General features: G+C 38.6%; 3 protein-coding genes across 3 annotated transcripts; all 3 read left to right on the plus strand.

Annotated features, from left to right (window-relative positions):
- The first annotated feature begins 18,591 nt into the window (after window positions 1-18,591).
- LOC110922718 (FBD-associated F-box protein At1g66310) lies at window positions 18,592-19,965 on the plus strand. Its single transcript, XM_022166943.2, has one exon. It carries the CDS (start codon window positions 18,594-18,596, stop codon window positions 19,608-19,610), a length of 1,017 nt encoding a protein of 338 aa, XP_022022635.1. The 5' UTR covers window positions 18,592-18,593; the 3' UTR covers window positions 19,611-19,965.
- A 14,765-nt stretch (window positions 19,966-34,730) lies between these two features.
- On the plus strand, window positions 34,731-41,248 carry LOC110925182 (F-box/FBD/LRR-repeat protein At4g26340). The gene is made up of 3 exons (XM_022169150.2): window positions 34,731-35,569; window positions 35,664-35,780; window positions 40,726-41,248. Exons 1-3 carry the CDS (start codon window positions 34,862-34,864, stop codon window positions 40,984-40,986), a joined length of 1,086 nt encoding a protein of 361 aa, XP_022024842.2. The 5' UTR covers window positions 34,731-34,861; the 3' UTR covers window positions 40,987-41,248.
- Window positions 41,249-66,696: 25,448 nt separating this feature from the next.
- Window positions 66,697-68,438, plus strand: LOC110922348 (FBD-associated F-box protein At4g10400). The gene is made up of 3 exons (XM_022166672.2): window positions 66,697-67,601; window positions 67,696-67,812; window positions 67,901-68,438. Exons 1-3 carry the CDS (start codon window positions 66,759-66,761, stop codon window positions 68,174-68,176), a joined length of 1,236 nt encoding a protein of 411 aa, XP_022022364.1. The 5' UTR covers window positions 66,697-66,758; the 3' UTR covers window positions 68,177-68,438.
- The last annotated feature ends 3,651 nt before the right edge of the window (window positions 68,439-72,089 follow it).

Consider the following 72,089-nt stretch of genomic DNA (forward strand, 5'->3'; position numbering starts at 1 on the left):
ACAACGAGCGTACATTGGTACCTGTTAACAACTCAAGCCAAGCGGGACCATCAAATGCCAACCAGGCACTTGTGGTTCAAGTAGATGAAGGTTGTGATTGGTCGATCCAGTTGAGTGGTGATGCTCCAGACGGAACAGCATGTTTTGCTGAAGTTGTGAAGGATTTAGTTCACACCAGTGGTGGAGAATCTTCCGCCAATGGTGGTGAATCTTCTGAGGATGAAGACTCTTCGGGTTACAGCAGGAGTTCAGATGAAGAATCCTCAAATTCAGGTGATGATCATGTGGGTGAGGCCTCAAGTGTATCAGTTGATGTAGACATTGATGAGCTATTGGAGGAAGCTGCAGCAGGAACTCAAAGAAGATCTATCTTGGTGGATCAAGCTGCTTATTCTTCGTCCTCTCTCCATTCAGCCTTTATGGCTAATGTCGACAGTTCATCAAGTCAGGTATGTGTCGATGAACCCACAGATATTAATTGTGATAATTGTGACAGTTTGCATGTTAAATGTGCTGATTTAGAGGAAAACATGTCTGAGTTGCAAGGCAAACATAATGCTTTACAAGCTAGTTTGTTTGACTTGCAAGACAAACATGTTTCTTTGAATGCCAAGTGGTGTGACTTGCAAAGCAAACACGAGGCTTTGCAATGATGTGACATTCATCCACAATCAAAAGTTGACCGTGGATCTTTCCAAATGCACTGAAGCCAACATGTTTTACGAAAACCATGAAAAAGAGTTTAAATCGGTAATTGAGAAATTAAAGAAAGAAACCGAGTTAACAAAAATGGTTTCCAGAAAACAAACTGACATTAATTTGTATATATCTCTCCTTGAGATAATGCAAAAGGAGATGGCTTGTGTCAAAACAGAAAGTGAGGCGATCCAACTTAAGCTAGACAGTTATTTGAACTCTAACTATGTGCTGGATCACATCATTGACGTTCAGAAAGAAAAACGGGATGTCACATGCATAGGCTATAAGAAATGTCCACCACCTGTGAGACACAATTATGATGCGATGCCTGACGAGGAAGATAGAACGTTCTTTGAACCATCTGTCCCTCTAGATGTTAAAGAATTTGCAACAGGGCTCGGATATAAGAAAGAAATATCATCAGATTCAGATGTATCAGCAGATACGTGTGTGTCTTCTGCTAAACTGAATCAAGATCCTCCAGTCATTATTGAGGATGTTGATTCTTCTGATGATGAATCTGATGATACTATACCAGCAAAGTCTGATGCGGAAATTAAAGAAGAGGACATACCTCTTGAGAATCATATTCTATGTGATCCTCCTGCAAAACCCGCTAAGACTGTTGCAATCAAGTCCACATCTGCAGAAGAATCGGAGAGTGTGAATTTGCTGTACACTCTTGTTGGTGATGATAAAATTTATTCAGACAAAGATTTTCCTATTAAGAATGTTAATCAATCATTAATAAGTAAAGTCTTTGAAAATTCGACAAGTAAGTTTTTGGGAAAGACAGGATCACATGTTACTGTAACACAGTGTCCTCCTATTCCAAAGGCCGAAGTTCGGAAACAATACGGCAATCAGAAGTTACCAATAGTGCAAAAACAGCAAAATCACACCAAGCCAAAAGGAAAATACCCGGCTCAAGCTCATAAGAAGCCGAATCAAAAGAAGAACAAGAATGTGAACTTTGTGAAATCGAAGGGAACGGACAAATTCGAAACATTTGAAAACCAATCTAACTTAGATTTTGTTAAGAAAGCGAATGTTCAGAAAAGAAATGAACCAAGCAGTTCAAAACCTAGTACCTCCGGATCACAAAGTTCATCATCATCGGCAAGACGATTACATGATACTTCGGGGTTTGTTGAACGAAGATCGTGTTTTGAATGTGGAACAATTGGACATATAATTCGAAATTGTCCATATCTTCATAAGCAAAAAGGCAAAGTTGATGCTCCCCGTGACCAAACTGACCGTAAGCGATCTGTTTCTGTAAAACAAGATCCCCGCCTTGTAAAAGAAAGGGAAAAGAAACAGAAACGCCAACAGGTCAAGAAATTTGAAAAAGCAATTAAAACCGATGTGGTTAACAAAACATCTGTTTCTGTGAAACCCGAAAATTCAAAAACTTCTATCAACCATGAAGTTAAAATTTTAAAGAACAACACTGGTAAAACAAAACAGACCTGGAAACCAAAAACGGTTACTGAATCAGGGGGACCATCACAATTTACCAATCATCAAAGAAAAGAGGTTATTGTTGTTGACGAAAATGGAAGACCCAAGACCACAATGGCTTGGGTCCCCATCTCCAACTAATCAATTGAGTTCATGTGCAGGGTGTTCCAGGAGGAACTATCAGTAGTCATTGGATTGTTGATAGTGGAGCATCCAGGCACATGACAGGAGACATGAAGCTTCTCTACGACGTCAAATCTATTAGAGGAGGTTATGTTGCTTTTGCTGGAGATAAGGGCGGATATATTACGGGTGAAGGAATGATATCCAACGGGATTGTCAGCTTTGACAAGATCAACTTTGTGCAACAGCTTGATCACAATCTTCTTAGCGTTTCTCAAATCTGTGACAAGCAGTTTTCAGTTCACTTTGATGCTAATGGATGTTATGTGCTAAAGCCCGGCTTCAAAATTCCAAGAGAATGGATTCTTTTATCTGCTCCAAGGATAAATGATCTGTATGTCCTTGATATGAGCCAAGCTATTACTACATCTGCACAAGCAACATGTTTCGTTTCTAAAGCCACAGAAAAAGATTCAATTTCTTGGCACAGACGAATGGGTCACATTCACTTACGCAAAATGAATCATTTAGTGTCAAATGAATTGGTGAATGGTGTTCCTCTTAAAAATTTCCATCTTCAAGACGTCTGTGTTTCGTGCCAGAAAGGAAAACAAACGAAGAAGCGACATCCTACTAAGAAGATCAACACGGTGGCCGTTCCGCTAGAACGTTTGCACATGGATTTGTTCGGTCCTGTCAAGCATAAAAGCATTCGGTACGATCAATATTGCCTCGTGATAAATGATGATTATTCAAGATTTTCTTGGGTGGCGTTCATGGCACACAAGAGTGAAACCTTTGGTATTATCAAAAACTTGATCATTCAGATTGAGAACTTGTATAAGCTGAAGGTTAGGCGGATACGTAGAGACAATGGTACTGAATTTAAAAATCATGCCATGGCGGAGTTTTGCACCTCAAAAGGTATTCTTCATGAATTTAGTGCAGCTTATACGCTTCAACAGAATGGCATCGCTGAACGTAAGAACCGCACATTGATCGAGACTGCTAGGACTATGTTGGTAGAGTCGCAGTTGCCCATTCCATTCTAGACTGAAGTTGTGGCCTCTGCATGTTACACGTTGAACCGAGTCCTTACAGTCAAAAGGCACAACAAGACCTGCTTTGAGCTTCTTAACAAACGGAAACCAGATTTGTCTTATCTTGAACCGTTTGGAGCTCCATGCACAATTATCGATCCTAATGGAAAGTTTGGGGCAAAAGCAATTGAGGGATACTTTCTTGGGTATGCCACCCCAAACTTAAGAGTCTGGAATCTAGAGACTAAAAGGGTCGAGGAATGGTCTGAGGTCAGAGTACAAAGGCACACATTGCCAGTCAAATGTCCTGGTCAGCCTTGGATGTTTGAGTACGATGACTTTTTCAATTCGATCAATGTTGAAGCCGTTGAAGAAAATGCTGCTGCAAGGATGTTTTTCGAGAGTGACAATGCAACAGTTTCATCGGTGGTTCGTCCAATTCTTGTCAATCAGGAACCATCTTCGGTGAACAATAATGCTCTCGACAATGAGGATTTTCACGATGCAACCGAATTGAACGAATCTTCAGAGGATGATGAATTTCTAGATGCAGATCAAGAAGCCCCCACAACAGCAGTTCATGGTACTTCAGAAGGTACTCCTCCAGTGGATGCCCCTAGAACAGCTGAAGCTACTGCATCATCCTCTTCGTCAATTCCGGGCATTGATTTAGTTGTTGATCTCAATTTCAACAATCTGGGTATAAATATTCCAGTTCCAGATAATCCAGAAACAAGGATTCATAATACCCATCCTCAACAAAACATCATCGGAAATGTGCAAAGTGGCATTCAAACAAGAAACATGTTACGGAACAACAACAATGCAGGCCTGTATGCAGCAATTCGAGAATCCGGGCAACAAAATGATTGGTCTTTCGCATGTTATGTCTCACAGGAAGAACCAAGAACTTGGAAAGAAGCTATGAAAGATAACTCATGGGTGGAAGCAATGCAGGAAGAACTACAACAATTCCAGAAGCTAGGTGTCTGGAAGCTCGTAGAGAAACCTGCTGGTTACAAGAAGATTGGTACCCGTTGGGTGTTCAAATGCAAAAAGGATGACCGTGGAGTTGTTATCCGAAACAAAGCGAGATTAGTCGTTCAAGGTTTTCGTCAGATTGAGGGGATCGACTACAACGAAGTCTGTGCACCTGTTGCACGTCTGGAAGCAATTCGGATCTTTCTGGCTTATGCCTCATTCAAAGGATTCAAGGTTTACCAGATGGACGTCAAAAGTGCATTCTTACATGGTGTGGTAGAAGAAGAGGTGTACGTCGAACAGCCTCCAGGTTTTGAAGATCCTATCCATCCCGATCGGGTTTGGTTGCTCAACAAAGCTCTTTATGGTCTTCATCAAGCACCGCGAGCTTGGTACGCAACCTTATCTAATTATCTGCTGGAGAATGGTTTTCGCAGAGGTCTTATCGACTGTACTCTTTTTATCAAAGAACAAGATGGAGATCTTCTTCTGGTACAGGTATATGTTGATGATATTATTTTTGGTTCTACTAATGATGTTTTGTGTAGGAATTTCGAGCGCATTATGCAGGATAAATTCGAGATGAGTGCTATGGGGGAAATGACTTTCTTTTTGGGCCTACAAGTGCAACAAATGGAGTCTGGGATATTCATCCATCAGACTAAATATGTTGGTGACATCTTGAGCCGGTTCCAGATGTCTGATGCAACGCCCATTGGTACCCCATTGCCAAAAATCACGGAATTACTCCAGACTTGAAGGGTGAAGCTGTTAGTCCCTCATATTACCACGCGATGATCGGATCTCTTATGTACCTCACAGCATCAAGGCCAGATATAATGTACCCAACGTGCCTGCTTGCCAGATATCAAGTCAACCCGAAGGCCTCACATCTTGCAGCTGTAAAAAGGATTTTTCGTTATTTGAAGGGTTGCCCTGACACCGGTCTATGGTACCCTAGGGATAATAACTTTGACTTGATAGCTTTCAGTGATTCTGATTTTGGCGGATGCAAAATCGACGGCAAATCCACAACGGCTGGATGTCAGTTTTTGGGAAATCGCCTAGTCACATGGCAGTGCAAGAAGCAAACATGTGTCGCTACATCAACATGTGAAGCTGAATACATTGCTGCCTCAAGTTGTTGCTTCCAAGTTCTTTGGATCCAGCAACAATTGCGCGACTACGGTTTTGAATTCCTAACTACTCCTATTTACGTTGATAATTCTGCTGCTTTACAGATCACTAGAAATCCTGTGCAGCATTCAAAGACCAAACACATCGAAACCAAATATCACTTCATACGTGATTGCTTCAATAAAAGGCTAATCGATGTTGTTAAGGTCCACACCGATGACCAACGTGCCGACCTTTTTACCAAAGCATTTGACAAATCAAGATTTGACTTTTTACTATTGGTAAACGGCATTAAGGTCAAGCAAGAGTAAAACCAACATCGGAAAATCTACCTTTGTGTCTTAAATTTATCTTAGTTTGTTGATTTTAGGGGGAGTAAATCCAATATTTGAAAATCCAAAAACATCGAAAAATTTCAAAAACACAAAAACAATAGAAAAACAAAAATGAGTTTCCTGGCGAGCAAAAGAGAAAGTGATAGTACATCAGTGGTCTCTCCAACCCTCTTTAAACCTTATATGAAAAACGATAAGCAGCTCTATATAAGATGTATCGGTAGGCTCACAATCATCTTAAAGTGTGCATGGTGATATAAATCTTAAATCGACTGAAGACCAGTTGGGAACCATTCATTGGCATATGGTCTTAGTACCGAAATTTCGTTTGATAGATTGCCGAGGTTCTGAGATATTCGGTCTTTATGCTGCTTATCATCTGGGTATCATGGTTGTATCTTTTACCGAAAAATAACGGGGACGCAAGTCTAGATCTTCCATGATACCATACATACGTGTACATATTGCATACGACCTCAATAAGTGATAAACAATCACATGTCCAAACAAATAAGTGATAACATATCACATTTATCCGGGAGTCAAGTTCGTCTCTCTGTTGTACGAAAGTACTGACCTGTTCACGGACTTGCTCCTGTGCCCTCATGCATATGAAAATCAAGTTCCTCATCAATAAGTGATTCTATCACATAGGGCTTGTTTTCAATCAAAATAAGTGAGAATCTCACATCATATACGGTCAAACAGATGATAATCGGTATACTCACCGGTAAGATGAACCCTGGTGCATACCTGGATACGGGAATGTGTCGTGATGCGGATGAACACCGGTCGGTAAGTATAAATTATACCTTAACGTATCCCCTTACCATGATTACATCTGATAATTTGAGTTTAAGTCGACAACAATACCGATGATTGTTATAGGATGCTTATCTTAATGTTAATTAATTGAATAACAGGAGCGTTTTGGCATGACCGTACACTGATATGATTCTCTTACCCTCGAAACTCACAAAAAGAATGTCTGTATATATTTATTTACTGCTTTCAGTCTTTACATTTCAAATATTCAAAAAATTCCAAAAAGATTTTAGGTGTGTTTTAATATAAACTTTCTAAAAGCCAAAAAGATTTTATTTCTATCTTATCTTCGATCGTAGGATGTTGGATCTCGAGTCTTCGTCACCTGAAACCATGAACGAAAACCAAATTGACTAAATCTTCATAAACGGTCAAAATTTGCAAGTTTTGAAAGTTAAAAACTAAAATTGACAAATTTATTAAACTTTCAAACTGTCGGACGGTGTTTGATTGAAACATGGTCATACGTGTGTCATTTGTTTATACTAACTATATTCCAAGCAGTTGTTCTCATTACGCGTTTAGATTTCTTGCATGTGCAGATTCTAAAGGCAAGGAGAACATGGTCGATGACAAGCTTCGGAATGAAGACACGACGTGAAGGCACTCAAGTGATGAAGATGATCGAGTTGCCGCTGACCATCATCAACACCACAAGGATCTCAAGCATTAATGATCAAGTCAGTCACGAGCATAACTCAAGGGGGAGCTTATGTTAAGGGGGAGTTTGTCAACACACTCTCTACATGAAACGGGGAGTTGGTTGATACACTCTCTGCTTTCAAGACGTGAAGACTTTGAAGATCCTCCGACATGGAAGACATGGAAGATGAACCTCCCAAGTAGCGTCCAAGGGGGAGTTTGTTGATACATATTATGTGGACGCGACTTAGCTCGGTTCAACTCGGTTCGGTTCGACCCGGTTAGCCTCAGCTCAAGCCCGACGTCACGACATTCCTCCGTCGTGCGCCCCAGAGTTCGACACGCGAGGCAAGGAGAGCCGAGAACGTTTCCCGCTTGACACGTCATCATGACATCATCATGATGATGTCATATCATTGACTAAACTTCACATGTTTGAAAGAAATTGATTCAATGTACGTATAGCATGCATGTGGGTGGAAACATTGCTATTGGGCCTCTTTGTGTGGGCTGATGCATTATTGGACCGAACCCTACTACCAATCGCACAAGTGAAACATATATATTTTGTAAACAAATCACTTGTGTGGTGTGTGGCGGTGGACACAGACAGACAAAATACAACATACATACACACTGAAAAGAGGGAGGTGGACGAAAAAGAAGAACCCGAGAGAATAGAGAGAATCGAGAGTTTTGGTTGTAGTTCTTGTGATATATTTCTGTAACAAAACTCTGTCGGTTTGAATAGACGATTGTGTTAAACGGTATACATGTCTTGTATCTCGTGTTCTTGTTCATCTCTATCTCGGTTTGCATCTCCGGTTGGATTCCGCACAACCAGGTGTGTTCGTACACAAGGATTAGGCGACTAGATCCTCCCCTAGCCGGACCTACACATTCTTTCATGTCAAATTGGGCCTCTGCAACTCTATCTGGGTTGCCCAGATACCGTTCTGATCATCGTCCCCTGCTTCTAAAATGCTCAGCTGAAAATTTCGGCACCCCTCCATTCCGTTTTTTCAACTCATGGCTTAATGAAGCAAGCCTACGAAACATCGTGCTAAACTCGTATCTTGAATTTCAACAACCGAACCCTCCGGACAAAATGGTAAGTTTACGGTTGAAAGCAGTTAAAACGGCAATCAAACCATGGTGTAAGGAGTTAAAGGCCCGGGATCAAAGATTAATTTGTGAGCTCACAAAGAAAATAGAAAATCTTGACTTGAAAGCCGAATCTATGTCTCTTTCGAATGAGGAAATTCAAAGTAGAGAAGTATGGGTTAACAAAGTGGCGAAACTGGAAGGAAATAATTTGGAGGATCTAAAGCAAAGAGCAAAGGTCAAATGGTTAATCGAGGGAGACGAGAACTCCTCATTCTTTCATGGTATTATCAAAAGTCATCAGAAACACAATAGGATTAACGGTCTTGTTTTCAATGATGTATGGATCTCGCAACCGGATTCTTTAAAGTTGGAGATAAAAAATTATTTTGAGAAATTATTCAAAGAGGATAACCACTGCAGACCCAAGTTTGTAAACAACAGATTCAAAGCTTTGTCTCTGGATCAATTGGCTCTGCTGGTAAAACGGTTTTCTAAAGAAGAAATTAAAGAGGCAGTGTGGGATTGTGGGGGTGACAAGGCACCGGGACCAGATGGCTTCACTTTCAGCTTTATCAGACAGTTTTGGGAAAGTATGGAAGCTGATTTTGTCAAACTTTTAGATTATTTCTATGTCCATGGGAAGCTCAACAGGGGGTGTAACTCGAGTTTCATCACTTTAGTGCCTAAAGTGTCCAACCCTCAATTCATAAATGAATTTCGGCCTATAAACCTCATAGGTTGTATCTCGAAATTGGTCTAAAAAATCTTGGCTAAGAGATTGAAGAGAGTAATGGGTTCTCTGGTTAGCGACACCCAAACGGCTTATATCGAGGGTCGTAGTATCTTGGAGGGTCCTCTTATTATCAATGAACTGGTCTCATGGAGCAAAAAGGCGAAAAAGAAGCTAATGTTATTCAAAGTAGATTTTGAAAAGGCGTTCAATTCTATAAGTTGGAACTTCCTAGAGTCTATTCTCTCGCAAATGGGGTTTCCAGCCTTATGGCGTAAATGGATCTTTGGCATTTTATCGTCTTCAAGATCCTCAATTTTGGTAAACGGCTCTCCATCACAAGAATTCAATATCGAACGTGGGGTTCGTCAAGGGGATCCTCTATCTCCTTTATTATTCATTCTAGCTATGGAAGCTCTTCATGTTGCAACAATCACGGCTAGTGAAAACGGTTTATTCAGAGGGGTTAACATGCCAAATGAGGGCCCAACCATCTCACACCTACTCTATGCGGACGATGTCTTATTTGTGGGGGAATGGTCGGATACAAACCTCCATAATCTCTCAAGATTATTAAGATGCTTCCATTTATCTTCAAGATTAAAGGTAAATTTCTTCAAAAGTCATCTATTTGGGTTGGGCGTATCAAACGAAGCTATTATGCAAAAGGCGGCAATCCTACAATGCAAAACGGGTGCATTCCCCTTTACTTATCTCGGTCTTCCGGTTGGTGCAAACATGAATCGAGTGAAGTTTTGGAAGCCTATCATTGAAAGATTTGAGGAAAAGCTTACATTATGGAAGGCTCGAACATTATCATTCGGCGGTAGGGTGACACTAATCCAAGCGGTGTTAGGTAATCTTCCCACCTACTACCTCTCACTTTTTTGTGCCCTAATTCAAGTTGTTAAACATTTGGAAAGAATTCGTCGCAAATTCCTGTGGGCCGGGCGCATGGAAAAAAAACAAAGTCAGCTAGGTCCCGTGGTTTAAAGTGGTAGCTCCAAAAAATAAGGGTGGGTTGGGTATAGGTAGTATTGCATCAATGAACAAGGCCCTCGTGATCAAATGGTGTGTGCGTTACAAAAACGAACCTTCCTCCCTTTGGGCAAGGGTGATCACGGCTCTTCATAGTGGGGCTCAAAGTAAATCCTCAATCCCACTAAAAAACTCTATTGGTGGTGTTTGGAAAGCAATAGTTAATATGGGTCGGTTAAATGCAAATCAGCCAATTGTTGTATCTGAAAGAATGCTTCCAAAAATGGGAAAAGGAGATAAAATCCTGTTTTGGTTGGATTTACGGGCTGGAAATAGAACCTTAAGAGAATCTTTTCCGAATCTTTATAATCATGAAAGTGATAAAAGATGCTATGTCTCGGATCATTATAGAACAAACCAAGGATGTATCGAGTGGTTCTGGGGGAGTAGAAACAATCTGTCATCTAATGTATTGTTAAAAGAATGGGATGAATGTTTGGCAGTCATAAACGGGGTCACAATTAGTCAAAGATCTGATGCGTGGCTATGGAGGATGGGTGAGAAACAAGTGGAATTTCAGGTAGGATTGGTAAGGGCAGAACTTGATGAAATCAGTCTAATAAACGAAACAAAAGTACTGAATTGGCTGCATTGGATTCCCAAAAAGGTTAACTGCTTCCTTTGGAGAGTCGTATTGGACCGGATCGCTACAAGAGAGGCACTTCAGATTCGCCGTATTCATCTTCCCTCGGCTAACTGTGTCCTATGCAATGAAGGTATTGAATCGGTTAACCACCTTCTCGTTACATGCGGCTTGGCTCAACAAATTTGGGCGGTAATCTTTCAATGGATGAAGATTCCTCTGCCTAGATATATCCTAAGTGTGGTGCAATTATTGGAGTTCACAGACTCGTATCAAGGGATAAAGAGATACAAAAGGGCGGTGTATACGGTGGTAGCAACAACCTGCTGGATCATTTGGAAAACGAGAAATGACGTCATTTTCAAAAGCAAACTTCCAGTCCTAGTCCTTGCGAAGATAATTGGAGACATCAAGGCAGTTTCATTCACATGGGTTTGTAATCGCTCAGAACTCAAGGATTTGCCATGGGAAAAATGGAGGAGTTTTTGTATAAGAGAGTAATTGTATTGTACCTCCGTTTCCTTTCTTATTTTCCTGTAATTTGTACTTGCTTGAGCACCTTGCTTAAGTCTTTTTAATACATCGCCTTTTTTTTCAAAAAAATATAATAATTTCCATTCCTTTCCTTGGTAAAGGGGTGTTTTTTTCATTCCTTCAATGGAAAGAAATATATTATTATTATTATTACTATTTATTATTACTATTACTATTGCTATTACTATTACTATTAGGGTGCCCACGCGATGCGACGGGAGCGAGACTTTGGATTGCGGAACTCATTTCTGGTAGTTTTCTTATTCGTATAATATTTATGATAACATTATTGCGGTGGATATATGTCATTAATGTTACACAGGTAGAGGATCTTGTACATTAATCCAGAAGTGTGAGAAGTTTATTATAACATTATATATAACACTATATAACACCATATAAACACCGTATAACACTATGTAACACCATATAACACCATATAACACTATGTAACACTATATAACACTATATAACACTATATTTTGTTTGATAGCATGTCTATGATAGATGTATAATGTTATATATTGTTATATGGTGTTACATAGTGTTATACGGTGTTTATATGGTGTTATATATTGTTATATATAGTGTTATAATACACTTCTCACACTTCTCACACTTCTTAATTAATGTACACGATCCCTACCCATGTTACACATATGTAAAATTTTGTATTTTTTTATAAAAAGTAATAATCAAAAGACCAAAAATATTGTTTTTTTTATAAAAATTAATAATCAAAAGACAAAAGATAAAAGATAAGTTGTTATAATTGTAAAGTATGTTTATTTTATTGGTTAAATTATAAAGTATAATTTTATTCTTTAAAGTTGATAACTTTTTTTAAATATCCACATAGTACTCATCCAATAAACTTTAAGTTTAAATCCACATAGTACTCATCCAATAAACTTTAAGTTTAAAATTTTTGTTTTTATAAAAATAAAAATAGTATTTGACTCGTAAGTACGTTTTAGAGCTTTAACTTAAATTGTTAAATTTCGGTTTTTTACAGATATAAAAAATTTATATTTTTATAAAATTTCAAGAACTGTTTTTATAAAAAAAAAATAGGATGTTAAGAGTTTATATCTTTATTAATTTTATATCATACTAAGTTCAGAGTTTTAGTTCCTAATCAATCTTATCTATATGAGTCTACTTTTAATTTATAATCCCTAAAAATATGCAACACAATCTACTATGTATCTAGTTAAGTTGGTAAAGAATTCTTTTGAAACTGACTAATATTATCTAGAACAATATAGTTGAACTTATAATTCTTAAAAATTACAACATGGTTTAGTATTTATCTAGTAAAGATTGTAAATTTCTGGAGTATTTTATTTATATTACTTGTTACAAAAAAAATGTTTATGAAAGAATTATTTTTTTATAGAAACAAAATGTTTTGTTTATAAATAAAGTAAAAAAATGTTTTACACATGTAAAGTTTCGTTTTTTTTTTTTTTAAAAAGATGATAATCAAATGACAAAAAATAAAATATAAGTTGTTATAGTGTAAAGTAAGGTTATTTTTTTGGTTAAATGATAAATTTTATAATTTTATTCTTTAGTTCATAACTTTTTTTAAGTATCTACATGGTACTCATCCAATAAACTTTAAGTTTAAATTTTTTTTTATAAAAATAAAAAAATAATAGTTGACTCGTAAGTACGTTTTACACCTTTAACTTTAATTGTTAAATTTCGTTTTTATATATGTAAAAAAATATATTTTTTATAAAATTTTAAAAACAGTTTTTGTAAAAAAAAAAGGATGTTAGGAGTTTATATCTTTATTAACTTTATATCATAGTAAGTTCAGTTTTTTTGTTTAGCTTTAAAGTTTATTACTTTATTATTTTTTAATTAAGAAATACAAATTTTTAGATTAATATTCAATAATAATTGCAATATCTTATAATTTCAGCTTGACTTTATCTAACTACAATATCTAATTATTGCAACTTTAGGATATTAACTTATATAAGTTTAGTTGACTTGTAAATTTAGGATACTAACTTGATTTTGAACTTTATTAATACGTTCAATAACTGCATTATATTAACACTAGCCATGGGAGTGTGTCAATTTTGATCAACTTAACTCCAAATCTGGAGATGGATAAGCGTAATCAAGACCAGCCCCTAATTCTTCTCCAGATACGATCCATCCTGAATAAATTACTCAACCCTAGCAGCAATTTTCATATCCTGCGCATGTTAATCGGGCTTCAAGTGACTTGGAAACCAACGATATGGAACCAGGAAATGCAAAATCGGCAGCAATACCATCCGGAAACAGGAAATGGAGAATGAAGAATACTAAGAATTCGGTAAGATTTAACCCCCTCCTAGCTAATCTCAGTGTCAAAGAATTTGTTCAACAAACCCCTGGGTTCTGTTATAACTTGCATACCACATGTGGAAAGTCTAGTGTTTCTTCGGTAAAATACCCCCAATCGCAGGGGTTTGTTGATGAGAGTATGGATTTGGAAGGAAATAACAGGGAGTTGGATACCACCCCTGCTAACCTAGAAGGTTCTGAGCAAGAGATGGATGTGGTGGGTGTTCAGCAGTCAGCCGCCTCTACTGCCCAGTCGGCTGGTGAACAGGTAGGTGCTGTTGCAGGGGTCTCGTTTGACTCAGAGATGGAGGATGGTTTGGCGGGTAAATCAGGAGGTCTCATGGGGTTAGGCTCAGATGACCACGCTCGTGTTAATGCAGCTGCAGAGGCTGTGCAGATTCAAAACCCAAAAATTGGAAGGAACGACATAGCTGTCAACAATGGAGGGTTGAAGCTATGGTGATTTTGGAGGTTGAAGATGAAGAAAGTGGAGAGAGAGAGAGAGATGAACAGACAGTTTTACCCTCACATGCTATGCATGTGAGGCCATTTAACATGGATTAGTAACTGGGTTAGTTATAAAGGATGAAACCTGCAACAAAATTAATCTTCAAGGCTGGTTTTGGCAACTTATAAAGATTAAGGCTGAAACCAGCAAGATTGGTGAAACTTAAAGGACGTTTTGTGCAATTTACTCTATATAATTTCTAATCGACTCGACTTTTTAACGAAAAGGTAGAAACTTATCCATAGAATTTCTAACCAGCGCTACTTTTAAACGAATGGGGTACAAACCTCAAGTTGGTAAGGGGTATGAAATATTTAAAAGTAGTTTGAAGGGTTGTGACTTTTTATAAGGGTGTGATATACATAAAAGTAGTTTGAAAGGTTGTGACTTTTTGAAGGGGGTGTGATGGGTTGTGACTTTTTGTAAATATATGAAGGGTTGTAACTTTTTGTAAGGGTGTGATATATATAATAGTAATTTGAAGGGTTGTGACTTTTTAATGGGGTATGATCCAAACCATTGTGTCTTTGAAGGGGTGTGATCCAAACCATTGTGTCTTAAGTTACTTTTTGTAGGGTTATATAATATAACTTTTAGCGTACTGTATGTCTCTCCTTAAAAAATCGAATATAAAAATGTACAGATATAAAACTGATGAAGAATTGAAGATCTCATTAAAGTCTATGTAGCACATTAACAATTTTCATAATATATTTGGACCTTATTATATATAATCCAGGTTCATTGATAAAACATTTTTATATATAGACAAAAGATCAAATACAAATACTTTTATTAAATAAAACGTACGAATAGGGTGATAATGTAAAAAAAACGCGGTGAAATTTTCGTAATTATTTACTTGTAGAGTAATTATCAAAATTACCCTATAAATGATCTTGTAAGGTAATTTTGTAAAAGAGTAAACTGCCATTTTAGTCCCTGTGGTTTGTTCATTTTTGCCACTTTAGTCCAAAACTGAAACCGTTTGCATCTGGGTCCCTGTGGTTTCAGTTTTATTGCTATTTTGGTCCAAAAATGAAATCAGGTCATATTTGTCTTATAAAATCCTGCTATTTTGTCATTTTCCGTAGAAGCAAAATGGTCATTTCTTTTTTATAAATAAATACCAGATTTTATAAGACAAATATGATCTGATTTGCCCCTGAGTAGAATGACAGAATTGCAGTATTTTATAAGATAAATATGACCTGATTTCATTTTTGGACCAAAATGGCAATAAAACTAAAACTGAAACCACAGGGACCCAGATGCAAAAGGTTTGATTTTTGGACTAAAGTGGCAAAAGTGACCAAACCTCAGGGACCAAAATGGCAGTTTACTCTTTGTAAAATGTTCTTGTAAGGTAATTTTGATCTTGTAGGGTAATTTTGTAAAATGTTCTAGTAGGGTAATTTTGTAAAGTATCATAATTACTCTAAAAATGATCTTGTATGGTAATTTTGATCTTGTAGGGTAATTTTGTAAAATGTTCTAGTAGGGTAATTTTGTAAAGTATCATAATTACTCTAAAAATGATCTTGTATGGTAATTTTGATCTTGTAGGGTAATTTTGTAGAGTATCATAATTACTCTACAAGTGTATCAAAATTACCCCACAAGATCAAAATTACCATACAAGAACGGTTTACAAAATTACCCTACAAGATCAAAATTACCCCACAAGATCATTTGTATAGTAATTTTGATAATTACCTATATGAGCAAATCATTACGAAAATGTCACCATGTTTTTTTGACTTTTTCATGCCTTTCGTACGTTTTGTTTTGTATGATAAGACTGTTTGTACGTGAACTTAACTCTTTATATATAATTCAGGTTCACTTGATAAAACGTTGTGGTTCAAAAAACGAGACACTATAATTACTTTTTAAATCATTCTATTTTAAATTAAATCATTTTTAATCAGTATATTTGGTTAAGTTATCAGTCGTACCCAATAAATGTCACAACTAGCAAAGCTATTGAAAGGGTCTGAGGAGGGTGTGATGTAGGCAAACCTTACCTCTATCTATAAGATAGAGAGGCTGCTTCTAGAGAGACTCTCGACTCAACTCTAACAACACCCAAGACAAACAAACAAACAATAAAGCATGAAAATAGTAAAATTAGCAAGAACACGAATGCAAGCAAGAGTGATGAAAAAAACATAGAAAATACATAACCTCATGGGACCACACATAGCAAGATTGATGAAAATAACATAGAAAAATGCGTGACCTCATGAGACCACACAAAGGCAGTGGCGGACTCAGAAACTTTTTTCACGGGGTGCGAAAATTTTTAAAGGGTCTTGTGTCTATTGGTATATAATATATTTTTTTCGGTTTGGGTCGGATCGGAGATGGCTTCTCATTCAAGTCAATAACTCAATAACATATCTCAACATCACATTATCACATATTCACTTTAAATTTAAGTATTTAACATATCATGATTTTTTTTTTTTGTAAAACAACTTCATTTTAGTACTTGTAAAAACGTTCCTTAATGTATTTTTACCTCACTTCCAATCCTCTTGAATACTAAACAAATAATAATTTATTGATTTGATTATAAGAAACAACAATCTTATTCTTATACTGAACTTTCTTGAAGTGCCCTTGATATTTAATGATTGTATGAAACATCTCACTAAAATGTTTACATATATAATTTTTAAAACATTTTTCCAATCCTCTCAAATACTAAACAAATAATAAGAGTTAATTACATAGTTAGTCCATGTAGTTTGCACAAAATAACATACTTAGGTACTAATAGTTTAAAATCGCCTTCTTGGGTATTAACTTTTCATTTTGTAACGTTTGGAGGTATTAACTTCTTAGGTATTAACATAGTTAGTCCATGTGGTTTGCACAAAATAACATACTTAGGTACTAATAGAATGTGATTTTAAACCTACAAATAACGTTAATACCTCCAAACGTTATAAAATGAAAAGTTAATACCCTAAAATGTGATTTTAAACTATTAGTACCTGAGTATGTTACTTTGTGCAAACCACAGGGACTAACTTTGTAATTAACTCCAAATAATAATTTATTGGTTCGATCATAGGAAACAACAATCTCATTCTTATACTCAACTTTCTTAAAATGTCGTTGATGTCTAATGATTGTAAGAAACATGGGATTAAAATGTTTTTACATATATAACTTTTGAAACATGTTTATTTGTGACAAGGACAATAAAAGTCGTGATGAATAATTATATAAATAATTAAACTTAATCAAGTAAATTAATAATGAATAAGTAAATTAAATCAGATACAATAAAGATATTTGAAAAGCTTAAAATAAAAATAAAAATAAAAATAAAAATAAAAGCAAAACTCATACACAGTTATTAAATTAAATTTATATATGGTGAATAAAATAAAGATATTTGAAGTTTAAAATATAGGTCTAGTACTACCAACAATTTTGGTGTAATAGGAGCCACTCACTCTCTTTTACTTTTTGACATTCGTGTTTTAACCTAAATAAAGTAATTTTTGAGTTGGTCCATATTAAAAAGAACAATACACATTGTTTCTCTTTTTTCTTTATTTGCACGCAGCAGTAGAGTTCTTATTTCCACCAGTTTTTCCGGTGAACAGATTCTTTAATTTTGTTTCATTTTTTTCATATCTTCTCTTTCATGAGGTCCAAGCTCAAGGGGCGATTACAAAATTTTAAGGGGGGCGATCTGGGGATTTTCGGAGTAAAATAATACTGAAACTTTTTTTTCAAAGGGTGCGACCGCCCACCCACGGCTTAGGGTGGGTCCGCCCCCTGCACATAGGCATAAATATAAGAATACAATGACATGCAACGTCTGCCCTATAGGAACATCAAGTCCCTACAACAAACCTAAGGCACCTCTTTTACCCACCTCCTACAAATCCTAAACCTTAATTATACGCCTCCACAAACTCTTATCATACATACTGTTTTGGGCTTATAACACTTGGGCCAGAATACATTAAAAGAAACCGTGGGCCAAAATCATAGGGTAAAAAGTAAATAGAGATAACGGCCACTGAGACAACGGCGTTTTATTCCAAGTGATCGTGCTCGTGAAACCTTCAATCCGTGTTTCTATTGGGATTTTACTTTGAAATCCCAAACCCTAATTGCCTTTCTTGTCATCTGTACAGGTAAGGATTCGGTTGATTAGGTTTTCATCTTTGAATGTACATTGACAGTTTTTAGTTTCATTGTTAAAACACTATTCCACACGTAAATAAGACCCTGCTTTTTTTTTTATTAGACGGTTAAAATGCAACTACAATTGGTTAGTTTCAGCTAAGGCACCAAAAAAAAAAAAAAAAAAACTATGGTGCATTTGGCTTAATCTGGTATGTTTTCATCTTTGATTTTGAATATTTTTGTTTGATTATATATTAACATGCTCGCACGATCCAACTTTAATATAAATACAGTTTGATTATGAACTTTTGTGTTTGATTGTGTTTGTTTTTTAAGAAGCGCAATGAGTTCAAAGAATGTAGACCGGCTTAGCATATTGCCTGAAGAGATAGCTTCACATATACTCTCTTCAATGCCTACGAAAGATGCTGTGCAAACTAGCATTTTATCCAAAAGTTGGAGGTACAAATGGAGGCTTGTCACGAATCTTGACTTTGATGATGATACATTCCATGATAAAAACATCTTGATAAAATTTGGAGACTGGGTAATGAACGTTTGTAAGGCATCCCACCTTCAGTTATTTCGGTTACACTTTTCTAAACGTTGGAATCTAAAGTCAAGAGTATCAAATTGGATTGATAAGGCAGTCAGGTTAAACGTTCGTGAGCTTGACATAGAGGTTACCTCACTTTCACTTAAGTTGCCTTTAAGCATGTTCACTTGCAAGACACTCACAAAACTAAAATTAGATTTTTGTGATTATGTTCGGAGTTTTTTGACGGATCTGCCTTTGGTTTATCTTCCTTGCCTGAAATCACTTGACATAAGCGTTTACACCGATCATTACATTAATGCATTGTATAAACTCATCAATGGTTGCCCACTGCTTGAAAATTTATCTTTGCATATTATGTGCAAAGTGAATAAAGAAAATTACATATCCAATATCCCTACTTTGAAAAGATTGAAATTAACATGGCCACATCATACATCTGTTATCAACAAAGTTTTTTTAAACGTCCCTGATCTGGAATACCTATGTATTGGTGGTATGTTGTGCTCGGTTTTTGTAATGGAAGATTTGTCGTCATTGGTTGAGGCTTCTGTTTCATTTAGTGAAATAATATTTGATCGTCATCATCTGTTGGTTGAGCTTCTAAATGGATTAAGTGGAGTCAAATCACTCTTTGTTCAAAATGTAAGTTTCCTATTCACTTCACCTCTGCCCATCTTTCCAAATATGAAGCACTTGAAGTTGAAGAATTTCCAGCATTCTAGATCGATCCTTCAGTTTCTTGAAAGTTGTCCTGAGCTGAAACATTTGTACATTGAAGAGGTACCTGAGCTGTTGATTTGACCATTTTTCTTTTTGTACATGTTACCCAAACATAATATTGAAATGTACTAACTTGTCTATCTTGTTTGAGTTAGAAACTAATTCATACATGGGTGGAACCAAAGTCCGCTCCGGCTTGTATGCTAACAAATCTTACAACCATCAAGATTTCAATTTGTAAGTTGTGGAAACGTGATATGCTGTTTCTGAAATACATGCTGAAGAATTCCGCGGTGTTGAAGAATATAACAATCACTTGGAGAGAGTCTTGCAACGTTGAAGAAGAAACGTGGTTTTGTGCAAACTTGCGTAAGCTTCCTAAGGCTTCGAGGTGTTGTGAGATCCATTTTCATGGAAAATATTGGTCTCATTCTACTATTAGTTAATTTTGTGAAATGAGCAGCATATGCATGATGCAATCTAAAACTTCTACCTGCACATTGAGACAACTCATTGTTTATTATAAAATTGTGATGACTAGATATTTTGTTTCTATTATTTTTTGTTTTGTGGAAATGGTTTTTTTTTTTTTTTTTTACCTATTCAGAAGGTTTGTTTATAATTTGCTTTTGCAGGCAATTTTATAAGAAGTTGGTTTCACTTGTGTTAATGATCTAAGTAATTTCCTTAAGAGAGTCATCAAACCAGTAAGAAACCATTATATTATTGGTATAATGATTGCAACATTTTAAGGCCAATTCAATCACCATTGCTATTGTTCTTCGTGTTTGTATCTGAACAAAAGGTTTGAAAGAGTGATTTCACATGTTATAAGTCAGGATTAGAGTCACAAACCCTCGTGGGTTCACTTGTTTCAACGTATGCATACCATGTGTTTTGTTTGATGAAATGCTGGAAAGAGATGTATCTTGAAATACCATGATTGCAGTCTACAGAGAATGTGGTGATCTGTTGTCTGCATTTCAGTCTTTCTCATTAAATTCATAAAAAGACTTGATATCATAGAATTCAAAACTTAATATACATGCCTTTTCAACAATCTTATTACTTGTTTCTCTTAAGTATTAAGGTTATAACAAGGCGATTTAATATTCAACATGACACTAATTAGTTATGCCTTTTTGTATAGGTTTGGACAACATATACTTGTTGATGTGAGCAGGATAGATATAAGCGCAATGGTTTTGATTTCTATGCCTATCATGGTTGCACCTACGACTATACCAAAAATGGCTCACCAACATGTGATGGTGACCCAATAAGTTTATAAACACTTAGGTAGCGTTTGGTAGAAAGGAATAAAAGGTGGAAAAGAATGGATTATTCTGATAGAATAAAAAGAAACATGTTTGGTTAGCTTGTGGTAATGAAATTGAGCATTTCAAAGGAATCTAACTCCTACCAAATATAATAACTATCAACCACTAGCAAGAATTTATATTAGGGGGGTACCGCTTCAATTCTGGGGTCCAAACATTTTTGATCAAATAGGAAACTTGATTGGTTCAGTGTTAATCCCTTCCAAAGCTGACGACGAAGATTTGTACCTATCGGTTAATTCAGTGTGTTTCATTACCAGCAAAGCAAAGTTGGCCGCATAAACAACATTCTAACTATTGCCTGGCACGGTCGTCCATATGATATTCTAATTACGGAAGATATTTGTGACGAGTCCCTGTTCACTCCCGTTACGCCCACTGACCGGAATAATTCAAAAACTCAGGCGGAATCTGGACAGTCATGCTCCAGCAACTATTCTCCGGTAGTTGAAAAGGGTAGCCCAAAAGTCGGAGTTCTTGGAAACAAAGGCAACAATAATAGGGATACTGGAAGGTGTTCAGCACAGTCTCCAAAGTCGGCTGGTGATATTAATTCTCCTTTTTCGAAATCCAATGACTGTAGACACAATGACATTAACCCTAAAAGGGTCGTATCATCAAATTCGGTGGGTTCGGAAATGGGCCCATATGATACCCCTCCACCTCCCCCACATGCTGGACCTACTTGTCTAGCAGATAATGAGGATGGTCTTGGGCTTAACAAGCTTTTTGATGCTGGGCCTATATTGGAGACTCCCCCATCTGAAAATTCAGATAATAATTATGCAGCCCGGCCCAAGTCTATAAATGAGGAGAATTCAGAGTCTCCAGATCCTTTCAACCTAAGAGCACTACTACAACAGGTTAAGGGGAAAGAGACTCTTGACCTAAACATTCCTCCATACGACATGGCAGAATCATCGAAACAAATCTCTGCAAATTCAAATCGAGTTGGTCTTGGCAAGAAATCTAAATTCAGATTTCCTTCTACGAGAATGAAAGACTCGCTCTGGACCCCACGCAATGGAGATTGTCCGAAAAGTAAAGGGAGAAACACTGGATCTAAAGTCGATGATGGTGTATCAAAGGAAAAGGGATCGGTTTCACAACAGGAGGACCTGGAGGTGGAAAAGGAAGTAAGTCTCACAAAAGAAGTCGGAGAGTGTCTGGGTTTTGACATGAATGGCAAAGAAAATGACATCAGGAAGCAAGTGATAGGTGAAAGGGTGTCGATCAATTCCCAATGAATTATCTATCCGTGAACATTAGGGGAGTGGGGGACCCCATGAAGGCGATGCATATTAAAGAGTTGATCAAGCACAACATGGTCAATTTCGTTGCAATACAAGAAACCCAGCTTACAGACTCGGAAAAGTTACAGGTGAACTCTTTTTGGGGTAACCCCTTTTTTGATTCAGAAGCAGTAGATGCTACTGGGAGATCGGGGGGTTTATTGAATATTTGGGATCCATCTATTTTCATTAAAAAATCATCGGTCGCAAACAGACATTTTTTGGCTACTATGGGTGAATTAACAAATGGGGGTGGGAATGTCAATGTTGTGAATATCTATGCTCCCCATGATAATAATAGTAAAAAAGATCTGTGGTCGAATCTGCTTAATCTTTTAAGCTCACACAACGGATCCTGGATTCTTTTGGGCAACTTTAATTGTGTTAGGGAACCCAGAGAAAGGAGGAATTCCAGATTCAACACTCAAGCGGCAGAAAGCTTCAATCAGTTTATCCGGTCAGCAGGCCTATCTGAATACAATATGCTTGGTTGTTCATATACACATATGGCGGATGACGGCAGAAGTCTTAGTAAAATTGACAGAGTCCTGGTCTGCCATTCTTTCCTGTCAAATTGGGCCTCTGCAACTCTATCTGGGTTGCCCACATACCGTTCTGATCATCGTCCCCTGCTTCTAAAATGCTCAGCTGAAAATTTCGGCACCCCTCCATTCCGTTTTTTCAACTCATGGCTTAATGAAGCAAGCCTACGAAACATCGTGCTAAACTCGTATCTTGAATTTCAACAACCGAACCCTCCGGACAAAATGGTAAGTTTACGGCTGAAAGCAGTTAAAACGGCAATCAAACCATGGTGTAAGGAGTTAAAGGCCCGGGATCAAAGATTAATTTGTGAGCTCACAAAGAAAATAGAAAATCTTGACTTGAAAGCCGAATCTATGTCTCTTTCGAATGAGGAAATTCAAAGTAGAGAAGTATGGGTTAACAAAGTGGCGGAACTGGAAGGATATAATTTGGAGGATCTAAAGCAAAGAGCAAAGGTCAAATGGTTAATCGAGGGAGACGAGAACTCCTCATTCTTTCATGGTATTATCAAAAGTCATCAGAAACACAATAGGATTAACGGTCTTGTTTTCAATGATGTATGGATCTCGCAGCCGGATTCTTTAAAGTTGGAGATAAAAAATTATTTTGAGAAATTATTCAAAGAGGATAACCACTGCAGACCCAAGTTTGTAAACAACATATTCAAAGCTTTGTCTCTGGATCAATCGGCTCTGCTGGTAAAACGGTTTTCTAAAGAAGAAACTAAAGAGGCAGTGTGGGATTGTGGGGGTGACAAGGCACCGGGACCAGATGGCTTCACTTTCAGCTTTATCAGACAGTTTTGGGAAAGTATGGAAGCTGATTTTGTCAAACTTTTAGATTATTTCTATGTCCATGGGAAGCTCAACAGGGGGTGTAACTCGAGTTTCATCACTTTAGTGCCTAAAGTGTCCAACCCTCAATTCATAAATGAATTTCGGCCTATCAACCTCATAGGTTGTATCTCGAAATTGGTCTCAAAAATCTTGGCTAAGAGATTGAAGAGAGTAATGGGTTCTCTGGTTAGCGACACCCAAACGGCTTATATCGAGGGTCGTAGTATCTTGGAGGGTCCTTTTATTATCAATGAACTGGTCTCATGGAGCAAAAAGGTGAAAAAGAAGCTAATGTTATTCAAAGTAGATTTTGAAAAGGCGTTCAATTCTATAAGTTGGAACTTCCTAGAGTCTATTCTCTCGCAAATGGGTTTCCAGCCTTATGGCGTAAATGGATCTTTGGCATTTTATCGTCTTCAAGATCCTCAATTTTGGTAAACGGCTCTCCATCACAAGAATTCAATATCGAACGTGGGGTTCGTCAAGGGGATCCTCTATCTCCTTTATTATTCATTCTAGCTATGGAAGCTCTTCATGTTGCAACAATCACGGCTAGTGAAAACGGTTTATTCAAAGGGGCTAACATGCCAAATGAGGGCCCAACCATCTCACACCTACTCTATGCGGACGATGTCTTATTTGTGGGGGAATGGTCAGATACAAACCTCCATAATCTCTCAAGATTATTAAGATGCTTCCATTTATCTTCAGAATTAAAGGTAAATTTCTTCAAAAGTCATCTATTTGGGTTGGGCGTATCAAACGAAGCTATTATGCAAAAGGCGGCAATCCTACAATGCAAAACGGGTGCATTCCCCTTTACTTATCTCGGTCTTCCGGTTGGTGCAAACATGAATCAAGTGAAGTTTTGGAAGCCTATCATTGAAAGATTTGAGGAAAAGCTTACATTATGGAAGGCTCGAACATTATCATTCGGCGGTAGGGTGACACTAATCCAAGCGGTGTTAGGTAATCTTCCCACCTACTACCTCTCACTTTTTTGTGCCCCAATTCAAGTTGTTAAACATATGGAAAGAATTCGTCGCAAATTCCTGTGGGCCGGGTGCATGGAAAAAAACAAAGTCAGCTGGGTCCCGTGGTTTAAAGTGGTAGCTCCAAAAAATAAGGGTGGGTTGGGTATAGGTAGTATTGCATCAATGAACAAGGCCCTCATGATCAAATGGTGTGTGCGTTACAAAAACGAACCTTCCTCCCTTTGGGCAAGGGTGATCATGGCTTTTCATAGTGGGGCTCAAAGTAAATCCTCAATCCCACTAAAAAACTCTATTGGTGGTGTTTGGAAAGCAATAGTTAATATGGGTCGGTTAAATGCAAATCAGCCAATTGTTGTATGTGAAAGAATGCTTCCAAAAATGGGAAAAGGAGATAAAATCCTGTTTTGGTTGGATTTATGGGCAGGAAATAGAACCTTAAGAGAATCTTTTCCGAATCTTTATAATCATGAAAGTGATAAAAGATGCTATGTCTCGTATCATTATAGAACAAACCAAGGATGTATCGAGTGGTTCTGGGGAGTAGAAACAATCTGTCATCTAATGTATTGTTAAAAGAATGGGATGAATGTTTGGCAGTCATAAACGGGGTCACAATTAGTCAAAGATCTGATGCGTGGCTATGGAGGATGGGTGAGAAACAAGTGGAATTTCAGGCAGGATTGGTAAGGGCAGAACTTGATAAAATCAGTCTAATAAACGAAACAAAAGTACTGAATTGGCTGCATTGGATTCCCAAAAAGGTTAACTGCTTCCTTTGGAGAGTCGTATTGGACCGGATCGCTACAAGAGAGGCACTTCAGATTCGGCGTATTCATCTTCCCTCGGCTAACTGTGTCCTATGCAATGAAGGTATTGAATCGGTTAACCACCTTCTCGTTACATGCGGCTTGGCTCAACAAATTTGGGCGGTAATCTTTCAATGGATGAAGATTCCTCCACCTAGATATATCCTAAGTGTGGTGCAATTATTGGAGTTCACGGACTCGTATCAAGGGATAAAGAGATACAAAAGGGCGGTGTATACGGTGGTAGCAACAACCTGCTGGATCATTTGGAAAACGAGAAATGACGTCATTTTCAAAAGCAAACTTCCAGTCCTTGCGAAGATAATTGGAGACATCAAGGCAGTTTCGTTCACATGGGTTTGTAATCGCTCAGAACTCAAGGATTTGCCATGGAAAAAATGGAGGAGTTTTTGTATAAGAGAGTAATTGTATCGTACCTCCGTTTCCTTTCTTATTTTCCTGTAATTTGTACTTGCTTGAGCACCTTGCTTAAGTCTTTTTAATACATCGCCTTTTTTTTCAAAAAAAAATATAATAATTTCCATTCCTTTCCTTGGTAAAGGAGTGTTTTTTTTCATTCCTTCAATGGAAAGAAATATATTATTTTTATTACTATTTATTATTACTATTACTATTGCTATTACTATTACTATTACTATTAAGGTGCCCACGCGATGCGACGGGAGCGACACTTTGGATTACGGAACTCATTTCTGGTAGTTTTCTTATTCGTATAATATTTATGATAACATTATTGCGGTGGATATATGTCATTAATGTTACACAGGTAGAGGATCCTGTACATTAATCCAGAAGTGTGAGAAGTTTATTATAACATTATATATAACACTATATAACACCATATAAACACCGCTAACACTATGTAACACCATATAACACCATATAACGCTATGTAACACTATATAACACTATATAACACTATATTTTGTTTGATAGCATGTCTGTGATAGATGTATAATGTTATATATTGTTATATAGTGTTACATAGTGTTATATGGTGTTACATAGTGTTATACGGTGTTTATATGGTGTTATATATTGTTATATATAGTGTTATAATACACTTCTCACACTTCTCACACTTCTTAATTAATGTACACGATCCCTACCCATGTTACACATATGTAAAATTTTGTTTTTTTTTATAAAAAGTAATAATCAAAAGACCAAAAATATTATTTTTTTATAAAAATTAATAATCAAAAGACAAAAGATAAAAGATAAGTTGTTATAATTGTAAAGTATGTTTATTTTATTGGTTAAATTATAAAGTATAATTTTATTCTTTAAAGTTGATAACTTTTTTTAAATATCCACATAGTACTCATCCAATAAACTTTAAGTTTAAATCCACATAGTACTCAGACAATAAACTTTAAGTTTAAAATTTTCGTTTTTATAAAAATAAAAATAGTATTTGACTCGTGAGTATGTTTTAGAGCTTTAACTTAAATTGTTAAATGTTGGTTTTTTACAGATATAAAAAATTTATATTTTTATAAAATTTCAAGAACTGTTTTTATAAAAAAAAATAGGATGTTAAGAGTTTATATCTTTATTAATTTTATATCATACTAAGTTCAGAGTTTTAGTTCCTAATCAATCTTATCTATATGAGTCTACTTTTAACTTATAATCCCTAAAAATATGCAACAAATCTACTATGTATCTAGTTAAGTTGGTAAAGAATTCTTTTGAAACTGACTAATATTATCTAGAACAATATAGTTGAACTTATAATTCTTAAAAATTTACAACATGGTTTAGTATTTATCTAGTAAAGATTGTAAATTTCTGGAGTATTTTATTTATATTACTTGTTACAAAAAAAATGTTTATAAAAGAATTATTTTTTTATAGAAACAAAATGTTTTGTTTATAAATAAAGTAAAAAAAATGTTTTACACATGTAAAGTTTCGTTTTTTTAAAAAAAAAGATGATAATCAAATGACAAAAAATAAAATATAAGTTGTTATAGTGTAAAGTAAGGTTATTTTTTTGGTTAAATGATAAATTTTATAATTTTATTCTTTAGTTCATAACTTTTTTTATGTATCTACATGGTACTCATCCAATAAACTTTAAGTTTAAATTTTTTTTTTATAAAAATAAAAAAATAATAGTTGACTCGTAAGTACGTTTTACACCTTTAACTTTAATTGTTAAATTTCGTTTTTATATATGTAAAAAAATATATTTTTTATAAAATTTTAAAAACAGTTTTTGTAAAAAAAAAAAAGGATGTTAGGAGTTTATATCTTTATTAACTTTATATCATAGTAAGTTCAGTTTTTTTGTTTAGCTTTAAAGTTTATTACTTTATTATTTTTTAATTAAGAAATACAAATTTTTAGATTAATATTCAATAATAATTGCAATATTTTATAATTTCAGCTTGACTTTATCTAACTACAATATCTAATTATTGCAACTTTAGGATATTAACTTATATAAGTTTAGTTGACTTGTAAATTTAGGATACTAACTTGATTTTGAACTTTATTAATACGGTCAATAACTGCATTATATTAACACAAAAAATAAAGTTCAAATATAAAATAAACTTCATTCATACGTCTAGATCAAACATAACAGTTGAAAATGAAAAAAAAACATAAAAACACTTGATAGATTTCATATTATACTGCATGAAATCTGTTTTGCTTTTGAATTGACACTCGATGTGTTTTTAATCGGGTTTTCTGGTTTGTGCTTGAATCAGCAGTATCTTCTAATTCCTCTTCTTTGTCATTGTCCTCAGAATCGTCTAAATTAATAACCTCACTTCATTTCCATTCAGAGAGTCTCTTGAACCTCTTCCTTTGAGTCTCAAACTTTCGATCCTTAAAAAGTACAAAAATTGAATACAAAAGTTAAAAAAAGATTAAATAAACCTTAAAATTACATATTCACTAAATTCACGTTAAAGATTAGACTTGTATGGACTAACATTGCACCATAAGAAATAATATTAACACTTTTATCACCATCATCCTACAATAAAACACACATATAATAACATAACGAACAAGTTAATATGAAAGATATACGCAAAAATAATACTTAAAAACCAGCAAAATCAATACCTTAGAAGCTTGTTCGACAAATGAGTTGTTTAAATTGGCATGTTCATCATGCAACTGAATCTGAAAAATCAAATAAGTTAACATTCACATAAAAGTAAATAAAAGAAAACAATTATTCACTACTGCGGTATAATAGAACTGACCTTAGAATTTTGAATCTCACATGTTTGGTTTTTCGCAACAATTGAATTCAGAACTGGATTCGTTTTTTAACTTTGGTTAGCAATGGATATAGGGGTGTCTTGCTATGTATTTATAGTAGTAAGTAACTATAGAAGTGCATTAGGGTTTAATTTTAGATTTGACACCCCTTTATTTAGGAAGTTTGTTTTAGTTAGTTTTAAGTTTTTATAAGATATTTCTAAGTACATATATTAGGCAGTTTTAATAAAATAAAATGTGACACATAATATCTTCATTTTATGTTATGGTATTTTTAATTCTTTTTGTTTTTTGTTTGCATAGATGGAGCCCATCTTTGTAGATTAGGCGCATTAGATCACAATTAGTAATTACTTGTATATTAAAGCATTAACGACTTGTAGCTTTTAATCCGTGCGTCGATATTGAAAACACAACTATCGAAACATTGACAAAAATGTGTAAGTCGTCATGCTATCTTTGGATTTTTTTTAAACAGTATAGTATATAAGATATGTGAAGAATACGTAAAAAATGTATAAGTTTGTTGTGGATGAGTGAATTGTAACTAATTATCTATAATTTTGTTAAAACCTTAGGGGTTTAAGTGTAATAAGCTTAGGGGCTAAGAAATAAATAGTGTTTAAAAGACTTAATTACCCTTATTTTAGAGATCTTTCTATAAATAAAGTGGGGAAAAAGTTATTATTTTTTGGGTATCTTAAAATATCATTCCCTCATACATTATAATATAGTATAGATTATTATTATTATTATTATTATTATTATTATTATTATTATTATTATTATTAAGGCAACTAGGTTTATATCTACGCGCGCGTTGCGGCGCGCTAAGGCAACTCCGATAAAGATTTCCAAGGCCATTTGGACTTGTTGATAGCCTTTGTAACAATCCAAGAAACACTTCCATCTGAACGGTGCGAGAGAGTCTATTTTCTTGTCGATCTCGGGCAGTGAATAACAATCTTTCGGGCATGCCTTGTTGAGATCTTTATAATCGACGCACATGCGCCACCCTCCATTAGACTTGTCGACCATGACTGGGTTTGCCACCCAGGTCTGATAGCGCACTTCGCGCAAGATACCTGCCTTCATCAACTCACAAACTTGCTCGTTCATCTCCTTTGTCTTTTCAGACCCCAAGCTGCGCTTTCGTTGCACTTTCGGTTCGACTGATGGAAAAGTATTTAAGCAATGCTCGATAATGTCGCGCGGGACACCGGCCATTTCTGACGGTGTCCAGGCGAATATGTCCATATTCTTGAAGAGCTGTTGCTTTAAATGTGACCTGATGTTTGGAGATATCGTGCGACCAATCTCCACTATTTGTTCTGGATACTTGCGATTCAAGATCCACTTTTCTGGTTCTTTTGGAGGCGTAACCTTGCTGGCCTTCGCTGGACGAGCATCATCAGTTGCCATGACTTATTTCCTTGAGTAAATAATTGCCACCCCCGTTGCTGTTGGGAAACCGATAGGCGAATGTGGGGTGGATGTTACCATGCTCATTTCACCCTGTGTTTCTCTTCTAATTAAGACATCATGTCTTGATTTAACTAGCATGACCATGAAGTTGACATTAGTTGTTCTGGAATGTTTACCGTCAGATAGTGTGACTGGGAAGCTGATCTGACCCAGTGGAAATATCGTTTCATTACAGAAACCAGACAACGGGTAGTCCACTGGTTCCAGGCGTGCCTTATCTTCAGGATCAAATTGATCAAAACATTGCTCGTAGATTATATCGGCTATGTTCCCAGGGTCAATGAAGACATAGTCCGTCTCATAATGGGCAATGATGTCGGTGATGACGACGGGGCGTGTGGCGCGAGGCCCCCCGCGCACCACCGGAAAGATTACTTGCTGCTCTTGCCACGATGGCTTGAATGGGCGTTTGCCCTTACTTTTAATGCTCTTTCTTGGTCCGTCGACCATGTGTGTTTCTAACCGACGGACTTTCTTCTGACCTCCATCGTCGTTCTTCTGTATCTGGCGCGTCTCTTTGCGCACATTCTTCACTAAGTGACCCATCTTTCCACTTTTGAGAGCCTTCTCGATTTCCTAGCATAAGCTGATACAGTCGTCTGTCAAGTGGCCTGTATCTTTGTGGAAATCACAATATAGATTAGGGTCTTGACCCTTCTTGTTCGACATAGGCTTTGGAGCTTTGAAATCATGGTTCTCTGTCATAACAACCTCCTTAGGTGTCTTATTTAACGGACTCCAATGTTTCTCCCTACACTCGTTCTTCACCGCCTTGTGGTATCCGAGTCGATCAATCGTGTCGCGCGCGTCTTCCTTGAATCGAGGCCTTTCTTCGTAACCACTGGACTGGTTGGACTTCCAGCCAGGGTTTTTGTTCTTGTTGTGCATGTTTGATTCGCGCGCGTTGGTTCTTGAATAACGATGTTCTGAATAATGACTGGACTTGCCACCAGTTAGTGACTCTTCTGTTTGCGCGACTACTTTGGCTTCTGCCATTAGCTTGTCCCATTCTTTAGGCATACCGTCTCTGCCCGTGATAGTCCGGATTAGACTATCACAACGGATTACCTTTTTGACGTGGGTGCGCATCAGATCTTCGCTCACTCCACCAATTTCTAAGCACTCCTTGTTAAAGCGAGTGATAAAATCTTCCAAACCTTCATTCTCTCGTCTCCATATGTCCATAACTTCAGATGTATCGTGCCTGTATCGCCTTTATTGGCTGAAATGGGCTAGGAATTGTTCTTGGAAATCAATCCATGATTTGATTCTTCCTGCTGGGATGTTGTCAAACCACGCGCGAGTAGCTCCCGTGAGTGTTTGAACGAAGAGATGGCACCACATAGGCATGGTCCATCCGCCCACCACACCAACACTTATAAAAAGTTGAACGTGATCATCCGGATCAGTAAGGCCGTTAAACTTACCCACAGTTTGTGGAAGTTTGTATTTCTCCAGCGGAGCAAAAGCAATGCTCCAGGTGAATTTGGAATGCTCAGCTGCTGCCGCTAGCCTATAAACAAGACTGAAGTTATGCTCTGCTGCTTCATTGTATGTAATGTGCGGCTTTGGTTTGTACGATTCATGGTTCTTTTGCAGACGGTTGAAAACTGAAGAGCTTGCTTCTTAAGGGTATGTGGAATCGTTCTCATCAGTGTTGTTTTCCCACTCGTCATTGAAGTTGTGCGGCCCAAACCGACTACTTAATGGGCGTCTGTGCCGCGCATGAGAGGGGTGTTCATAGTAACTGTTTGTTTCATCATAGGTGTTGCGCGTATCGTGCGCGCTCGATCTTCTTTGAGAAACGGGTCTCTCATGTTGCCTTTGTACATTCTCTTGAGGAGGCGTCTGATGCGCCCCCTGCCTTGATGCAGGAGTTGCCACAAGGGATGGTTCCGTCTGCGCTTGTAGAATTGCCTATTGCGTGCTCAACTGCGAGTGTACGAGATTCAAGGTTGCCTGTTGCTTGGCATACCAGGAGGCGAGCGTTTCCCCCTCTGGTAAACCCAACAACATGGATACATTCGATGGTGCTGGAGTTGTCGGGCCAGCGCCATGACTTGTTGAGGTAACCGTTTGGATGATGCGAACACCACTTGCGCGGACTCCCCCAACGTTTGCAGTTTCCCCTTCGATGAACTTGTCAGTAGGCAGGTTTTGGACGTGCGAGACGTCCTCCACCGTGCCTACTTGAGAGCGTGTCTCGAAGCCAAAGTCTGGGAATCCCTGATCAGCCATTGATCGAGAGAACAGAATAGCTCAGAAAAGAAAAGAGAAGATGAAATTGATTGTAAAAATCGGTGGGCGCCAATGAAGAAACACCAAACTAATCTGGTGATTAGTTTGTGGTATGTGCCTCAACAAATAAGGTTAATCTTCTTAATCTTCTCCGAGCTGTGATCGAGATGTTACTGCAAAACACTAAACACCCTGTTAAGCTCGTAAGAGGAGGGGAATAGGGGGGGTTCTCCTCTTAACCACTCTCCGGCATGAGAATAAGTATGCGTTTTGAGGAAATAAGTGTGTGATTAGTAGTGAGAGAGCAAGGAACAGAATGGTTAAACATGTAGGTGAAGGCTTCTATTTATAACCGGAGTAGTGAGGAAGGAGATGGGCTGATGGGTCTTGGGACTGGAGTCGACAACAAGGAATATCCGTCTTGTCCCCTCTGCAACAACCGTTAGTGCTTCTGGGTGAGGATGGAGTTGGCACACGCTGAATGGATCCACGTGTCCTGACTATTGTCCTTGTTGTCTCTCTGTCATCAGCGGCTGAGTGGAGATCATGGAGCAGATGTCGGCGCATGCTGATTGGTGCCACGTATGCATCCTTGTGTACTCTCGTGTCTCCTGTACGATTATTAATCGTGGAGCACGATCGAATACAGCTTGTTGGACGCTCATTAGTTCACTGCTCTACCATTCGTACCTTTGGTACTTGTCCTAAGATGACCTGTGCTTCTGTCCTCCGCGCGACCCCTGGGGAAGGAAGACCCATGTAGCCGGCGCAAGGTCCAGGAAGTGAGGGCTTTTATCCAGGAAGCTAAGTGTGCAATCTGGTCTTGTCTTTGCTCAGACCTCGCGCGTGACCTAGGTTTCACCTGATTGATCGGCGCGAGGTTGAGAAAGATGCCAGATTAGTATAATAGAAGTATGGTTCCGCGCGGGACCTGATTGGTCGGCGTAGGTTTTTGGGACCATACATACCCCTTCACTAAATCGCTTAGTTAGTGAGTTTCTAACTTAGTTCACCAAATATATTGATACTCTAACTCTTATGGGTTGCTGCCATTTATTGAGCCAGACTACGTTAAAAGAAACCATCTGACCATGATCGTGATTGTACAATAAAATAAAATGTAGTAGTTGTAAGCTTGGTTGACATACACAATGTTCATAAAAAAGAAAAAAAAATGTGTAGTGGTACTATTTTAATTATGTGGTTTCCTGTGAAAGAAAAAGTGCTGTAATTGTAATGTAGGGTAAAGTTCTTGTACAAATAATCTTAACATACTAAACATACAAATTGAAGGAAAACTCAAAAAGACAAGGTGACATTTTTGTAATTATCAATAACTATTAAAGTTACTCTACAAATATACCTAAAAAAACTTAACCACTCCCCCCACCCCCAAAAAAAACCTAAACCCTCCACCCCCCACCCCCCAAAAACCTAAAAACAACCTACCCCCCCCCACCCCCCCAAAAACCTAAAAAAACCTAACCCCCCCCCCAAAAAAAAAAAAAAACCTAAAAAAAACCTACCCCCCCCCACCCAAGCTAAAATGCTAAAAACTAAACCCCCCAAAAAACCTAAAAAAATCTAAAAAAAAAAAACACACACAAATTATTTTATTTTATTTTTTTAACATTTTTTATTAAAAAATCGCTACTTTTAGTAGCAGGCAAAAAAAAATTTTTTTTTTTTTTTTGTTAACGAAATGTAGCGATTTTTTAATAAAAAATGTTAAAAAAAAAATTGTGTTTTTTTAGGTATTTTTGGTTGTAACTTTGATAGTTGGTGGTAATTACAAAAACGCCACCTTGTCTTTTTGGGTTTTCCTTCAATTTGTATGTTTAGTATGTTAAGATTATTTGTATTTGATATTTTGCCTTGTAATGTAATATAATATAATTTTATAGTGGTTCATAAAAAGACAAAGAATCTATTCAGCATTTGACCACGATGGTTGGGCTTCTAGCATACTTTTAACCCATTAACAAAACCTTCGAACCGTTTCTATACCGAGCTTTCAATTATGGGAACTTCAATCGATTCACTATTTCACCTCGATGGATTCAACTGGTGTCTTTTGGTACATTTTTTTACTCGCTAGTAAACCTTGCTGGCTTGCACCATCTCTATTTAAATATATGGCTTTGAGATCTTGGAGCTTCACCACAATCAAATCACGTTCGCGAATTTAGTGTAAGCGACTCCAAATCTTAATGATCAATTTTATTTGATTTACATTCAGTTTCTGAATCCTGATTGCTTTGCTTGTTCATCTTTGCAGGTAATAGTAAATTCTCACTTAATCCGGATTGCTCTCTTATGTTCTGAACTTTCAAGTTTTTTGCATATTTTATCACAAATATTTGAAAGTCATGTTCTGATTTTTGTTGGTTTATTTGTTTGAAATAATTAGGAAGCAGACAATCTAAAAGATGAGTTACACGATTAGGAATGGCGATAGGCTTAGCAGCCTGCAAAATATGCAGTACGAACTAGCATTTTATCTAGAACATGGAGGTACAAATGGATGTTGGTGACAAATCTTGACTTTGATGATAGTCACCCCTTCCACGATTTAGATTGTTTTACGCAGTTTGTTGATCGGGTATTGGAGCTTCAGAAATCACCTCAAGTTAAATCATTCCGGATGTGTTTTTCTGAAATGTGGGTTAAAAAGTCAAAAGTGTTAAAGTGGATTGATGCCGCAGTTAGGTTACATGTTTCTGAGCTTGATGTAAAAGCTATGCTGCTTGAGTTGCCTTTGTGCCTATTCACTTGCAGGACACTCACAAAACTAAGAATAGATCACGATACCCAGTATGAGGAAGTTTGGGAGTGTCCGTCCCTGGTTAATCTTCCTTTTCTGAAAACTCTCGACATTGTTGTTTTTAAAAATCCTATTGTCAATGCATTTAAACTCATCCCTGGCTGCCCAATGCTTGAAAGCTTATCTTTGCATGTACAATGTTGCAACAATGAAGACGATTATATATTCAATATCGCTACTTTGAAACGGTTGAAACTAACATTTCGTAAAGGTTTGGTAGTTCACACCAGAGTTGTTTTACACGTCCCTAATCTTGAATACCTATCGATTGACGGGGGCTCGATTTTTGTCATGGAAGATATGCCATCATTGGTTGAGGCATCAGTTGTTTTTGGTGATACAAAAGTTGATCGGTGGGTTGAGTTTCTAAAGAGAATAACTGGAATTAAATCACTGTCAATTCAATATGTAAGTTCCTTTCTTATGGACTTCGTTGTTATTGTTTACTTTTTAAAAGTTTTTATTTTTCTTGTACAAACTGTGACTCTATTCTTTGTTAAAGGCACCATTCACTTCGCCTCTGCCTGTCTTTCCGAAACTCAGCCACTTGGAACTGCCAAGTTTTTGCCTTACATTTCTTGAAAGTTCTCCCGGGTTGAAACATTTATGTTTTGGAATGGTACTTAAGCTTTCTTTTATATACTCGTTAACTTGTTTGAACCCTATATAATATCGAGTTTCTCTTTAATAGATAAACATAGAATAGGAAATTATCTCATATATATTTGTGATGTATATCGGTCATATCTCTCCCCAATATGGGGAGATTTGTTTGTAACTATATATACAGTTTTGTATTGAATGAGAAGGCATCGAACATTCTATTCTATCATGGTATCAAACCCTAGTAGATCCTAGGCCGATTTTTTTTTCCCTGCCTCCTCCCTGCGCCGCTTTCTTCTTCTCCAACATGTCATCTTCTTCGTCTGTTCACCCTGCAGTCACCGTCACTTCCATAAAAAGCCTCATACCCGTCATTCTTGACATTGAAACCGGTCACTATACAACATGGTCCGAGATGTTCAAGATCCAATGCAAAGCCCATCTCGTGTTCGATCATCTACAACCTAAACCGGCCACTGAAACATCTTCCTCATCGGACACGGGCAAAGAAAAAGAGAAAGCACAGTCCCCACCAACCGAGACATGGGAGCGACTTGACTCCATTGTTCTACAATGGATTTACAGCACCATCTCCACCGATCTCTTACACACGGTTCTCAAACCCGATACTACTGCATATGACGCCTGGACCACCATCGCCAATATTTTTCAAGACAATAAAGCCACCCGTACAATCGACCTCAACAACAAGTTCGCCAACACTCACCTGGACCAGTTTCCGAATATGTCCGCGTATTGTCAGGCTCTCAAGGTTATCTTTGACCAACTCTCTAATCTCGGCTCTCCGGTAACTGACGAGCAACTTGTGTTGCAACTCCTCTCGGGACTGACCGAGCAATACGAAAATACTGCTTCTGTTATTCAGCAGATGAAGCCCCTCCCAGATTTTTACGACACACGTTCACGGCTTTGTATGGCCGAGTCACGGAAATTGAGTCAGGCACGTCATTCCGCTCAATCCGCCGGAACCGCTTTAATTGCAAACACTGAACCGAGACAACGCGATGATCGGGACAAGTCGGATCGGGATAAATCGGAGCATCGAGAGCAGCGAACAGATTACTACGATAGGGGTCGGGGTCGCGGCCGCAGAAGGGGCCGTGGTCGTGGCCGGAACAGCGGTGGACGTGGTCGAGGTGGATATACTTCAGGTGGCCACAACAATAATTTTTCACCATTCTCTACTGTGGGCGGCTACCCTTGGCCGTATTACCCAAACTGGGCCGGCCCACAACCTCCTACTCCACAATCACAGTGGGCTTCTTGGCACAATATTCCCCCATGCCCATATCCTACCATGCCCAAGCCCAACAACAATAACAACTCGGCTGGAATTTTAGGCCCTCGACCACCCCAACACATGCCAACTGATCTCAACCAGGCCATGTATGCTATGTCGCTCAACGACCCTTCTTGGGCCATGGACACCGGTGCTACAGGTCATATGACTTTTAACTCTCATCTCTCGTCTGTTTTTAATAAAAGCATTAATAAAAATATAATTGTGGGAAATGGTCAAACCATTCCCGTGCATGGACAAGGCAACCTTACCCTACCCCCTCCCCTACCACCATTCAAACTAAACCATGTTCTTTATGCCCCATCCTTAATTAAAAATTTGCTTTCTGTTCGTCGCTTTACTACTGATAATAAATTATCAATTGAGTTTGACCCATATGGTTTTTTGGTGAAGGATCTCAAGACTCGGACCCCTATCCTACGATGCAATAGCTCGGAAGGCCTCTACACTTTTGATCCGTCCCAAGTCACCAAGATCATATCTCCCACTGCTCTCACTGCTATTTCTCAAGACACATGGCATCAACGTCTCGGTCATCCGGGACCTTCTTTATTAAATTCGCTTAAAAACTCTAGTTTTATTTCTTGTGGCACTTTGAACAACCATGTTTGTCAATCTTGTGTGTTTGGTAAACATATTCGGTTACCTTTTGTTGACTCTAATAATAACACAAACATGCCATTTGATATCATACACAGTGATCTTTGGACCTCCCCCGTTCCCAGTACGGGGGGTCATCGATATTACATACTTTTTATTGATGATTTTTCTAACTTTCTATGGACTTACCCTCTTATCTCTAAATCTCATGTTTTCTCCACCTTTACCACCTTCTATAATCTAATTCACACCCAATTTGAACGGAAAATCAAACAAATTCAATGCGATAATGGAACGGAATATAATAATAATGCGTTTCACCAATTCTGCAAATTAAATGGCATGCATTTTCGCTTCTCATGTCCTTATACCTCTTCTCAAAATGGTAAAGCCGAACGCAAAATTCGATCCATAAATAACATTATTCGAACCCTCTTAGCTCACTCCTCCTTACCCAACACCTATTGGCATCATGCCTTAGATGTTGCAACCTATCTCCACAATATTTTACCTAGCAAAATCCTCCACAATATTTCCCCAACTCAGAAATTATACAAACATGTACCCTCATATTCACACCTGAGAGTCTTCGGTTGCTTGTTCTACCCTCTTATCCCCCACACCAACATCAATAAACTTCAATACCGATCCATGCCATGTGTCTTCCTTGGCTACCCACCTAATCATAGGGGTTATAAATGTCTTGATCTCAACACTCGTAAAATCATTCTCAACCGACATGTCATCTTCGATGAAACTACTTTCCCTTTTGCCAATAATCCCTCATCTTCACCCTCCTCATATGATTTTCTCACTGATCATACTCATCCCCTACACCACATTCACCCCACTTCGAACAGTACTCACACAACTCATTCTACACAACCCTTAGCCCAGCCCACTACACCCAACCTCACTTCGGCCCAATCACCCAACCTTCCTCCCTCTCCTACCCACCTAAATACTATACCTATCGCCCCATTCCTGCCCACCTCCTCGGCCCAACACACAACGGCCCACTCTACCCCACTGCCAACCCACCACTCTACCCCACTGCCAACCTACCATCTCGGCCCACACTCTTCTCCTACCGGTTCCCCTTCGTCAACTACCAGCCCACCCTCTCACAGCCCACTCACCAACTCCTCTCCTGGCATGTTTCCACACTCAGACCCTGACTCGGCTGCCACCTCACCGCCCTCACCTACCCCACCCCCACCCCCAACCCCTCCCCCACCCCCACCTCCGCCCTCACCTCCACCTCATCGCACTATCCGTACACGCTCTATGGATGGTATCCATAAACCAAAACCCATCTTTAACCTTACATCCTCGTCCATTGAACCAATCCCCAAAAACCCGAAAGATGCTTTGTCCAGCACGGAATAGCATAACGCCATGACCACAGAATTTAATGCTCTTATTAAAAATAAGACCTGGGTGTTAGTTCCGAGGCAACCTGATATGCATATCTTACGTAGCATGTGGCTCTTTCGTCACAAGTTTCGCTCAGATGGTTCATTGGAAAGGTATAAGGCTCGGCTGGTTTGCGATGGGAGCAATCAACAGATTGGAGTAGACTGTGGTGAGACATTTAGTCCGGTTGTAAAACCGACTACGATACGTACTGTTTTATCCATTGCATTGTCACACTCATGGCCGATTCATCAATTGGATGTTACCAATGCCTTTCTTCATGGTAACCTCAACGAAACTGTTTACATGCATCAACCCATGGGGTTTCGGCATCGTCAATATCCTGATCATGTGTGCTTACTACAGAAATCACTCTACGGTTTAAAACAGGCTCCTCGTGCCTGGTATCAACGATTTACCGATTTCGTTCTTTCTTTGGGGTTTCAGCAGAGCAAATGTGACAATTCTCTTTTCACGTATCAGCACAACGGGTGTACTGCCTATCTTCTTATTTATGTCGACGACATCATCCTCACCACATCGACAGATTCTCTTCGGATTCATCTTATGTCTCGTCTTGCAGCAGAATTTGCAATGAAGGATCTCGGGCCGCTGAGTCATTTTTTGGGCATTCACGTACAACGGCACGGTAACACTCTTTTCCTTTCTCAACAGGCATACGCAAAAGAAATTATTGACCGGGCTGGCATGTCTTCATGTAAATCCGCCGCCACACCTGTTGATACAAAACCTAAACTTGGTTCGAACTCGGGTGTTGATTATGACGACCCAACGTTGTATCGTAGCTTGGCCGGGGCTCTTCAATATCTCACCTTCACGAGACCCGATATCTGCTATGCTGTTCAACAGGTGTGCATGTATATGCACGCACCCAAAGTCGATCATTGGAATGCTCTTAAACGAATCATACGATATCTTCAAGGCACTACTTCTCATGGCTTAACTATCGGTGCTTCCAACGACTTCTCATTACGTGCATACACCGATGCTGATTGGGCAGGATGTCCGGACACACGGCGGTCCACTTCAGGTTATTGCGTCTACTTCGGCCCCAACATCATCTCATGGTCGTCTAAGCGACAATCGGTTATTTCTCGTTCGAGTGCTGAAGCTGAATATAGGGGCGTTGCTAATGTCGTTGCGGAAATTTGTTGGCTTCGAAACCTTTTACTTGAATTACACAAGCCCCTCACTAGTGCTAGTCTTGTGTACTGTGATAATATTAGTGCCATTTATCTATCCGGGAATCCAGTTCAGCATCAACGTACAAAACACATCGAGCTGGATATCCACTTCGTTCGTGACCTCGTTCAACGCGGCTCAGTTCGGATTTTACACATTCCCACACGCTTTCAAGTAGCCGACATTTTCACGAAAGGTTTACCTAAAGTGCTCTTTGATGATTTTCCTCTAGCTTCGACTGCGGGGGTGTAATAGATAAACATAGAATAGGAAATTATCTCATATATATTTGTGATGTATATCGGTCATATCTCTCCCCAATATGGGGAGATTTGTTTGTAACTATATATACAGTTTTGTATTGAATGAGAAGGCATCGAACATTCTATTCTATCACTCTTCTTGTTTGTTAAAGCAAAAGTCTACAAATTCTCACTGGGATGAACCGAAGTCAGTTCCTGAATGTATGGTAACAACCCTTACAAGCGTCAATTGCAATGGGCAAAAGTGCAATATACAGCTTTTGGAATACTTGTTAAGGAATGCAGAGGTCTTGAAGAGGGTAACAATCACATGGGGATACATGTGCTCAAAAACAGCAGAACAAATGCAATTGGCGGCACAGTTGCTTAAGGTTCCAAGGGCTTCGCGACATTGTGAAATCCATTTTCTTCGAAATTGATCTCCCAGTTAATAGATTTTGCAAAACGAACCATATTCAATGGCCTGTGTGGAGTCTTCTCATTTGAGGCTATAAACCATTTCGACTGATGAAGTCGAAGATTATGTCTAAGTAGTTTTATCCCTCTTTGTGTTTTCGTTGTTTGGTTGTTTTGCTTGGTGAATGCGAAATATAAACTTTATTAGTGGTGCGTATTTATTGTGGTGTTTGGACACATGAAAATGTGACAAGAAATATAAATTAACTCTTTGTTTTGTAGAAAGTAATATAGTCTGAATCCTTGGTGCCTATTAGATGTAGGTGAAAATCCTTGATAAGCTGGGGACTAACTAACTAGGTTGGGTTTATATTTGTATACATGTTTCTGAACATGGCATGAGGTCTGAGCCTCGGAGGTACTGAGAATGACCCGAGCTATGGTCCACATGATATTACATACCCAAATAGTGACCGGATTCGATTGGGTTCGACTTTGTTGATTGTTCTTGCTAGAGTTTGAATTCGATATAATTGAAAGCAAGGTAGTGGTGGATAAGGAGCGCAAACCAACCCGAACATGACGTTTAAATTCGAAACATTTGTGATGAATATTCGGTTATACAACCGGGTATGTGATTTGTTCTAATAGTTTGTATGGTATGGGGCGGGTATGATATAAGGTGATACCTGGCCCAATTATTGAAAGATATATACTATGTGCTAGAATCATACCTATAAACATTTCTTTTATTTGTTCAAAATAATCTACTAATCCACTAATTCTTAGTATTTATATTTCTAACCACTAACTCTTAGTTTTTATATCTCTAATTTCGTTTGGTAACAAATTTCATACAAAGTAAAATAGTAAGAAACGGTATCTTTTAACAAACTAATAGTACCCGATACCCGCATGTATACCCGGTTCGTGATCGGCCAGTATTGAACTGTATATTGTTTTAGTTTAGCCAATTTATCATAAAAGGTAAAGGGGGTAAAGGATTCAGTTTGAACAAACTTTTTATACCTAAATGCCAAATAGTCTTTCACTTACAAGAATTTTAACTCAAGTAACTTTTGTAAAAATATTTAAATAAAAAATGTTCTTTAAAAAAAACAATTGTGTTTTTTACTGACGGAAAGTCCAAAAGGATAAAATTAAGCTAAAAACCCAAATTTGTTAACATAGAAGGGGATGAGAAGCTCAGAGATCACAAAGTAGGAGATAGGAGAGAAGATCACACACTTGCATCAATAATCGTTATTCCTATTTCTCCCCACATGTTGTAACACCCGTCTAATTACTACTTGTATTTAATAATAACTAGTGAGTTTTCCTCCGCGCTTCGCGGCGGGAATTCTTTGTTATCTGTTCGAATTGTTACGGTACCGTCATTCACTATAATAATAGAAAGAGAAAACCTTACATCTATAAAAAACAATAAAAACGAATATGATGTTGCTTAGTTGATATCAGTTAGTTTGTTTGTGTGTGTTCTATATTTATTTTTTACAACATTGCGATATAAATCATATTGCAAACGAATATTGTACTACTATAATACCAAACCTAACTCAAATCGACTGATGTATTGTTTTCGGTATTTGTTTTTATTGTTTTTGCTTTTGATAAACTTACACCGTATAAGTGAGATTCCCCCGTGCTTCGCGGCGGGTGCTACTATCGTATCAAACCGAACCGAAACCGACTGAACAACATACGTGTTGGTATGTGTACTTAAGATTTTTGTTTTTGCTATTGATAAACAAACATCGTATCGCTACCTTACCGTACTGGACAACATCAGCATGAAATGTATTCACTTTTATAGTTTTCTATTTGATAACAGATACAGTGTCGCTACAATAGTGAACTGAACGAACAATATTAGTTTCGGTAATACTATTTTTTATTGTTTTATTTCGACAAACTGACAGTGTATTACTACCGTATCATATATTGTACGGAATAGCATCAGAAACGGTACTTGTATTTATTTTTATGGTTATCGGTATAAAACAAATCATTTATACAACTCTGTTTGCAACGACAAATGAATATCGGAAACAGTATCGTGACAATCTGAACCGATCGATCCCGTTCGAACATCAGTGTCAGTGCCAGTGTTCAATTTTATCGTTTTCGGTCAATATAAATAACATGTTGATTTCTATACCGAGTGCATGTATTGTATTGGTATTGTAACTAACCGAATCGATACCGATCTAATGCCCGTCGTAACATACCGTCACAACGTGCGACCAGATAACTTGGAATGATAAAAAAATAAACGTTACGGATTTAGATTTTTAAAAAAGTTAACAATGCAAGTTATTACTAAAAATAAAAAATAATAATGTTAAAAAAACAAAGACTTGAATATGATAAATTATCATTTATTATTAAAAATCAAATAAAATGATAAATAAGTATTAACAAAAAATAAATCCTTAAAAATGATGAAATACTATTCATCAAGAATTATTTTTATGGTTACCGATGTAAGAAAAATTCGTTTATACAACTCTGTTTGCAACGATGAATGAATATCGTAAACATTATCGTGACAATCTAAACCGATCGATATCGTTCGAACATCGGTGTCAGTGCCATTGTTCGATTTTATCGTTTCCGGTCAATATAAATCACGTGTTGACTTCTATACCGAGTGCATGTATTGTATCGGTATTATAACTAACCGAATCAATACCGATCTAACGCCCGACGTAATGTAGCGTCACAACGTGCGACCAGATAGCCTAGAATGATAAAAAAAATGTTACGGATTTAGATTTTTAAAAAAGTTAACGAATGCACGTTATTACCAAAAATAAAATATAATAATAGATAGTAAAAGTTGAAAAAGAAAAAACAAATACTTAAATTTGATCAATTATCATTTATTATTAAAAATCAATAAAATGATAAAAAAATTATTAACTAAAAATAAATCATTAAAAATGATGAAACACTATTCATCATTAGTTTAAGTTAATATGTATAATTCATGCAATTATACATAAAAGACATCCAATTATAACATAAGTTTCATAGATATAGTTGAAAAGTAGCAAAAGATTAGACAACTAACTACTATTTCAAACATTCATAAGTTGTTTAGCTAATTGATTACATTTCAAAACATTGTCTATTAAATTTAGATATTGCGGAAGCTTCTAAAGTGTGTTCGGTTCTTCAAAACTTGCTTGATCGCCATTCGTAAGATCCACATCATCACCTAGGGTCAAAACCACTAAAAACATTAGTTTTGACATTAATATAGTACATAAAAACAAGTTCTGACATCTTGATGTGAAAAAAAAAATACAAAGTTTTCTGGGCTCTACCGCGGTGTCTACCGTAAGTTACGGTAGATGCTGTATGATTCTGGTCTGCCGTAATACAGTAGTGAACCACCGTAACGTTTTTGTTTTCCACCGTAAGTTACGGTGGAGACCGTAACTTACGGTGGACTCTGTAACTTTGCTATTTGACTATTTGTTGATTTCGCCCAAATCCACATGTCGTTTTAGGCTATTTCTTCCCTATATGTCTGTAAATTTATTACGGACATGTTCATTACGACTATCATACCAACATTTGTCTCACCGATCATACGGCTAAAAGTCACTATACTATCATTTATTCGACCCGTTCTAACTTTACCCATTTTTCTACCATTTTACTAATAAGTTTATGTCGCCTTATGCCCATCATCCGGGGCTTAGTACCACTCGCATTTCCTTACCAATTTCCGTGGTTCAATGCTTTAGTGATTGATATCGCCATTGTTATCTAATTAAAACACTAATGTTACGTTTTACACAATTATCCGACCCGTTGGCTCATCTTGTGGAAAACCTCCAATATGATGACTACCAAACGGTTCCTTATCAATTCTAACCCTATAAATTGAAGTAGCGATCATGGTCAAGAAAATCATCACAACATCTATTCTACATTGCGTCTACGCAGAATTTAATAACAATTCAATTAATGTAACAAGTCAAGTTACATACCTTTAAAGCAAGCCCTTCAAACGTGCATCCACACCGGTTTGCCCGCTCGATGCTCCGGCTTCCTTTCCAATAGAGTTCAATCACTTTATGTTTAGAACTCTTTGTTTCACATATATAACGCACATTTTGCCGAACTTCATAATTATGCGTTTTTAACTTAAATTTTTAGTTTCGAGCCTTCTTTGAGGCATTTTTACAAACACTTAGCGGGCAGAATTTCACATCTTTTATTTTCTAATTCGTGGCTTACTACTTAGCCTTGATTAACATTAATTGAGCTATTACACGCAAAATTACACATCATATTTTCAGAAATCCATTTCTATGAACCAATTTACACTAGAATAGCCTTCTAAACCCTAGTGTTCATCATTTTCTTGCAAAACCCATAACCCACCTTCAATATGTTCATGGAATTTCCTGAATTTGGACATGATTTCACATGTAGTTGTCTATGTTTTACTCCTAGACACTATATCATCCCTATTCTAACCAAATCGCAAACATGCATCATCTAATTTTGGATTTCACAAATTCATGAGAATTTCAAATAGAGAATTTTCATAAAATTTTACATATCTTACAACCCCCTTGTGATGGGGATCACAAATCTCAACTCAGATTTAGATTTGAACCTTTAATTTAGATGTTTTGTGGGATTTAGGGTTTTTGGCAAGCTTAGTCGCCCTCCCCTGCTTTGATCGAACTCAAACACTCCTCCAGGAGTGTTTGTGTTTTAATTAAATGTTTTATTTAAAACTTGTTTCAAGTTAAACACTTTTGGCCCCTCAAGTTTCCGTTAGTTCCCCTTTTGTCTTTTAACCACTCACAAGTCATTATCTAACTAGGTTAGTGTCACCCCTAGTTAGTTTATTTTACTAATTTATTTGAAATTAAAAATTGCAAATTTTATGGATTTATATTTTCGGGATGTTACATGTCCACCCCCCTTAAAAGGGTTTCGTTCCCGAAACCGAAGTACGTACCAAATAATGTAGGGTAGAGACGTCGCATCTCCTCCTCGGACTCCCACGTAATGTTCGAACCCTTTCTATGCTCCCATTTGACCTTGACTTGATCGATTTATTTGTTTCGCAACCGCTTGACCTTTCGATCTAGAATCTCCAATGGTCTTACCGCATAATTTAGGCTGTTTTTCACCTCGATATCGTCGTAATGGATATAAGTTATTTCTTCCACTAGGCATTTCCGCAATTGCGACACGTGAAACGTGCCATGTACTCCACTCAACTCCTCCGGTAGCTCGAGGCGATAAGCCACTTGGCCAACCCGTTCGATGATTTTAAATGGCCCGATAAACCTCGGGCTTAGTTTCCCTCTTTTTCTGAATCTAATAACGCCCTTCCATGAGGAAACCTTCAACATCACCATGTTGCCTATCTGAAATTCAATCGGTCTTATTCTTTTATCGGCATATGACTGCTGACTATCTTGGGCTGCTTTCAAATGAGCTCGTACCACTTCAATCTTCTCATTAGTGGCCTGAATTACATCTGTATGGGCCAATTCGCGTGGTCCCACCTCACCCCAACACACCGTGTATCCCTATCAGACACGATGGATACCGGTACTCCATGGCGTGCTATTATCTCATTAGTGTAAACTTCTGACATCTTTTCTGACGTATAAGTCTCGCGAATCGGAATGAAGTGAGCACTTTTTGTCAATCTATCCACCACTACCCATATAGCATCGAAACCGCGGTTCATCTTTGGTAGTTTGGTTAACAGGTCCATCGTAATATGTTCCCATTTCCAAACCGGGATTTCTAACGGTTGGAGTTTACCGTATGGTTTTTGGTGCTCTGCCTTGACTTGTAAGCAAGTCAGGCATTTCTCCACATATTTCACCACATCCCTCTTCATTCCGGGCCACCAATAATTTTGTTTCAGGTCATTATACATCTTGGTTGCACCCGGATGAATGGAATATCGGGATTTATAGGCTTCATTAAGTAGTAGCGCCTTCACCCCGCAAGTATTCGGAACCCATATTCTTCCGGATCGAGTCTTCAACCCGTTCCTTCCATCCGACAAGTCTTTCAACTGACCGATTATTCGTTCCTTCTTCCAATTTTCCTCCTTCACTGCTTCTACTTGCGCTTCCCGGATACGTTCTAGTATACCCGAGGTCACCACAAGCTGCATTGACCTTACTCGAATCGGGACATAGTCCGCTTTTCTACTCAGAGCATCCGCCACCACATTTGCCTTTTCGGGGTGATAGTGTATTTCATAGTCGAAATCTTTCACTGTTTCCAACCATCGTCTCTGGCGCATATTTAACTCCTTCTAATCGAAGAAGTATTTTAAGCTTTTGTGATCGGTGAATATGGTGCACTTTACCCCATATAAATAGTGCCTCCATATTTTTAATGCAAATACCATCGCAGCCAATTCAAGATCATGCGTGGGATATTTCTTTTCATGTATTTTCAATTGTCTCGAGGCATAAGCTATAACTTTGCCCCGCTGCATCAAAACACACCCGAGCCCCGACGATGAGGCATCTGAATAGACCACTAAGTCCTCGACTCCGTCCGGCAACGTTAATACCGGAGCTTGAGTTAGCTTCTCTTTTAGCGTCCGAAACGCCCTTTCTTGTTCTACACCCCAATCGAACTTCTCCTTCTTCCGGGTTAACTTTGTTAGTGGCGACCCAATTTTGGAGAAATCTTGAATGAATCTCCTATAGTACCCCGCAAGCCCTAAGAAGCTTCTAATTTCCGAGGGGTTCTTCGGGGGATTCCATTTTGACACGGCTTCGATCTTTGACGGGTCCACCAACACTCCATCGGCACTTATGATGTGGCCGAGAAATTGCACCTCTCGTAACCAAAAGGCGCACTTAGAAAATTTCGCATACAACCTTTCTCGTCTAAGTGTCTCTAACACTTCTTGTAAATGGTGTGTATGCTCGGCTTCACTTTTTTACTACACCAAAATATCATCTACGAACACGATGACTGACTTGTCTAGCATTGGCTTGGAAACTCGGTTCATGAGATCCATGAAAGCCGCGGGTGCATTTGTCAGCCCAAATGACATCATGAGAAACTCGTAATGTCCGTATCGCGTGCGAAAAGCCGTCTTCGGCACATCTTCCTCTTTGACCTTTAGTTGGTGATACCCCGATCTAAGGTCAATCTTTGAAAACCAATTTGCACCCTGTAATTGGTCGAATAGATCATCTATTCTCGGAAGCGGGTATCGGTTCTTTACCGTGAGTTTGTTTAACTCCCGGTAATCGATACACATGCGCATGCTTCCGTCTTTCTTTTTCACGAACAGTACCGGCGCGCCCCAAGGAGACACACTCGGCCTTATGAATACTTTGTTAAGCAGTTCTTGAATCTGTGACATCAATTCTTGTAATTCCGACGGCGCGAGTCGGTACGGCGCTTTAGCTACGAGTTTTGCGCCCGGAATCAATTCGATTCTGAACTCTACCTCCCGCTCAGGCGGCATTCCCGGTAAATCGTCCGGAAATACGTCTTCAAAGTCACATACCACGGGTACGTCTCCAATCTTTGGTAGTTCTTTCTCGGGCTCATTTGCGTATATCATAAATGCTTTACATCCATGCCTCATGAGCTTGCGAGCTTTCATCATCGAGCATATTATAGGATTGCCTCCTTTTACGCCATAAATTGTAACGTGTTTTCCGCTAGGAGATGTTAGTTTTATCTCCATACGAAAAGACACGACCTTCGCGTGGTGTTGAGATAGCCAATCCATCCCAACAACTACTTGAAACCTCGACAAATATCACAAACTATAAAGCCAATCCATCCCAACAACTACTTGACATCGGGATTAGGTCTATCAAATATTCTTCATCATCAATACTAAATTTGCAACCTCGACAAATATCACAAACTATAAAGCTTTTATTGTCCCCTATTTCAACTTCTAAAGGCACAAATAATTTTGTCAATACAAATGAAGGATGTCGAATCAATCCATGCGAAATGAAGGATTTATTCGCACCCGTATCAAACAATACACGTGCAGGAATTGAGTTAATCATGAATATACCTGAGACCACATCGGGTTCCGTTTTTGCTTCAGCCGCAGTAAGTTGGAAGGATCTAGCCTTTGCCTTTGGGGCTTCTGCTGGATATTCTTTAACATCTCTTCTTCCAACTAGGTCTGGTCATTCGGACTATTTGTGGCTGGGCTGATAGCATTTGTAGCAAACTGAAAATTTACCCGGGTATAGAGATGCCGTGTGCCCCGTTTTACTGCATATTGGGCACGGCTTGTCTTTGAACCGACACTCTCCTTTGTGTCCTTTTCCACATATTTTGCAACTGGGCGACCCACTTTTAGCATCCACCTTTTTCCCCGATTCAGCAGTTCGAGCTTTCTTTGTAGGGCTTGGATTCACATCCTGTGCCTTCGCTCGCCCCTCTCAACTTGTTTCTTTAACTCGATTTCCCGCTCCCGGGCGGTGTTGATAATCTCCGTGAGGGTTTCGTACTTTGACGGAGTCATAAACTCCCGGTATTCGGCACTCAGCATGTTGTAATAGTAGTATATCTTTTGCTCTTCAGTGGTGACTAACTCGTCACAGAATCTCAGCTTATCCATGAAGATGCCCGTGATCTTATCAGTTGTTTCACCCTTTTGTCTTAGCTGGATGAATTCTTCCTTAATCCTGTTGATAACCGCTTTGGGACTATGGTGTTTAAGGAACGGCACCTTAAACTCATCCCAAGTCATAACCATCGCCGCTTCGGCTCCTATTTCCTTCTTTTTAATGTCCCACCAATCCTTGGCTTGACCCCTCAATTGACCCGTTCCGTAAGCAACAAAGTCACCTACGTCACAATGGGTCCGTTCAAACACCCCTTCGACGTCACTTATCCATATTTGGCATATTATCGGGTCGAACTCCCCGTTGTAGATTGGCGGTTTACATGCCATGAATTCTTTGTACGAACACCCCTTGCGTTCTCCCGATTTCTCTTTCATAAGGTTGACACTATCCTCCAACCTTTTGACTCGTTCTTCGACAAGTGACAGCACCGTGCTTTGAATTTTGTCTATGAACCCGGATAGACTACCTTCAATTGCCCTTCCCTCTTCTTCGGCAATAATCTCTTTCATTTGTTCGGTGCTTGTCTGCACCGGATCATCATCATTTCTTTCCGACATCTTGAAACTGAAATGTTTACATTAAACGTTAAACATTTCATTTGTAGCATAACTTTATTTGTTTCGGTTTAGCCAAGTTCCTAACTTGCTTTAACCGTTCACTTTTAGTGCACCTTCCGGGTTTGAGTGAATTAGCACACTCTTCCCATGCACATCGATTCACATCTCGTTTCTTACACAAGGTATAATTTACTAACATAATAAGTTAATTCTTACCGGACGATCGATCAAGCTTGAACCGAACACTTTGTTGACAACCTTAAGCTCTGATTACCAACTAGTAACACCCGTCTAATTACTACTTGTATTTAATAATAATTCATGCGATTATACATAAAAAGACATCCAATTATAACATAAGTTCCATAGATATAGTTGAAAAGTAGCAAAAGATTAGACAATTAACAACTATTTCAAACATTCATAAGTTGTTTAGCTAATTGATTACATTTCAAAACATTGTCTATTAAATTTAGATATTGCGGAAGCTTCTAAAGTGTGTTCGGTTCTTCAAAACTTGCTTGATCGCCATTCGTAAGATCCACATCATCACCTAGGGTCAAACCCACTAAAAACATTAGTTTTGGCATTAATATAGTACAAAAAAAAGTTCTGACATCTTGATGTGAAAAAAAAATACAAAGTTTTATGGGCTCTACCGTAACTTACGGTGTCTACCGTAAGTTACGGTAGATGCTGTATGATTCTGGTCTGCCGTAATACAGTAGTGAACCACCGTAACGTTTTTGTTTTCCACTGTAAGTTACGGTGGAGACCGTAACTTACGGTGGACTCTGTAACTTTGCTATTTGACTATTTGTTGATTTCGCCCAAATCCACATGTCATTTTAGGCTATTTCTTCCCTATATGTCTGTAAATTTATTACGGACATGTTCATTACGACTATCATACCAACATTTGTCTCACCAATCATACGGCTAAAAGTCACTATACTATCATTTATTCGACCCGTTCTAAATTTACCCATTTTTGTACCATTTTACTAATAAGTTTATGGCGCCTTATGCCCATCATCCGGGGCTTAGTACCACTCGCATTTCCTTACCAATTTCCATGGTTCAATGCTTTAGTGATTGATATCGCCATTGTTATCTAATTAAAACACTAATGTTACGTTTTACACAATTATCTGACCCGTTGGCTCCTCTTGTGGAAAACCTCCAATATTATGATGACTACCAAACGGTTCCTTATCAATTCTAACCCTATAAATTGAAGTAGCGATCATGGTCAAGAAAATCATCACAACATCTATTCTACATTGCGTCTACGCAGAATTTAATAACATTTAGTCAAGTTACATACCTTTAAAGCAAGCCCTTCAAACGTGCGTCCACACCGGTTTGCCCGCTCGATGCTCCGGCTTCCTTTCCTATAGAGTTCAATCACTTTATGTTTAGGACTCTTTGTTTCACATATATAACGCACATTTTGCCGAACTTCATAATTATGCGTTTTTAACTTAAATTTCAGTTTGGAGCCTTCTTTGAGGCATTTTTACAAACACTTAGCGGGCAGAATTTCACATCTTTTATTTTCTAATTCGTGGCTTACTACTTAGCCTTAATTAACATCAATTGAGCTATTACACGCAAAATTACACATCATATTTTCAGAAATCCATTTCTATGAACCAATTTACACTAGAATAGCCTTCTAAACCCTAGTGTTCATCATTTTCTTGCAAAACCCATAACCCACCTTCAATATGTTCATGGAATTTCCTGAATTTGGACATGATTTCACATGTAGTTGTCTGGGTTTTACTCCTAGACACTATATCATCCCTATTCTAACCAAATCGCAAACATTCATCATCTAATTTTGGATTTCCCAAATTCATGAGAATTTCAAACAGAGAATTTCATAAAATTTTACATACCTTACAACCCCTTGTGCTGGGGATCACAAATCTCAACTCAGATTTCGATTTGGACTAGATTTGAACCTTCAATTTAGATGTTTTGTGGGATTTAGGGTTTTTGGCAAGCTTGGTCGCCCTCCCCTGCTTTGATCGAACTCAAACCCCCCGGCTCCCGGCCAGACCGCCGGTCTAATGTTGAAACGGGTTTATGGCCTGAACCGGCCAGGTAAAGGCTCCGGATCCCGGCCGGACCGGTCCGACCGGCCGGTCCGGTTTTGAGAACGTTGTTTCAAGCCTCAAGATATTTACACACCCACTCTGTCTATTTGCACATTTTTTAAACCTTAGACGTCTCGTAAAGGCCTATACGGGGCGTCTACGCACTTAATTCAAGAGGGTCTGAATGGGATGTCAGGCACAAAGTTTGAGGGGTTTAGGCAAGGCGTCAGTTGGGTGTTTTTTTAGTTGAAAGAATGGGTGTTTTGGTGGGGTAATTTGATTGCTTTTGAAGGGTGATGTTTTTTTGTGTGAAAAAATATGTGTTTTTAAAGAAAGGTTTTACTTTTTGTATAGAAATATTTTACCGTTTTTATGATCGGCCCTTTAAATATATTCGATCGTTTAAATATTATATTTTTTTAACATTTTATTTTTTTCAAATATTATCCTACCATTAAAATATTATATCGTTTAAATATAATTTAACATTTTATTACGAAATATCAATTTAAGACAAACAATCATTAACTAACCGAATAACTGAAAACAAAATTAAATATGACATACATAAGATAAGTTTGTACATCAATAACAAAAATAAAAACTACAACTGAACACTAAATACCAAAATATGTACGTGTAGCTAGTCTATGCCTCTGGTTCCGAGTCCGAGTCTGAATCTGAATCTGGCTGCTGCGACTTCTGCTAAGGATGTGGTGCTCGAGCTGGTGAGAGTGGTATGGCAGGTAACCCCTCTCTCTTGTCTATCATGCGCCTCCCGAATCAACCAACCCACCAAATCCGTAAGCATGTCAATGTCGGCTCGTAAATGCGAATCTACTGCAGCTTCCGGGGCATGACCTGGAATAATGTACCGTGGAAACTGGGGCGCCCCGAGAGGTGGTGGTGGCTGTGGCATCGCTGGTCTGTCTAAATCCACCGGAGGGTCCTGCACGACCGCTGCAGCAGCATCTGGCGGAGGATTGACTGGATCGAACTGCTCCGGTAGGTCCCACGGAGCCCATAAGAGACCTGCGCAGCATTTAAACCGTTCGCTGAGGACGTCGAACCTCTTAATCAGGTGTATCCCCAACAAAGTCTGAAAACCCATCCACATCGGCGCTACGGGCGACAGTAACTGTGGGTCCGCCTCTGGTACGAGGCCCAATGAACGGGCAATTATAACAACCTTAATGTAAACCGACACCCTCGTAAAATTTTCAACACCCTAATATATCTTTAAATGTCTCAACATGTCTTTATATGCACCCCGTACGTGAAAACCAAACCCAAAATACAATATAACATATAAAATAAATTAAAAACACTAAATCTTAAGTTGAAGCGGGCCGCATAGACCCACCCCAACTTTTAACGCGGGCCGCATTAGGAGGTAACCAGACTCCGCTAAAACCTTTAGTTCAAGCGGGCCGCGTATGGTCTTGTTTAAGTTCATGCGGGCCGCGAGAGACCTGGAATGTGGCAAAGCCGGTGCGGCCACGTGGCCCAACACACAGCAAGCCTAGTAGTGACCCAGCCAAGCTACGCGTTGACCCAGCGTTGACGCGGGCCGCGTAAGCTTGGCCTATTCTTCACGCGGGCCGCGTGGAGACGCGATTACAGCCCTATAAATAGAGGCCATCGGCCTTCAGTCCGTCTCGCTCAAATCTTTCTTTCTTTCTTAATTTTCTGTAGTGGTGTTACTATACCCGGGTATTATACCCCCTAAAATAGCGAGGTTCTGCTACGATGTAAGTATTATAACCCCTGGAGACGTATTAGATACGCTGCCCGATTGATCTAGGGTTCCGTAACGGCTGTCGTGGTTCTGCCCGACGTAGTCGTTGTAATGCCGTCTCGGGGAGGGTATTACTAATGTTAAAATGGGTTATTATACTAACACACGTGCATTTGTGTAAATTATAGATTATTCCCAGGAAATCACTACTGAAAACCCTAAAATAGCAATGTGAGTAATCTCCTTTTTGTTAACTGTTTTTACAAAACCTTAAATACTTTTCCATGCGAATAACAGTTATTGAGTATTTGTAAGAATACAATTACAGTCCGTAAATTTGGGGTTTTGTATACAAAATTTGTTACCACCTGGTAAAGGAGTAACATGACCATAAGTCGGAACGACATTACCGTGTGGGGGTAATTGATATAACTTGGAAACAAATGTAATTGCGGATGCGCCCTCAATACTGTTCACTGTGAAATTGTTTTTATATAAACTTGATTAAACTGGGATTCACTCACCAGTATTTCCCACTGACAAAATGTTTTTAAAACGCGTTTCAGGTAACAATATGTGAAAGCCAAATAGAAGCCAGCTGGACAGCACTGAAGGCTTGGAAAAGTGGCAATAAAGTTACCTAAGAATAAAAGAGATGTTTTTAATAAATAAATAGGATTTATTCCTATGAAACGTGTGTATGGAAAACTTGGGTTTTACCCGTATGTTTAATATTATTAAACGAGGTGGTTTACTCTGATTTAACATTTCCTAACTACGGTCCTGATGAAAATTTCCGCTGCCAAATTGAATAAATAAACGTGATACCACCGAAACTGGCTCACGGCCGCCCGTTCCCCGGGAAATAGGGATCGGGGGTTGTGACAGAAGGTGGTATCAGAGCTATGCCACTGATTCAGCCATAGAAGTGTTCTGCTGACATCAAAATTCAAATTAGTTAGGAAATAAATTATGAAAATGCGTGCATAATTGTATTTACTTGTTATGTGTTATCTGACTATCTGTTAATTTACAGTATGAGCGACCAAGGACCCTCTGACGCGTATCGTCAATTGTCTGGTTCGCCTAGGAGCGAAGGCAGCTCCTCTTCTCAGACTGCCCTCTCAGGGTACTCTGCTAACACGGAAGAAGGAATCTTTGTGTTTAAGGCTCAGTCTGAAGAGCCATTTCCTTAGAAAAAAAAGGGGATGGTTCAGTAGGGGAGCACACGAACGTAGGAAACGTATGAAAAAGTTACAGGATCAGCGAGTGTTAGCCGCAGCCAAAAGAGAAACTGATGCTTATGCCCAGGATATGCTCAATAGGGGTATAGCCAATATCCACATTTTAGCAACTACTGCAGCTGACCCAAACCTGGAACAAATGCTAGCACCCCAACCACAATTACCAAATCCTGACCAACCCATGGAAGTAGAAAATCCTGAAGATCAACCAGAAATGCATAATTTCAATCCAGAAGAGATACCTAGGGTACCTGCACCCAATCCCCTAGACCCAAACGATTACGATCCCTGGTGGAACGAGGTTAGGGACTATGTGCAACAAAACCCGATTCAGGAAAACGTGCCGATGCCCAATCTAGGAGCCTACCCAGGGTTAGATCCTCAAGATCCCTATCACATTAATGATGCATACATTAGGGAGATCTTAGAAAATCCTTACCCTTACCAGGCCCCGTACCAGGAACCCGCACCTCAGATTCCAAACCCAGTCCTAGAACCTGCACCCCCAATGAGTGCAGAAAATGTCCAAGAACTTAGGACTTTTGGGGAGGAAATTTTAGAAAGTAGTGAAAGAATGCGACAGGTGGGAGAGCGCCTCGTCTGGAAGTACGACGAGCGCAATATGGATTTCTGGATGAATCCATATCAGTGAATGTGATGGCGGAACGGTAGTAGTAATAATAATAATATAATATAATAGTATAATAATATATGTGTGTATGTGTTAGAAAAAAAAAACTACGGATGCATACTATTAGTATTGTAGCTTTACATTTCAGTCGGTATTGTAATTTTAATTTCTGTACTGGTGTGTATTGATGCATACAATATGAATAGAGTAAAAGTCGCAATGCTCGACGCTTTTGACCAAAAAGTGCGTATCATGTGATTGGCTATATTCAAATTTTATTTGTGATATTAATATTTGGTAAATGTTTAAAATTCAGATGGCCGGCGAGGGAAATCAAGAAAATCTGAATAACGATAACCAGAGTAACAATAACGTGGCTAACGAGAATCCGAACAACAATAACAACGGAAACCAAATGGATAATAGTGTTGTTCAACATATTGTGGCACAGGGAATTATAGATGCAATGCCATTTATTATTCAAACGGTTCAAGAAGCGAATAATAAAAGTAAGCATAGCAGTAAGCGATCAGCTGAACCTGAACACAGCGTGAACAATGGACTCATACTTCAAGCGCCCATTCCCAAAAGAAGAAGAACCATGCCACATGGTTGTTCTTACAAAGAATTCTGGTCCTGCAAACCAATAGAATTCTCGGGCAATGAAGGACCCATTGCAGCTTTACGCTGGATAGAGAAAACTGAGGCAGTTCTGAAAATAAGCAAGTGTGCGGAGAAAGATAAAATAATGTTTGCTTCAAATCTGTTTAAGAATGCAGCTCTAGAATGGTGGAACACTATCCTCCAATCAAGAGGAAGTGATAGGGTTTATAACATGGAATGGGAGGAATTTAAGAACATGGTAGAAAGGAAGTTCTGCCCTCCCAATGAAAAAGAACAAATAGCAAATAAGTTTTTGAATCTTAGAATGACTGGGGTAGACAGTAAAGGTTACACTACCACATTCTTTGAATATGCTAGGATAGTACCAACCCTTGCATCACCTGGACCAGTATTAATCTCCCGTTACATCTAGGGATTAATTGGAGAGATTAGACACGTAGTCAAGGCCGCTAGACCCCAAACCATAGAAGAAGCTGTAGAACTAGCCAATACCTTGACAGATGAGTTAATCCGTACTAGAGAAGAAGACCACAGGAGAAACCTGACCCAAAGGCTTACCCAAGAATTCTGTTCTGGAAACTCCAACCGTAGGAATGTAGGTTCTACCTCTGCACCATATTGCAAAGCCTGCAAAAAGAAGCATTCTGGAAGATGCTCTACTTACTGCAATTTCTGTAAAACACCAGGACATAAGGAAGAAACTTGCAGAAGAAAACCAACCAATGGAATGTGCTTCAACTGTGGAGAAAAAGGTCATATCAAGCCAAACTGTCCAAAACTGACCCAGTTCCAAATAACAAGAACCCTAAAAATGCAAGAGCATTCGTTCTAACTGCAGATGAAGCTAAGATGATTCCAGACGTCATTGCTGGTACGTTTTTAGTTAATGATATTTTTGCTAAAGTGTTATTTGACTCTGGTGCAAACCAAAGTTTTATTAATACTTCGTTTTGCAAACTCCTAAATCAATCATTAACTAAACTACCACAAGAATGTCTAGTAGAAACCGCAAATGGAGAAACCATTAGAATTTCTGAAATCTTGCAGGGGGCAAGAATAGAAATTTTTAATCAAAAGTTTACTGCAAACCTTTACCCAATGAATCTGGCTGGATTTGATGTTGTGTTAGGTATGGATTGGTTAATAGCCAATAAAGCCAGTATTTTATGTGATCAAAAGACAATTCAATTAAAATCACCAAGAGGTGAAAAGATCACAATTAAAGGAGATAAACCCTTTAGATCCACTAAATTCATTCCGTGATGAAAACTGCAAGTTATATAAGAAAAGGGTCTATAGTGTATTTGATTTCTATAATCACTAACACTAAAGGAAAAGAATTAAAAGACATTCCAGTAGTGTCCCAGTTTTCAGATGTCTTTCCAGAGGAATTGCCAGGATTACCACCAGACAGGGAAGTCGAATTCAGAATCCATCTGCTACCAGGGACAGCACCAATTTCCAAAGCACCTTACCGTTTGGCACCCGCTGAAATGCAAGAACTGAAGAAACAATTAGACGAATTATTGGAAAAAGGATTCATACAGCCAAGTTCATCGCCATGGGGAGCACCGATATTGTTTGTCAAAAAGAAGGACGGATCAATGCGTATGTGCATTGACTACCGTGAATTGAACAAAGTCACGATTAAGAATCGGTATCCATTACCGAGGATTGACGATTTGTTTGATCAACTTCAAGGAGCTCGATTTTTCTCTAAAATCGATTTAAGATCAGGATATCATCAATTAAAGGTACAGGAAGAGGATATTCCTAAAACTGCATTCAGAACAAGGTATGGTCATTATGAATTTACTGTCATGCCATTTGGTTTAACCACTGCCCCAGCCGCATTTATGGACATGATGAACCGAATATGTAAGCCATATTTGGATAAATTCATAATTGTCTTCATAGATGATATTCTAATTTACTCTAAAAGTAAAGAGGAGCATGCAAAGCACTTGCACTTACTTTTAACTTTTAAGCTTACTAAGAAAAGAAAAGCTTTATGCTAAGTTTTCAAAGTGCGAGTTTTGGTTAGAATAGGTACAATTTCTCGGACATTTAGTGAATCATGAAGGAATTCATGTAGATCCAACAAAAATCGAGGCAATTACTAAATGGAAAACCCCTGAATCACCAACCGAGGTTAGAAGTTTCTTAGGATTGGCCGGTTATTATAGAAGGTTTATTCGAGATTTTTCTAGAATAACCATTCCTTTAACTAAGTTAACCTGTAAATCTGTTAAGTTTGAATGGGGACCAAAACAAGAAGAAGCTTTTAGAATCCTTAAGCGAAGACTAACCCATGCACCTATATTAGCATTACCAGAAGGAACTGAAGACTTTGTAATTTATTGTGATGCTTCTAAATTAGGTTATGGATGTGTGTTAATGCAACGTCAAAAGGTTATAGCTTACGCCTCTAGACAGCTTAAGAGTCATGAAGAGAATTATTCAACCCATGATTTGGAATTAGGATCTATAATTTTTGCCCTTAAGATTTGGAGACATTATCTTTATGGTAGTAAGTTTACCATATTCACAGATCATAAAAGCTTAAGATATGTCTTCGGGCAAAAAGAGTTGAATATGAGACAAAGACGCTGGATGGAATTACTTAGCGATTATGACTGCGATATCCAGTATCATGCAGGAAAAGCCAATGTGATGGCTGACGCTTTAAGTTAGAAGTATCATGAAAAGCCAAAAAGGGTACGTTCTCTTAAATTAAATCTGCAAGTAGATTTAAACGATCAGATTAGAAAAGCACAAGAATCAGTAATCAAGGAAGATACTGAAAAATTAAAAGGAATGATTAAGGAATTAGAACAAGGAACGGATGGAATTTGGAGATTTCATAAAAAGAGAACCTGGATACCTAAATTAGGAAACCTACGTCACCGTATATTAGAAGAAGCTCATAAATCTAAATATACGATGCATCCAGGAAGTGATAAAATGTACCAGGATTTAAAGAAAAATTTCTGGTGGATAGGAATGGAAAAGGACATAGCAGCTTATGTTTCTAAATGTTTAACTTGCTCCCAAGTTAAAGCTGAACATCAGAAACCCTCGGGTTTGTTACAGCAATTAGAAATGCCAGTTTGGAAATGGGAATTGATAACAATGGATTTTGTTACTAAATTACCCAAAACAAGAAAAGGAAATGATACGTCTGGGTGATTGTAGATAGGCTAACCAAATCAGCTCATTTCTTACCAATGAAGGAAACCTTCAACATGGAACAATTAGCTAAATTGTATGTAAATGAAATCGTTTCATTGCATGGAATACCTTTATCAATTGTTTCTGATAGAGATAGCCGTTTTACTTCTCATTTTTGGTCAAGTTTCCAAAAAGCAATGGGAACCAAGCTAAATCTAAGTACCGCTTATCATCCTCAAACGGACGGGCAAAGTGAAAGGACAATTCAGACAATGGAAGACATGCTTAGAGCTTGTGTAATTGATTTCGGAGGTAATTGGGATGAACACTTACCTTTGATAGAATTTTCTTATAATAACAGTTATCACACAAGTATCAATGTTGCACCATTTGAAGCACTTTATGGACGAAAGTGCAGAACCCCAGCCTGTTGGGCAGAAATTGGGGAAAAGCAACTATCTGGACCCGAGATAGTACAAGAAACTACCGACAAAATCATTCAAGTCAAGGAACGACTAAAAGCAGCACGTGATCGACAGAAGAGCTACGCTGACAACAGGCGAAAACCACTAGAATTCCAAGTAGGTGACAAAGTATTGTTAAAAGTTTCACCTTGGAAAGGAGTGGTAAGATTCATCAAAAGAGGAAAGCTAAGTCCCAAGTATATTGGACCTTTTGAAATTATTAAAAGAATAGGACCTGTAGCCTATCAGCTACAACTACCAGAGGAAATGGCAGGAATACATGATGTATTTCATGTATCTAATCTCAAAAAGTGTCTAGCTGATGAATCACTCGTAGTACCTCTCAAGGATATAAAGGTTAATGAACAACTCAAATTTGTAGAGAGGCCTCTACAGATTGAAGATAAGAAAATCAAGAATCTCAAGCACAAGAGATTAGTTTTAGTCAAAGTAAAGTGGGACTCCAAACGAGGACCTGAGTACATGTGGGAGCTTGAATCAGAAATGCAAAAGAAATATCCACACTTGTTCCAGTAGATCTCGAGGACGAGCTCTAAAACAAGGTGGGGAGGATATAACAACCCTAATGTAAACCGACACTCTCATAAAATTTTCAACACCCTAATATATCTTTAAATGTCTCAACATGTCTTTATATGCACCCCGTATGTGAAAACCAAACCTAAAATACAATATAACATATAAAATGAATTAAAAACACTAAATCTTAAGTTGAGGCGGGCCGCATAGACCCACCCCAACTTTTAACGCGGGCCGCATTAGGAGGTAACCAGACTCCGCTGAAACCTTTAGTTCAGGCGGGTCGCATATGGTCTTGTTTAAGTTCATGCGGGCCGCGAGAGATCTGGAATGTGGCAAAGCCCGGTGCGGCCACGTGGCCCAACACACGGCAAGCCTAGTAGTGACCCAGCCAAGCTACGCGTTGACCCAGCGTTGGCGCGGGCCGTGTAAACTTGGCCTATTCTTCATGCGGGCCGCGTGGAGACGCGATTACAGCCCTATAAATAGAGGCCATCGGCCTTCAGTCCGTCTCGCTCAAATCTTTCTTTCTTTCTTAATTTTCTGTAGTGGCGTTACTATACCCGGGTATTATACCCCCTAAAATAGCGAGGTTCTGCTACGATGTAAGTATTATAACCCCTGGAGACGTATTAGATACGCTGCCCGATTGATCTAGGGTTCCGTAACGGCTGTCGTGGTTCTGCCCGACGTAGTCGTTGGAATGCCGTCTCGGGGAGGGTATTACTAATGTTAATATGGGTTATTATACTAACACACGTGCATTTGTGTAAATTATAGATTATTCCCAGGAAATCACTACTGAAAACCCTAAAATAGCAATGTGAGTAATCTCTTTTTTGTTAACTGTTTTTACAAAACCTTAAATACTTTTCCATGCGAATAACAGTTATTGAGTATTTGTAAGAATACAATTACAGTCCGTAAATTTGGGGTTTTGTATACAAAATTTGTTACCACCTGGTAAAGGAGTAACATGACCATAAGTCGGAACGACATTACCGTGTGGGGGTAATTGATATAACTTGGAAACAAATGTAATTGCGGATGCGCCCTCAATACTGTTCACTGTGAAATTGTTTTTATATAAACTTGATTAAACTGGGATTCACTCACCAGTATTTCCCACTGACAAAATGTTTTTAAAACGCGTTTCAGGTAACAATATGTGAAAGCCAAATAGAAGCCAGCTGGACAGCACTGAAGGCTTGGAAAAGTGGCAATAAAGTTACCTAAGAATAAAAGAGATGTTTTTAATAAATAAATAGGATTTATTCCTATGAAACGTGTGTATGGAAAACTTGGGTTTTACCCGTATGTTTAATATTATTAAACAAGGTGGTTTACTCTGATTTAACATTTCCTAACTACGGTCCTGATGAAAATTTCTGCTGCCAAATTGAATAAATAAACGTGATACCATCGAAACTGGCTCACGGTCGCCCGTTCCCCGGGAAATAGGGATCGGGGGTTGTGACAGCAATGACGTGAGAGAGTATATTTTATTGTCGATCTCGGGCAGTGAATACCAATCTTTCGGGCATGCCTTGTTGAGATCTTTATAATCGACGCACATGCGCCACCCTCCATTAGACTTCCCGACCATGACTGGGTTTGCCACCCAGGTCTGATAGCGCACTTCGCGCAAGATACTTGCCTTCATCAACTCACAAACTTGCTCGTTCATCTCCTTTGTCTTTTCAGACCCCAAGCTACGCTTTCGTTGCACTTTCATTTCGACTGATGGAAAAGAATTTAAGCAATGCTCGATGATGTCGCGCGAGACACCGGCCATGTCTGACGGTGTCCAGGCGAATATGTCCATATTATTGAAGAGCAGTTGCTTTAAATGTGACCTGAAGTTTGGAGATATGTGTAACCAATCGCCACTGTTTGTTCTGGATACTTGCGATTCAAGATCCACTTTTCTGGTTCTTTTGGAGGCGTAACCTTGCTGGCCTTCGCTGGCCGAGCATCATCAGTTGCCATGCCATGACTTCTTTCCTTGAGTAAATAATTGCCACCCCCGTTGCTGTTGGGAAACCGATAGGCGAATGTGGGGTGGATGTTACCATGCTCATTTCACCCTGTGTTTCTCTTCCAATTAATATATCATGTCTTGATTTAACTAGCATGACCATGAAGTTGACATTAGTTGTTCTGGAATGTTCACCATCAGATAGCGTGACTGGGAAGCTGATCTGACCCAGTGGAAATACCGTTTCATTACAGAAACCAGACAACGGGTAGTCCACTGGTTCCAGGAGTGCCTTATCTTCAGGATCAAATTGATCAAAACATTGCTCGTAGATTATATCAGCTATGTTCCCAGGGTCAATGAAGACATAGCCCGTCTCGTAATGGCCAATGATGTCGGTGATGATGACGGGGTGTGTGGCGCGAGGCCCCCCGCGCACCACCGAAACGATTACTTGCTGCTCTTGCCACGATGGCTCGAATGGGCGTTTACCCTTGCTTTTCATGCTCTTTCTTGGTCCGTCGACCATGTGTGTTTCGAACCGACGGACTTTGTTCTGACCTCCATCGTCGTTTCTCTGTATCTGGTGCGTCTCTTTGCGCATATTCTTCACTAAGTGACCCAACTTTCCACTTTGAGAGCCTTCTCGATTTCCTAGTATAAGCTGATACAATCGTCTGTCAAGTGGCATGTATCTTTGTGGAAATCACAATATAGATTAGGGTCTTGACCCTTCTTGTTCGACATAGGCTTTAGAGCTTGAAATCATGATTCTCCGTCATAACAACCTCCTTAGGTGTCTTTTTTAACGGAGTCCAATGTTTTTCCCTATACTCGTTCTTCACCGCCTTGCGGTATCCAAGTCGATCAATCGTGTCGCGCGCGTCTTCCTTGAATCGAGGCCTTTCTTCGTAACCACTGGACTGGTTGGACTTCCAGCCAGGGTTTATGTTCTTGTTGCGCCTGTTTTATTCACGCGCGTTGGTTCTTGAATGACGATCTTCTGGATAATGACTGGACTTGCCACCAGTCAGTGACTCTTCTGTTTGCGCGACTACTTTAGCTTCTGCCATTAGCTTGTCCCATTCTTTAGGCATATTGTCTCTGCCCGTGATAGTCCGGATTAGACTATCACAACAGATTGCCTTTTTGACGTAGTGCGTATCAGATCTTCGCTCACTCCACCAATTTCTAAGCACTCCTTGTTAAAGCGAGTGATAAAAGCTTCCAAACCTTCATTCTCTCGTCTCCAGATGTCCATAACTTCAGATGTATCGTGCCTGTATCGCCTTTGTTGGCTGAAATGGGCTAGGAATTGTTCTTGGAAATCAATCCATGATTTGATTCTTCCTGCTGGGAGGCTGTCAAACCATGTGCGAGTAGCTCCCGTGAGTGTTTGAACGAAGAGATGGCACCACATAGGCATGGTCCATCCACCCACCACACCAACACTTATAAAAAGTTGAACGTGATCATCCGGATCAGTAAAGGCGTTAAACTTACCCACAGTTTGTGGAAGTTTGGCTTTCTCCAGTGGAGCTAAAGCAATGCTCCAGATGAATTTGGAATCCTCAGCTGCTGCCGCTAGCCTATAAACAAGACTGAAGTTATGATCTGCTGCTTCATTGTACGTAATGCGCGGCTTTGGTTTGTACGATTCATGGTTCTTTTGCAGACAGTTGAAAACTGAAGAGCTCGCTTCTTGAGGGTATGTGGAATCGTTCTCATCAGTGTTGTTTTCCCACTCGTCATTGAAGTTGTGCGGCCCAAGCCGGCTACTTAATGGACGTCTGTGCTGCGCATGAGAGGGTGTTCATAATAACTGTCTGTTTCATCATAGGTGTCGCGCGTATCGTGCACGCTCTGTCTTCTTTGAAAAGCGGGTCTCTCATGCTGCCTTTGTACATTCTCTTGAGGAGGCGTTTAATGCGCCCCCTGCCTTGGTGCAGGAGTTGCCACAAGGGATGGTTCCGTCTGCGCTTGTAGAATTGCCTGTTGCGCGCTCAACTGCGAGTGTATGAGATTCAAGGTTGCCTGTTGCTTGGCATACCAGGAGGAGAGCGTTTCCCCCTCTGGTAAACCCAATAACGTGGATACGATCGATGGTGCTGGAGTTGACGGGCCAGGGCCATGACTTGTTGAGGTAACTGTTTGGGTGATGCGAACACCACTTGCGCGGACTCCGGCCCCCAACGTTTGCAGTTTCCCCTTCGGTGAACTCGTCAGTAGGCAGGTTTTGGACGTGCGAGACGTCATCCACCGTGCCTACTTGAGAGCGTGTCCCGAAGCCAAAGTCTGGGATTCCCTGATCAGCCATTGATCGAGAGAACAGAATAGCTCAGAAAAGAGAAGTTGAAATTGATTGTAAAAATCGGCGGGCGCCAACGAAGAAAAACCAAACTAATCTGGTGATTAGTTTGTGGTATGTGCCTCAACAAATAAGGTTAATCTTCTTAATCTTCTCCGAGCTATGATCGTGATGTTCCTGCAAAACACTAAACACCCCGTTAAGCTCGTAAGAGGAGGGGAATAGGGGGTTCTCCTCTTAACCACTCTCTGGCGTGAGAATAAGTATGCGTTTTGAGGAAATAAGTGTGTGATTAGTAGTGAGAGAGCAAGGAACAGAATGGTTAAACCTGTAGGTGAAGGCTCCTATTTATAGTCGGAGTAGTGAGGAAGGAGATGGGCTGATGGGTTTTGGGACTGGAGTCGACAACAAGGAATATCCGTCTTGTCCCCTCTACAACAACCGTTAGTGCTTCTGGGTGAGGATGGAGTTGGCGTACGCTAAATGGATCCACGTGTCCTGACTTTTGTCCTTGTTGTCTCTCTGTCATCACCGGCTGAGTGGAGATCATGGAGCAGACGTCGGCGCACGCTGATTGGTGCCACGTATGCGTCCTTGTGTACTCTCCTGTCTCCTGTACGATTGTTAATCATGGAGCACGATCGAATACAGCTTGTTGGACGCTCATTGCTTCACTGCTCTACCACTCGTACCTTTGGTACTTGTCCTAAGATGACCTGCGCTTCTGTCCTCCGCGCGACCCCTGGGGAAGGAAGACCCATGTAGCCGGCGCAAGGTCCAGGAAGTGAGGGCTTTTATCCAGGAAGCTAAGTGTGCAATCTGGTCTTGTCTTTGCTCAGACCTCGCGCGACCTAGGTTTCACCTGATTGGTGGGCGCGAGGTTGAGAAAGACGCCAGATTAGTATAATAGAAGTATGGTCCGTGCGGGACCTGATTGGTCGGCGTAGGTTTTTGGGACCATACATACCCCTTCACTAAATCGCTTAGTTAGTGAGTTTCTAACTTAGTTCACCAAATATATCGATACTCTAACTCTTATGGGTTGCTGCCATTTATTGAGCCAGACTACGTTAAAAGAAACCATGTGACCATGATCGTGATTGTACAATAAAATAAAATGTAGTAGTTGTAAGCTTGGTCGACATACACAATGTTCATAAAAAAGAAAAAAAAATGTGTAGTGGTACTATTTTAATTATGTGGTTTCGTGTGAAAGAAAAAGTGCTGTAATTGTAATGAAATGTAATGTAATTTTATAGTGGTTCATAAAAAGACGGAGTTAAAAGAATCTATTCAGCATTTGACCACGATGGTTGGGCTTCTAGCATACTTTTAACCCATTAGCAAAACCTTCGAACCGTTTCTATACCGAGCTTCAATTATGGGAACTTCAATCGATTCACTATTTCACCTCGATGGATTCAACTGGTGTCTTTTGGTACATTTTTTTACTCGCTAGTAAACCTTGCTGGCTTGCACCATCTCTATTTAAATATTTGGCTTTGAGATCTTGGAGCTTCACCACAATCAAATCACGTTCGCGAATTTAGTGTAAGCGACTCCAAATCTTAATGATCAATTTTATTTGATTTACATTCAGTTTCTGAATCCTGATTGCTTTGCTTGTTCATCTTTGCAGGTAATAGTAAATTCTCACTTAATCCTGATTGCTCTCTTATGTTCTGAACTTTCACGTTTTTTGCATATTTTATCACAAATATTTGAAAGACATGTTCTGATTTTTGTTTGTTTATTTGTTTGAAATAAATAGGAAGCAGACAATCTAAAAGATGAGTTACACGATTAGGAATGTCGATAGGCTTAGCAGCCTGCCCGAAGAGGTTCATTCACACATACTGTCTTTAATGCCTACAAAATATGCAGTACGAACTAGCATTTTATCTAGAACATGGAGGTACAGATGGATGTTGGTGACAAATCTTGACTTTGATGATAGTCACCCCTTCCACGATTTAGATTGTTTTATGCAGTTTGTTGATCGAGTATTGGAGCTTCAGAAATCACCTCAAATTAAATCATTCCGGATGTGTTTTTCTGAAATGTGGGTTAAAAAGTCAAAAGTGTTAAAGTGGATTGATGCCGCAGTTAGGTTACATGTTTCTGAGCTTGATGTAAAAGCTATGCTGCTTGAGTTGCCTTTGTGTCTATTCACTTGCAGGACACTCACAAAACTAAGAATAGATCACGATACCCAGTATGAGGAAGTTTGGGAGTGTCCGTCCCTGGTTAATCTTCCTTTTCTGAAAACTCTCGACATTGTTGTTTTTAAAAATCCTATTGTCAATGCATTTAAACTCATCCCTGGCTGCCCAATGCTTGAAAGCTTATCTTTGCATGTACAATGTTGCAACAATGAAGACGATTATATATTCAATATCGCTACATTGAAACGGTTGAAACTAACATTTAATAAAGCTCCGGTAGTTCACACCAGAGTTGTTTTACACGTCCCTAATCTTGAATACCTATCAATTGGCGGGGGCTCGATTTTTGTCATGGAAGATATGCCATCATTAGTTGAGGCATCAGTTGGTTTTGGTGATACAAAAGTTGATAGGTGGGTTGAGTTTCTAAAGAGAATAACTGGAATTAAATCACTGTCAATTCGATATGTAAGTTCCATTGTTATGGACTTCATTGTTATTGTTTACTTTTTTAAAGATTTTATTATTCTTGTACTAACTGTGACTCTATTCTTTGTTAAAGGCCCCATTCACTTCGCCTCTGCCTGTCTTTCCGAAACTCAGCCACTTGGAACTGCCGAGTTTTTGCCTTACATTTCTTGAAAGTTCTCCTGAGTTGAAACATTTATGTTTTGGAATGGTACTTAAGCTTTCTTTTATATACTCGTTAACTTGTTTGAACCCTGTATAATATCGAGTTTCGTTTCTTGTTTGTGTTAAAACAAAAGTCTACAAATTCTCACTGGGGTGACCCGAAGTCAGTTCCTGAATGTATGGTAACAACCCTTACAACCATCAAGGTTTTAAATTGCAATGGGCAAAAGTGCGATATACAGCTTTTGGAATACTTGCTGGGGAATGCAGAGGTTTTGAAGAGGTTAACAATCACGTGGGGATGGGGACACACGTGCTCAAAAACAGAAGAACAAATGCAGTTGGCGGCACAGTTGCTTAAGGTTCCAAGGGCTTCGCAACATTGTGAAATCCATTTTCTTGGAAATTGATCTCCCAGTTAATAGATTTTGCAAAACGAACCATATTCAATGGCCTGTGTGGAGTCTTCTCAGTTGAGACTATAAACCATTTCGATTGATGAAGTCGAAGATTATGTCTAAGTAGTTTTATCCCACTTTGTGTTTTCGTTGTTTGGTTGTTTTGCTTGGTGAATGCGAAATATAAACTTTATTAGTGGTGAGTATTTATTGTGGTGTTTGGACACATGAAAATGTGACAAGAAATATAAATTAACTCTTTGTTTTGTAGGAAGTAATATATTCTTGAATCCTTAGTGCCTATTAGATGTAGGTGAAATCCTTGATAAGCTGGGGACTAACTTAACTAGGTTGGGTTTATATTTGTATACATGTTTCTGAACATGGCATGAGGTCTGAGCCTCGGAGGTACTGAGAATGACCCGAGCTATGGTCCACTTGATATTACATACCCAAATAGTGACCGAATTCGATTGGGTTCGAGTTTGTTGATTGTTCTTGCTAGAGTTTGGATTCGATATAATTGAAAGCAAGGTAGTGGTGGATAAGGAGCGCAAACCAACCCGAACCTGACGTTTAAATTCGAAACATTTGTGATGAATATTCGGTTATATGACCGGGTATGTGATTAGTTCTAATAGTTTTTTGGTATGGGATGGGTATGGTATAAGGACCTGGCCCAATTATTGAAACATATATATTGTGTACTATAATCATACCTATAAACATTTCTTTTATTTGTTCAAGACAATCTACTAATCCACTAATTCTTAGTATTTAGAGTAAATTACCAAAATCGTCTCTAATGTTTGGGTATGTTTGTCATTTTCATTCAAAACAACTTTTTTGTATAATATGGTACTTCACTTTTGGGATTATTTGTCATTTTTATTCAAATATCTAATTTGCTTTATTTTTTCTATTAAACATTTTGATGAAAATGGCAAAAATCCCAAATCTCAGGGACGATTTTGGCAATAAGGTCAGACGTTTGGATGAAAATGACAAAAAATCCCAAAAATGAAGGACTCTCGTACAAAAAAGTTGTTTTGGATGAAAAAGACAAACATGTCCAAACCTCATGGACGATTTTGGCAATTTACTCTAGTATTTATATTTCTAACCACTAACTCTTAGTTTTTATATTTCTAATTTCGTTTGGTAACAAATTGTAGGTCCCTCGGAGGATGAGGTCAAACCTTAACCTTGTTATATGAAACACACTAGCAAGTGCGGAATCCAAGCTAGAGTGCAAACCGAGATGAAACAAGAACAAACACAAGACACACAATATTCACCGATTAACACCACTTGTATTAATGCGTATGAAAGGTTCGGTTACAAGCCCAATGTCTACAAATCAGTTTTGCAAACTCTCTAAGTGTGTGTGTGTTCTCGACAGAAGTGTCTCTCCTTGTCTGCCTTATCTCTCGTGACTCTCTTATGAAGTGAACACACTACATGGGTATTTATACCCATAACAGATGATCTGGTCGAAGGATCAGGATTACTGATCGAAACATCATCTATCGATCATACTGCCATCGAAGGATTCACATATACCTCGAAGGATGGTATATCCTTCGAGGTCCATCAGTATCCTTCGTGGGATATCTATCGAGCTCATCGAAGGATAGAAACAATCCTTCGATGACCCAACCTTCGACACAGACAATTTACATCCATATTATAACTGTTTGGCCAAGTCAAACCAGGAGGATGGTTGACTTGGTCAAACTTACATGACTAACAAAGACATCGTTTTACATCATGACCGAATACAGACAAAGTACAGACACAAGTGCACCAACAAACTCCCCCTTGGCTGTAGCTTTGTCTTGATCTTGATCATCTTTGATCTTCGTGTCTTCAAGACTCTGATGTCCTTTCAAGTCTTCAATGTCGGAGGATCTTCAAAGTCTTCACGTCTTGAAAGCAGAGAGTGTATCAACAAACTACCCGTATCATGTAGGAAGTGTGTTGACAAACTCCCCCTTAACATAAGCTCGTGAATGACTTGATCTTCAATGCTTGAGATCCTTGTGGTGTTGATGATGGTCAGCGGCAACTCGATCATCTTCATCTTTTGAGTGCCTTCACGTCGTGTCTTCATTCCGAAGCTTGTCATCGACTATGTTCTCCTTGCCTTTAGGATCTGCACATGCAAGAAATCTAAACGCGTAATGAGAACAACTGCTTGGAATATAGTTAGCATAAACAAATGACACACGAATGACCATGTTTCAATCAAACACCGTCCGACAGTTTGAAAGTTTAGTAATTTATCAATTTTTAGTTTCTAACTTTCAAAACTTGCAAATTTTGACCGTTTATGAAGATTTAGTCAATTCGGTTTTCGTTCAGGTTTCAGGTAACGAAGACTCGAGATCCAACATCGTACGATCGAAAATAAAGTAGAAATAAAATCGTTTTGGCTTTTATAAAGTTTATATTAAAACTCACTTAAAATCTTTTTGGTATTTTTAATATTTCGAAATGTAAAGACTGAAAGCAGTAAATAAATATATATACAGACATTCTTTTTGCGAGTTTCGAGGGTAAGAGAATCATATCAGTGTACGGTCATGCCAAAACACTCTTGTTGTTCAGTTAGTTAACATTAAGATAAGCATCCTATAACAATTATCGGTATTGTTGTCCACTTAAGCTCAACTTATCAGATGTAATCATGGCGAGGGGATACGTTAAGGTATGATTTATACTTACCGACCGGTGTTCATCCACATCACGACACATTCCCGTATCAAGGTATGCACGAGGGTTCATCTTACCGGTGAGTATACCGATTATCATCTGTTTGACCGTATATGATGTGAGATTCTCACTTATTTTGATTTGAAAACAAGCCCTATGTGATAGAGTCACTTATTGATGAGGAACTTGATTTTCATATGCATGAGGGCACAGGAGCAAGTCCGTGAACAGGTCAGTACTTTCGTACAGCAGAGAGACGAACTTGACTCCCGGATAAATGTGAGATATTATCACTTATTTTGATTTGGTCATGTGATTGTTTATCACTTATTGAGGTCGAATGCAGTATGTACACGTATGTATAGTATCATGGAAGATCTAGACTTGCGTCCCCGTTATTTTTCGGTAAAAGATACAACCATGATACCCAGATGATAAGCAGCATAAAGACCGAATATCTCAGAACCTCGGCAATCTATCAAACGAAATTTCGGTACTAAGACCATATGCCAATGAATGGTTCCCACCTGGTCTTCAGTCGATTAAGATTTATATCACCCTGCACACTTTAAAATGATTGTGAGCCTACCGATACATCTTATATAGAGCTGCTTATCGTTTTTCATTTAAGGTTTAAAGAGGTTTGGATAGACCACTGATGTACTATCATTTTCTCTTTTGCTCGCCAGGAAACTCATTTTTGTGTTTCTATTGTTTTTGTGTTTTTGAAATTTTTCGATGTTTTTGGATTTTCAGATTTTGGATTTACTCCCCCTAAAATCAATAAACTAAGACAAATTTAAAAGACACAAAGATATTTACAAAAATGATTTTCCGATGTTGGTTAACTCGTGTTTTACCTCAATGCCGTTTACCAAAATTAATTTTAATCAGAAATGATTTTATTGAATTTTGGAAAAATCAGTTGGCATGTCGATAAGCGGTGCAGACCATGACAACATTGACGAGTTTCATAGAGAAACAATCACGTGTGAGGTGATATTCGAGATCAACGTGTCAGGCCAAAGAATGCTGTATGAGATGATAATAATTCATAAAGCAGCTTAAAAATCAACAAGTATAGGAGAGATTAGAAATTTAAAAACCGTATCCTGCAACTGCTTCGTGCATTGCAAGGAATCTGAGCACTCTCCCAAAATAGATATCCACCCGGTGTGGACTTCAAAGTCGATTTTTGTAGCTACTGAGA

The sequence above is a fragment of the Helianthus annuus genome, chromosome 17 (assembly GCF_002127325.2).
Source record: "Helianthus annuus cultivar XRQ/B chromosome 17, HanXRQr2.0-SUNRISE, whole genome shotgun sequence".
Lineage (NCBI taxonomy): Eukaryota > Viridiplantae > Streptophyta > Magnoliopsida > Asterales > Asteraceae > Helianthus > Helianthus annuus.

What these genes read in the sequence shown, in the direction of transcription:
- LOC110922718 (XM_022166943.2), top strand. Translation starts at nt 18,594, where the DNA reads ATGAGTTCAAAGAATGTAGACCGGCTTAGCATATTGCCTGAAGAGATA.
- LOC110925182 (XM_022169150.2), top strand. Translation starts at nt 34,862, where the DNA reads ATGTTGGTGACAAATCTTGACTTTGATGATAGTCACCCCTTCCACGAT. An exon ending in AATCACTGTCAATTCAATAT is followed by an intron (nt 35,570 to 35,663) that starts GTAAGTTCCTTT and finishes TCTTTGTTAAAG; the next exon opens with GCACCATTCACTTCGCCTCT. An exon ending in AACATTTATGTTTTGGAATG is followed by an intron (nt 35,781 to 40,725) that starts GTACTTAAGCTT and finishes TTAAAGCAAAAG; the next exon opens with TCTACAAATTCTCACTGGGA.
- LOC110922348 (XM_022166672.2), top strand. Translation starts at nt 66,759, where the DNA reads ATGAGTTACACGATTAGGAATGTCGATAGGCTTAGCAGCCTGCCCGAA. An exon ending in AATCACTGTCAATTCGATAT is followed by an intron (nt 67,602 to 67,695) that starts GTAAGTTCCATT and finishes TCTTTGTTAAAG; the next exon opens with GCCCCATTCACTTCGCCTCT. An exon ending in AACATTTATGTTTTGGAATG is followed by an intron (nt 67,813 to 67,900) that starts GTACTTAAGCTT and finishes TTAAAACAAAAG; the next exon opens with TCTACAAATTCTCACTGGGG.